This window comes from Elgaria multicarinata, chromosome 1, assembly GCF_023053635.1.
Source record: "Elgaria multicarinata webbii isolate HBS135686 ecotype San Diego chromosome 1, rElgMul1.1.pri, whole genome shotgun sequence".
Classification (NCBI taxonomy): domain Eukaryota; kingdom Metazoa; phylum Chordata; class Lepidosauria; order Squamata; family Anguidae; genus Elgaria; species Elgaria multicarinata.
Genome location: NC_086171.1, coordinates 167487355 through 167559443, shown reverse-complemented (window position 1 = coordinate 167559443; position 72089 = coordinate 167487355). Strand labels below are relative to the sequence as shown.

Here is a 72089-nt window from a genome sequence, read left to right as displayed (position 1 = left end):
CTTCCAAAGCTTGAAAGAGGAGTGAGACATTCTGGGTCAGGTTTGGCAGGTGCAGCTTAGCTCTTCTTACATTGCCTTAGTATAAGTGTCACCACTTAGGCACAGGGCTGCACTACACATTCTGCTAAGCATGCTTTTTTTTTAGATGAAGGAGCCAGTCAGCAGCTGTGGGTGGCAAAAAGAATAAACAGTAAATAGCGACCTTTCATCTTGTCTCTTCCTGTGCCCTGCAGCAGAGGCTGGAAAGGAGCAGGGTGGGAGAGGAGCAGGGAAGTCCTCAGCCAGGAAGGCCCTTGGAGATGTGCCCCTGCAGCACCTCCTGGTCCCCTTATGGGCTCTGTGGTAGAGCACATGCTTTGTATGCAGACGGTCCCAGGTTTAATCCCCAGCATCTCCTGCCCAAAAGCCTGTGGAGCTACTGATAGTCAGTGTCGTCAATACTGGGCTACGTGCACCAATGACCTGACACAGTATCAGGGAACTTCTTATGTTCCCAATGGAGGGAAGTGGCTCCGATGTCAGTGGGGTGATGAATCCACTCTGGGTTCTAGTCAGAACCAGTCACAGAGCTCCTTTATAGTTTGGACTGGTGCTGATTGAAACCCGGAGCAGATTCATTGCCCCACTGACATCGGAGCCACCACTCCCCACTGTAAGTTCCTATGTACTCATCCTCCCTGGTGAGTGTGTGGGGGGGGATGTGTTCTCTTTTACAGAGGACTGTCCTTTCTGAGAAGAGCGCCAGAGGACTATCCTCTATTTTGAAGTGTCTTCTATTTGAAGGGTTGTTCAGTCCATACATGATTTAAAGTTAAAGAACCATAAGGGAGAACTGGGCCTTGAACTTGCCCATCCTCAGAAAGCACCTGGACAGCAAACTGAGCAGGCACACTGTTCACCTGGAGGGAATCTACACGTCGTACTGAAGGCGCCTGCGTGCGCCTCCAGTCCGCCCTCAAAACGATGGTGTAGACGGAGAAAGAAGAGACGGAGGAAGAGGCGGAGGAGGCGGCGGCTGGGGAACCGGCACGGCGGGAGTGTGTGTGTGTGTCGCCTGAGCAACCCTGAGCGAGATCGAGGAGGACAATGGATCGCGGAATTCAAAGGAAGATGGGAGAGAGAGAGAGAGAGAGAGAGAGAGAGAGAGAGAGAAATCCCTCCCGCGCGCGCCGCTGCCTCCTCTTCCTCCCCTTCACCCTCCGCTGCCAGCAACAGTTTGCCTCTCCAAGGAGCGCGCGGGGGAGATCCCCAGCCACACCAAGTGGCTGCGTGGAAGGGGGTGGCGGAGGAAGCAGGCTGGAGACACACGCGCACGCACACACACACACACACACACACAGACATCCGGGCCCTTTGCACATGCCTCTTCCTCCCCCCGCTCTTTGCTAGCTGGATCTACACAAAGAGTTTTGGGTGGCTCTTACCCCGGCAGCAGGAGGCCGGCGGGGAGGCGGCAGCGCCAAGGACGCGGCCGGTTCCCCAGCCGCCTCCTCCTCCGCCTCTTCCTCCGTCTCTTCTTTCTCCGTCTACACCATCGTTTTGAGGGCGGACTGGAGGCGCACGCAGGCGCCTTCAGTATGACGTGTAGATGCCTCCCTGGTCCCAGTTTTCCCCACGACAGTGAGATGCATTGTACTTCTATTTAAATTAGAACAATAATATCTAAATCTGTACATATGCATATAAATTAGCACATGCAAATTTTATGCAAATCAGTGCCATCTTTTGTCCTCTTTTTTTTTTTTTTTTTTTGGTGATACATGTTCAGGTCCCTGTGCCCACTTGCTCCCTGTCTTTCTCTGTAGGCCATGCAGCTGAGAAGGTTGGTCATGGGCATAGGAGCCACCTCATCCTCTCACTCACTCACCTGCTGGGTGGTAGGGCTGAGCCCAATGAGTGAAACTCTCTCCAGTAGGATCCCTCACTGAGCCTTATCCACTATGTCAGTCAAAAAGAGAGGCTGCGTGAGCAGGTACAACAGGGGTGCAGAAACTCAGGTCTGGGGGCCAAATCTAGTCCTTTGGGATTCCCCAGATGGCCACACCCCCTTCCAGTGCTCCACCCATTTTCGCCCAACTGCCAATTGTTTGGCAGCTTCCTAGCTTCTGTGCTGTTCTTTCCCCATTCTAAAAGGTTGAAAAGCCTCCCCTAAGGCTTAGTTACTTGAGCTTTAAGCTAAAATATATGTGTATTGTGGTATTTTGGCCATGCCCTTTTGACCTCGCTTACCACTGGAATGTGGGACCCAAATGCTTCCCTGAAATGAAATTTGGCCCTCGGGCTGAAAGAGGTTCTGCCTCCCTGAGGTACAGCTTTCCAGAGGGAGAGAGCAGTGGGAGATCAGAGGAAGCCCAGTTTGCCCAGTCCGTTCTACCATTGGTCTGGTTTGTACACCATGCTGCAATTTCTGCATTGTTTAACCCAGGAATTGTGGGAGATGAGTGAAGTGATGAGTGTGCTGCCTCCTGCATGCTCCATTCCACTTGCAGTTAACAACCCAAGAACACCCCATTCCTTGCTTGTTTCATGATGTGCGAACATGAAAACACTAGGTTGTTAATGGGTTAAACAACCCAAAATTAATCCAAGAACAAATCATGATATTTGAAGCAGACCATTTTCTGGAGGCCAGAGCAGCCATTGCTGGGCTGAATCCCCACCACTGGGGATTTGTAAGACAATCCAAACAGAACTTTCTACCACTGAGTTGAAAAACTTACAAAATTGTATTGTTTCTTGTGCGTTTTTGAGGTGCCTCCATTCTATTAGCTGTGCACACAAGTCACATTCTCAACTCACTAATCTGGTTGTGTGAATCAGTCCTGTGTTTGGCAGAATGGGAGACAAGGATTTCTACCAGCTGTATGTGGCCAGGCTCAGTTTTTGGTAAGGAAGTAGATAATCCTGAATTTCAGAGAGGCTTCACCTTCCAAATCAGTTGCTATAACAACTCTACTTTGCATTTCCCATTGGTCTTCAACTTCAAAAGACTTCTGAGACTTTAGATACGAAAAGTGAGACAAGCTCTGGTGTTGGAAAAAATTCTTATCTTTAATAAAAAAATGTTTTCTTCGATACACCCTACGTGTTTTGGATAAAAATGCTTCCTCAGGAGCTACAAGTAAAATAAATACACAATAAGTACTAATGAAAGACAACACCCATGCCTATGAAACATTACACATGCTTCTTTCTTTGTTATATATTTTAACAGGTCATATCACTTCAGGTTAGTTTATTTCAGATTTTCGTATCTGCATCATAGTGTCCCCCATTTTTTTTTCTACTTCTGAGACTTCAGTAAACCTACGCTCTCTTTTCCTTCCCCAGGCATTAACATAAACTTTCATCCCCTGGTGTGTAGACTGGTGCTGGTGTATGGAATCTTCCTTGTCAGTCCACAAAGTATCTCCCTGTAATCCATTCCTGAAAATGATGTGGTGTTCTAGGTTTTCAATATTTGCTAAGCATTCCAAGATGCGTTCTACTGAACTATCACATAAGAATCTGTTTTCTTAACAAGTTTTTCTTGGAGGAAAAAAAATCTAGTGTTTTGAAAACAGCTCTGAGACTCCATAGTTTAAAAATAAAAACAAAGTACATAAACCTTTGAAGGCAATAATAATTCCCTTCCCCCTCCATCAAGTGTGCCAATGTGCTACTTATATGCAGTGTTACCAGTACTGAGAAGGCTTATGGGCCCAGAATAAACCTGAGTCGGGGCCACCGTCCAAATATGTGTCCTAATTACACTGGGCTGGCAGCAATCGCCCATGTGGTTGGCCTTGTGGTCCCCAACCTTGTCCTCGATGGAGCCCAGCACCGAGTGCTTGCTCTTCTCCTTCAAGGCCACCTGACTCTGCAGCTCCTCCACCATTTGCATCAGGGTCTTTTTGGAGCAGTGCCCAGGCCAGTCTTCCCCAGCCTGGTGACCTCCAGTTGTTGGCTAATGGTCAGGAATTCTGGAGGTTGTATTCCAGAACATCTGGAGAGCACCAGGTTGAGGATGACCGGCCTAGGCTGTTGAACTCCCTACCACTAGAGATTATTATGACTCCCACTTGACAAGCATTGGGAATAGTCATACTTGGGAATAAGCCACATTGAACTCAGTGGAAGTTATTTATTTATTTATTACATTTCTATACCTCCCAATAGCCGAAGCTATTTCTGCGAAGACGTGTCTAGACACACTCTACACATGACCACTAGCCACTTCCAACATGGCTAGGATGGCCACGTGTTCTACCTTATAGAGAACTGTCCTCTGATTGAAGGGTGGTCAGAGGTTGATCCTCTATTTAAAGCTCTACTGTATTTGAAGGGTTGCCCAGTACAAGTTTTGTTTAAAGATAGACCCATAAGAAGGGAGAGCAGGGGCCTTGACATTCCCCATCAATAGCTAGCACCTGGACAGCAGACCAGGGGCAGTGCTAGGTACTAAAAGATCCAGGGCTCCGGCTGAGGTGGGCCATCCCCTAACACTGCCCACACAACAGACTGAGCAGGCACATAGTCAATCTTCTCCACTATGGTGAGATGCATTGCATTTCCATGTAAGCCGGGGATGCAGAACCTTAGCCCAAGGGGCCAAATCTGCCCCTCCAGGCCATGCCCCTTTTGTCCTGACCTCTGACTGGTGGTTTCCAAGCTTTCCTCCATTTCCCCTCCCATTCCATACAGGCTGACATGTCACTCCTAAGGCTTAGTTACTGGCAGTAAGAAATGTTGGTATTTTGCATTTTTGGCCCCACCCCTTTAGCCTTCAGCCTCACCCACCACCGGAACACTGCCTCCAAAAGCTTCTCTGAAATGGAATTTGGTCCTTGGGCTGAAAGCGGTCTGCAGCCCTGATTTAAGTGACGGTAATTATTTCTAAATGTGCATCCACTCATACAAATTAGCATATGAAACTGTAATGCAGATCTCTATCCTCTTGGCGCTGCATAAGCTGGGATCCTTGTCACCATTTCCCACCCACCTGGGCAACTGTGGCTATGGGAGTGATGACAAAATCGATGAAGCTTCTCCTCTTCTTCTCCGCTATCTGCGTGCACACAGAGTAAAATGCACAGAGGCTTTCCATTCCCCGAGGTAATGGCCATGTGGGTGTTAAACAGCAGTGAGGGGAGCAGGCAAGGAAGGGAAGGGAAGGGGTGCAGCAAAGGCTCCAATGAAAGTGAAATGAAACCCATCTAGTATCATTTTAATCCGGCATTCCAGCAGCTGCCTTGGCTAATTATTCTCCAGCCAGTGTCGGTGGAATGTCAGCAGATGAATGGGTGGTGTCCTCCAGGAGTTTCACAGGAGATAGAGCTCAAAGATTCTGCTGGCATTCTTGCCTTCTCTTTGTCTCAATTTCCTCTCCTTCTTATTGAAAACTTTTTTCTAAAAAAAGGATGGTGGTTGTTATATGTGTGCACAGAGCATTTAGGGCCAGTGTCTGCAGTAATGTGAATTGTCATACTAGACCAGATCGGTTTTAAGGGAGTTTGGCTCTGGATTTACTCTAGAACTGGGAGGCAAAATCCCCCCCCCCCACACACACACACCTGTTCAGTGTAGCTTAATAAAACTACTCTGAAAGAGTCCAAGTGGACCTGACTCCCATTAGGATCCATGGTCCCAGGATAATTCAAGATCCTGTCTCCAACAGTAGCCTATCTTTCAGGACAACATGTGATGCACAAACCAGTTTCGTCTTTGAAGTTGGATGGTAGTGCTTCGTTTGCTCATTATTCCCCTTAATTTATGAACATTAAGATTACTACTGCAACAACAGAGCAATCTTTTCATCTGTTGCATGGACTGAGCTGGAAGTTCAAAGCAATTTCTTGTTCCCACTGGACAACCAGCGTTTCATCGAAGTGCTGCTATGTGTCTCAGTACATGAGCAAAAGTACAGTGGAAAAGTACCCATCCCTGTGATTGAGCCCATGAATGTTACTAGCCTGAAGAACGTTTTACTAGCCTACTAAGAGGCCAGTAGCCTGCATTTCCATGCTAGCTGAAGATAGTAAAGAATAGTAACAGGCTGGTAAAGAAATGCCTTCTACCATGCAGACTGGTGGAGAAGAGGTGGAGCAATCCATTCCTCCTCACCTGTATTTCTGTGCTGGTTACGTTTCTTTACTTGATTTCCACAATAGAAACGAAGCGGGCTGTTGGAGGAGAGTTGGAGTGGCCTCCTTCCTCTTGCCTGCATGCAGTTTCATGCATTCAGCTGCATTGAATTCCTAATTGCTTATGGTAACTAGACAGGTTGTTAGATATGAAGCTGGGTTGATTGATAGCAAAACATCCTGGACCTGTTCCTGTATATGTATGCAATCTACAATAACAAAATGGGACCTTGTTAGAAGTGGTCTAAATTCACCTATCTCTTTTGACAACATCTACACAGTACTACTTGGAATCCAGGTTCATGCATAATGTTATTCCAGTGACCTGGATCACAGCACTACAAGAAGAAGAATAGATTTCATGTGATCAGCATGATTAAGTCACATGTTTTACTTCCACCTGCTTGGTTAGTGCTAAATGAAGGCACACAATTTATCCTCAGTTATTATATTTTGTAATGTAAGAGCTCTTTCTTTAAGGACTTCAAGGTGGAATACATGGCTTTCCCATTTTATATACACAACCACCCTGTGAGGTAGGTTAGATCAAACTTTATGGGGATTTAAACCTGGATCTCCTCAGTATAACAATTATACCACACTGGTTCTCACAAGATGGAGATGAATAGGTCCATCTTAGGACTGGAATGGATAGATGTATAGAGATGCAATCTATCACATACCAAGTGGGATGGGATGAAAATGGAACTTCTGGATATCAAATAATAAAAATGGAGTCTGCTTCCAAACCCTCTCCCTTTCCCAAAGTTCTCCTTTATTTCTTTAGCCCATCTCTTAATATGTTCCCATAGTAATGGTCATAATGACAACACTTATTCTAATCTATTCTAATTAACTCACCCACCCACCCCCACCCCCACCCCCACCCCCACCTGATTTGGAAAAGCTGGGTCTGAACAACAGTTACTCAGACTCTGAAAAAATTCAATTATTGAAGTACGCTTTATGCAGGGCTGCCTTTGTTCAGAAACTACAATTAGAGTACAGCAGCAAGAGTGGTGACTGAGATCAGCAATAGGGGACACAGGTTGCCAGTTCTTTAATAACTTCATTGTTTTCCAATTTGTTTCTGGGCACAACATTGACATATAGAGCCCTAACAGCTTGGGACCTGGGTAACGGCCTGAAGGACTGCCTACTCCCATAAGAACATACCCAACTATTAAGATCTTAATTGGATGCCCTCCTTAGAATGTTCATAGCAACAAAAGCTGGTCTGATCACACGGTAGACTTCTTGCAGGTGCAGCTGTTTGTGCTCCTTTTCTTAAAAAATATATATATATGTGCAGATTTTCACAGTATCTAGGGATGTACGGATTTGTTCTGTTCTGCCTATGTTTCGCTGATTGTCAGCCATCTTTCATTCCATCATCCACTCATTGACAGAATCGACTTTTTTAAAGGGATGGATGGGAATTTTGTTCTATTTGCACTAGTGCACAGCAGTGCTAATCTACATTGGCACAAGTGCAAATTTGCACAAATCCTCCCCGAAGTAAACACACACACACACACAGAGAGAGAGAGAGAGAGAGAGAGAGAGAGAGAGAGAGAGAGAGAGAGAGAGGTCCGCAAGTTTGCAGAATCCACTCAACTGAGAAAAAGCCAGTCAGCTGTGAAAGCTGAAGATCGGCTTCATAGAAATCAGAACTCATTTGAATCCATTGTGGATTTCTCCGACATCCTTAAAGGTATCCGTCACACTTCCAAGGTTTTCCTTCTGCCCCCTGGGCATGTGTGCAGGTAAGTCAGTTCACCTGTGTGCCTACTTTTTCTTTTTTCAAATGAGGTGGAATTGTGTTTTGGTGGAAGTTTGCAAATGTGCATTTTCAAAAGGAGGTAACTCTAGAAGTGTGCAAGTGCTGTACTATCAAAATATATGAACTAATAATAAGAGAAAAACAGCCATGTTTGAACTCTGCCAACTGGACATCAAACAACACAAAGGGGAGGAAGCTACATGAAAACGCCAGTTCAGAAATATCACAGTAAATGTCACAACCACACCCCCAAAGAAACCCTGCAAGGTCCTGAAAGCAGGGATCACACAGGTGGTTCTTTGCGGTAGCTCAGCACACCAGAAAACATGACCAGATTTTCCTCATTGTGAAAAAATACAGGCAAAGCAGAGGAAAATCACAGGGTTGCTGCAGGACCATGATGACATTATGTGGACATCTCACAAAAATGTGCAAATCGGACAAGGCGATAGCACTTTAAAAGCATTTGTCTGATCAAGCCCAGAATATTTGTGGTTGTGACTCCTTAATTGTGCTACACTACTATTTCTTCGAGCTTTTAATTGGGCCAAGGACCTTTTAGTTGTTTTCTTACTGTGTTTGATGAATTTTAAGCATCAAATTTTACGCTCCTGCTTATTGTTCTTTTGTGTCTACTGTATTTTGCTTTGCTTTTGCTGTTTTTCTTGTTATTACTGCTGTCTGTTTTTCTTGTTATTTACTTATATTAGTTTTATTTCTTATATGGATTTTAATTTTGGTGTAAGCCAACTTAGTAGCTAAGACTGAATGATGGGATATTTATTTTAAATAAGGTGACCATATGGAAAGGAGGACAAGGCTCCTGTATCTTCAACAGTTGCATAGAAAGGGAAATTTCAGCTAGTGTTATTTTTATGCATGCAGCACCTGGTGAAATTCCCTCTTCATTACAACAGTTAAAGCTGCAGGAACCCTGCCCTCTTTTGTATCTGGTCAAGAGGTCAGGGCTTCTTCAGCTTTAACTGTTGTGATGAAGATGGAATTTCACCAGGTGCTGCATATATACAAGTGATACCTGCTGAAATTCCCTTTTCTATACAACTGTTAAAGATACAGGAGCCTTGTCCGCCTTTCCACATGGTCACCCTAATTTTAAATAAACAAACAATAAATAAATAACCAAAGTTGAAATTTTAAGTAGGTGTCATACATTCTATATTTTTCTCTGAATTAGAGGCCTGTCATCCAATTGGCGGTCTTCTCTGTGACTAAAATTTGGTCCTGGTGCTGGTGCATACCACCAAATTTGGTAGGCACAGTATTCTTTTACTGGAAACATGGAACCTGAACTCCTAGTGTACACCAGTTGTTTAATTGTAGTGTTCTGGAAGTTAGATGTTCTGCAATGGCAAGCATGTGTGTTCATTGTTTGACACTGGAATGGGGTAACAGGTTGCAGAAAAATGTATACTTTGAAGTTAATCACTTCCTTTAATCATGGAACTCAGGTGATGAGTGCCAACAGGGCTGGAGCTGAAATGGGGCCACTGAAAAGCAAGAATATGCTTGGGGAGAGGAGCCCATGTCTTCAGAAATACCAAAAACCTCCATTAAAAATAGCCTAACGGAGCCCCCCCACCCCCCGTACAGAGCATTCTGAGTAGCCACTGAATGGCTACTGGTTTTATTGTATAGTTAATTGCTTTAATTAGAGTTTATATTTGCATTGCAATTTCATCATTGTAAATCACTTTGATGTGTTGTACACGACAGGCAGTATAGGTGTGGGTTTTTGTTTTTGTTTTTTTGGTTTTTTTTAAAATAAAGGTTGATTAGTTGGAAAAGAACCAAGAAAACTGGGATGGGGGATGGTTGGCAGGAAACATGGACAGGAGTACTGCTGCTCAGAGATGTGGCTAGACTGCAATGTTTGTTGTGTTAATATGTTCTAGAGAGCATATATATAGGATGAGCCAGTGTTCTTTCTGAATAGAGCTGGTGTACTGTGGCGGTTAGAGTGTTAAACTGGAATGGGCGGGGGGGACCTGAGTTCTAGTTCCCTTTGGCCTTGAAGCCCACTGGGTGGCCTTGGACCAGTCACTGACTCTCAGCCTAAGCTACTACTCACAGTTGTGAGGATAAAACAGAGAGGGAGACGATTAGGTAAGGCACTTGGGCTCCTTGAATGAAAAACGGTGAGCTATAAATATAAGAAACAAACAAATAGAAGCCAAAACCCAGGCCATTCACTTTGGGGGTGGGGTTGGAGTGGGCAGCAATGGAAATAGTGAGTTATTTTTCGCTTGCTAATGGGAATGGAATATGTATGCTATATTCAAAGCAGCTTTTCCTTGGGGAGAAGTGCCTGGGCTGAATTGTCATGGGTTGGTGGTTGTTTTGGGGGTTTTTTGGTCTTAAGGGAAGAGATTGAGGCCCTCAGGCCAAAAAATGTCCCCTACCCTTATCTAAAGTATATCAATTAGGCCTCAGGTTCAAGTGTACTATGATCATTGTTCTTTGTTGTTTGTTTGTGTGTTTATACTCCATTCTTCCTCTGAAGAGTTCGGCAGGGGCTGGGGGACGCAGGCACCCAGTGTTTCTCCCGGTAAATTGGGGGCCAGCCCCGGTTGCCCCAGAGAACCTCCATTTACCAGAGGTCTCCGGGGTTCTCTGGGTCATCTGGTCACCCTAGTTCAGAGCAACTCATACACAGTCCCTCTTACCCAGGCTGCTTAGGGGTTCAGAGCTGCAGCAGAAGAACTGCCTGATGCAGCTGCAAGCTGCTCCCTGGGTTCTTGGGCACATCGTGTGCCTACTGCTGAGGCTACACAGCTCTGAGGTTGGGCCAGCAAGGAAGATCTGTCTGGGACCTCAGGTGAAGCAGCTCTAAAGTCTGATTTACATATTTATTTTTGCATTCAAGAATGGGTGGCCTTACCACCTCATCTTTGTGTGGCCAAATAGCCAGTGCTTGAACAGTTTTTATTATTTTGCTGGGGCAGGTGGGGAGGTAGGGGAAACTTGGATGGAATCCATAAGCCCCACACTTTGCCCTCCCCAATTTTAGCCACACACCCCCAGTAGCCTTTAAAACTCAGTAGCAAGGGAGACTGAGCCCCTTGTGGCCCAGCATTAACTGAAGCACTGAAAATAGCTTTTACATAAAAGTTATTGTATTGTAGAGTGATGTGGTAATTGTAGGGATTTTCACAGAGGAGACATTTTAGACTAATGGCTCCCCAAAAGAAAATTAGGTGGTAAAAATCATCATTTGCAGGTGTTACTGCTTCAACAATAAATGTGTTAACCAGGGTTTTTGCTATTGTTTCCTTCCTGGGACAGATCCATCCATTTTCCTCAGCCTACCTTCTGCAGATGCCTGCTAGCAGGATATGGAATAGGCAATATTTGTGTCCATTTTCTCCTTGGTACAGTGAATTTTGTAATCTTAATGTAATATGACCCCGAGGCTCTGTGTCATCATCTGAAATGGTCCAATATAAAATGAGCTCTATGGCTATCCCATTTGGGGCAAAACAGTTTGTTTCCACACTGTTTCATTGCTTGTATAGGGTAGGCTTCTCAAAACCCTGAATTAATCTGTGTCTTTATTACAATTTATTAGCTGGAAGTGTTTTTGAGATTATATCAACCCCCCTCACACAGGATAGAATCCCTGCTATATCCCAAAGGTTTGGAAGCTGGAAAGAAACCAGTCTTTTGGTTACTTTTGTTGGGAGTTATCCAATGCTGCAAGCCTCCCATTAGAGTGAGGTGGCCATGCTGGGGGATGGGGCAGCTTTGCCAGTGCCCGCCTGCCTTTCCCCTTGTGCACCCTAGGTGCGGTGGAGGAAGCTGTCCCATCGCCAGTGTCGAAGTAAGATTCAGCTACCAATCCAGGAGGCTCCTGTACATGGAATGGAGGTGGGTGCTGTCTTGTATTTTGCTTCAGGCATTAAACTGCCTTGGGCCACCCCCAAGCAATTGGCAGAAAGGAACCATGTGTGTATATAAATGAAAGCTGAAAATCTGGAAACTCTTCTTAAACTCAGTCTGTGGAGTCACAAAATGGTTAGAAATGTGCTTTTGAAGATTCACCAGCCTGGCGGCCTTCAGAATACAATGGATTGATGCCTCAGAGATTAGCAGTAGCAGCCCGGCCTCCTCAGCCCTCCATAGTGGGAAGGGGACATGGGAAGCTTTCAATATCTGAAAAAAACCAATGAAGTATAGTGGTTGGAGTGTTGGATGTGTACCAGCCTTCCTCAACCTGGTACTTTCTAGATGTTTTGAACTCCAGCTCCTTTTAACCCCAGCCAGCATGGCTACTGGTCAGGAATACTGGGAGTAGTCATCCAAACATCTGGAGGCCACTAGGTTGGGGAAAGCTGAGCTAGACTAGGGAGGCCAGGGTTCAAATCCGCACAGCCACAAGCCTTATGGGGTGACCAGGCACCGCCTGTCAGCCTAAACTACTTCTCTGGATTTTCGTCAGGATAAATGGGGACGGGGCAGATGTTGTCCTGAGTACTTGAGGCCAAGGGAGGGTTAAAAATCTGAGAGGTAAGTAGCCCGCCTCCTTCCTGACACTACCACAACACATCAAGAGCAATGTGGGTGAGCAAATCCTTCCGCTTCAGATCTCTGAGTAATTCCCTACTCCCTAGCCACCCTAATCATGTCAGCATCATATATAGTGTTTGTGTGGATGGGGAGGCAGCATTTCCATTCAGTGCCAGTAGCTTGACTCCATTGTGTAGGTGGTCTGCTCCAGACAGCCCACCAGTTGATTGCTTAGAGAACTCATCAAAAAGGGCGATGCTTTCCTTGCGACAAAGATTTGTGTGAGGCAGCCTCCGACTCCCCTCTCCGCCCCCCTCCCCACTTTTAAGGAGCTTAAAATCTTTAGTAGCTCATTGTTGTCATTCTCTGTATTTGAGTCCATTACTCATCAGGGCTCTTTTGTGCTGTTCCCGCAGATCTAGGTGAATTCCCCACCGGTTGTATCATCTGGTATTGCATTTCCTAACTCACCGCCTAGATTTAATTACAGCCAGTGCTGCAGGAGATGAAATGTCGAAGAGACAAAGCAGTGCTAAAAGACAGGGGAGCATCCTGGTCAGGCTGAGTTTACTCCTCCTGCTGCTGCTGCTTGGAGCTGACAGGAGACATGACAGGGTATTTTGTGCCTTAAAAACCAGAGGTGGTGTGACTGGGGCAAAAGAAACCATTTTTGAGGAGATTTATTTATTTATTTATCTATTTATTTGAAGTGTTGCTTATGCTGCCTTTCCAGGCTCCTAGAGTGGCTTATAAACCATCAATAAAAACTAAACAGGCCCTACTCCAGACCTACAATCCAAAAAGGCATGACACAAAAGGAAAAAGGGTTGGGGACGGAAGAGGAAAAAACCAAGCTGACTTTTGGCAAGGCTGGTGGAATGGCCTTGCTTCCCATCTTATCTCCGTCTGCTTCAATCTTCTGGAATAGTTACTGATGGAGATATGGATCAGCCACAACAATTGCACGAAGGGTAATTTAGCCATGTTAGTCTGTTGCAACCAAAACAACAGAGTCCAGTGGCACTTTAAAGACCAACAAATCTATTATGGCATCAGCTTTCGTGGGCCAGAGTGCATTTCATTAGTTGCATGACTAGTAGGCGGAGATATATAAACATGGTTGGTGGGCAGAAGTGTGTGTGTGGGGGGGCCCAGTCATAAATAGTGAATGAAACACAGAAAAGAGTGACTTTGCTGCCATACAGAGAGCCGAAAATCACATTGCACATTGGACCAAAGCAGATGTGGGACATCGTGGTGCAGTGGTTAGGGAGATCTGGGTTCAAATCTCCACTCAGATGTAAAGCTCACTGGGTGACCTTGGACCAGTCACAATCAAAGCACAATCCTATATATATCTACTCAGAAGTAAGTCCCATTGAGTTTAGTAGGGTGTAGTACTAAGTAAGTGGGTATAGGATTGCAGCTAGCCTAATCCAGGCTTCCCCAATCTGGGGGATTCTGGGAGTTGTAGTCCAACACACTTCTGGAGGACCCCAGGTTGGGGAAGGCTGGCCTAATCTAACTCACAAGGTTGTTGAGGTTAAAATGGTGTGTGGGACACCCTGTATGCAGCCCTCAACTCTTTGGAGGATAAAAATGGAGTAAGTACATACATGTACAGCCAAGCCACACTAATGTGCAAACGGCCACGATGGAGACCCAACTTGACTGTATTCCAGAGACGTGTTCTCTATGTTTCACATAGCTAGCAAACTAGCAGGCAGTACTTAAGCTTTGCCTTGCCAAATAGCTAAATCTTGGGGAAAGTCATAGAGAAGTATTGTGGCATGCTTTTTCAATCTTTTATCACAAAGAGTGTGAAAATCTGGAATTTGAAAGCATCATAATAGTAACACCTTCAGCAAGCACTCTAACTTTAGTAACGCTTTTTAAAGGCATGCCTGATTAAGAGTAGAATAAATCAACACATAATGGCCCAGATCCACCGCTGCTATAGATTGGGTGAGATGCATCTAATTTACACTGGGAGGTTTCTGCTGAGAAGTTAAGATTCTTCGGCTTTTAATTTATTTGGGGTTGTTGGTTGCTGTGTGTGTGTGTGTGTGTGTGTGTGTGTGTGTGTGTGTGTGTGTGTGTATTTGGCTTTGGCTTTGGCTTTGACCACTGCTTGCCAGGAATAACATTTACTTGTTTTACTTGCTTATAATTAAAACGTGGTTTGGCATATGTTATATTATTAACTATTTATGTAGGGCTTTTGATGTGCAAATGGATTTGGGAGAAAAGATCTCTTGGCAGGATATGAGCCCAACCTCGCTTATAGATCTTTCCTGCAACCTCCCACCCCTGTGAGCTCTTTTTAAATTCTAGCATAAGCCACAAAGTGTGTTGGGGCACCTTAAAGACTAGAGACACTGCCACTGACCTTAAGGTGACTATTCTTGAACAAAGGAACTTCAAAGGAAGAATGTCAGAGCAACCCTTGAGAAGTGGGGGAGAAGTTTGGTGGTGGAAAGGCTGCCATTTCCCAAACCCTGCAGCCAAGGTGAGAAGTGCAGACAGGGCTAGCTGTTGTGGGGTGGGGGGAGGTCAGTGTTAGGGGGACTTGCCCTGAGTGCTGAGCAGTGGAGGCTGGTGGCTCCTATATCACTGGGGTGGTGAATCAGCACCAGGTTTCAGTCAGAACCATTCAAAATTCTAAAGGAGCTGTACATGGTGCAAAGCTTAGATTTCTAGGGTGACCATATGGAATGGAGAACAGGGCTCTTGTATCTTTAACAGTTGTATAGAAAAGGGGATTTCAGCAGGTGTCATTTTTATGCATGCAGCACCTGGTGAAATCCCCTCTTCATCACAACAGTTAAAGCTGCAGGAGCTATACTAGAGTGACCAGATTTAAAAGAGGGCAGGGCACCTGCAGCTTTAACTGTGGTGATGAAGAGGGAATTTCACCAGGTTCTCCATATATACAAATGACACCTGCTGAAATTTCTTTTTCAATACAACTGTTAAAGATACAGGAGCCCTGTCCTGCTTTTCATATGGTCACCCTAAGATTTCTGATTGGTTCTGACTGAAACCCAGAGCAGATTCATCACCCCACTGACATCACAACCACCAGCGTCCACTGGTTGCTTCGTGATTTGGTGTTCCTTGCGTTTGCTCTCCAACGGGAGCCAGAGCCAACAAAAGCAGGAGGTGTATTTATCTCTTTTTAAAACGACAACAGCACTTCGACAGTGTTTTTTGTAGCAACTATAAACATGGACATCCATCAGTTAGCTTTAAAGTATGTTCCGTTTTCAATTTCCAGTTTGGTATTGTTGGTTCTAAATACAAATCAGTGAAACATGGCCTTACTTTGAGACAACATTACCAAGCACTGTAAGCACTACAAATGCAATACGCACCATAAACAACAATAAAAGAAAAGCTATAGCCTGGTGTATGTGTGGGGAGGGGTTGCTATTTTTCGTACTAGTGCCAGGTCTAGTTAGAGGCTCAATCTGGGAGTGTGGCAGAGGTGTGAGGGGGCATTGAATCTGGCAGATGCAAGCCCCTCCTGTCTCCAGAACACTCCAAGGTGGTTCTCTCACATCAGGGATGGGGAACTGATTTCTGGTGGGGGAATTGACTGACATCATCCACAGACTGGATGATGTCACTGGACAATGCCACACATGCTGATGTTATCCACCCACACTCTGCCCATTTTGCCTTTTTCCATGCTGCTGCTGATAAAGGGACTCAGCCTCTTGTTGCGCCCAGGTGCATGAGGTGAGGACTTGGCTGGCACTGGGATGCGTTGGGCGCCATTGGGGTGCTGAGCAGCACATGGATGGAGTGATCCAGCAATGGGAGGAGTAGCTCCTCCAAGCACCAACCAGGTCTTCACCCACCACAACACCCCTGTTATTTCCAATCTGCAGAGATAACAATGGGGATTCCCCTAAGGGCGGCTCACCCTTTGCCATTAAGGAGAAGACCAACAGGGTGATTGCTCCATAGGGTGAGTCTTGGGGAATCTGCTGGGCTCTGTGGACCAGATGTGGAACCTTCACAGGCCAGCTTATCCCTATCCTATGTCCAGGGCAGATAGCTCCTGCAGCCAGCACAGCTCCTGACTTTTGGTGAAGGGACTCTTCCAACCTTTGGCAGGGGTTATGGTTGCTCTGCCAAACATGAAACTACTGAATTACAATTTATGAAGAAGTTTGATTATCTCACCAAATGGCATGAATTGCTGCTAGAATGGAATTTTTATCACACAATAAGAGTTAACCAGCTTAACAACACCAGGATGTCTGTTTTACAACCACACTACTTTGTGAATGGTCACCATTAAGCTCTAACATAATTGCCACGGTCTGTACTTTCTGTGTTAGAAACCACAGATGCATTGTTAACAGTGAAGCCAGTTTCCTTCTGACTTCAGTGTTAGCGATTCCCCCTCTCCACTATGCATATGCCTGCCAGCCTTCCCCAACCTGGTGCCCTCCAGGTGTTTTGGACTTCAACTCCCATCAGCCCCAGCCAGCATGGCCAATGGTTAGGAACTCTGGGAGTTGTAGTCCAAAACATCTGGAGAGCAACTTCGGATAACACTTTGTGCATCTGATGAACTGGATTCCATGAAACCATACACCATAATATGTATGGTAGTCTTGAAAGCTAGTCCATAATGTTTTTTTTCTGACTTTTGCTGCAGCAGACTAACTGGGCTACTCCTCTGGAAATTATTGTAGCCTAACAGTTTTCACATATATTCCTCCATAGAAATTATTTTAAGAAAAATGATGCATTGTAGCCACTGATTTTGTGATAGATAAAAGGCAAGCAACTTGCCTGTTGTAACTACTGTCTCCCCCTTTATGAATTTTCTACATTTCAACAATTGGGAAGATGAGGCAGGCAAGGATAATTAGGGCTGGCATACCAGTCAATTGAGCGGTTAAATATTGTCAGTTGACTGCCTATTATTTGGCAGAAGTCACATATAATCCATGAATGCCACTGTCTAGCTGGCAGTTTACCTTTTTAATTTCACTGTGATGTCATTTGTTAGCAAGCGCAGAAGTGATGGCAGCTGGTCCCCTAGGCCTGGATCAATTAGGGACAAACTGAGCAGCAGAGTAAAGCTTCCTTCTCTGGCTATGTGCTATAACTTATATGAGGAATTCATTCTTTGCACATTCAGAAGTCCATCTCCTGGATCAATTTCCGGGCTGGATGCAGTTCTCCATCAAGTTTTGTACTTCTCTGAATTTTGTAATACAGTTTGGATCAAACCATGTATTAGAATGGGGATCAAGACAGGTTTAATACTCATGCTATTTTCAGAAAGCAAATTAGATAGCTGTTATCACAGAACAATGGCATTAGCCTTAACAAAATTGAAATAAGTGCTTTATTTCAGTGTGTTTTTATCCTGCCCCTCTCACAAGCAGCTCAGGACAGCATATATAGTGCCCCCACCCATTTTATCCTTCTTACAACACTATAGGTATGTTAGAGAGCTTCAGCTATTGGGTGGTATAGAAATCCAATAAATAATAATAAAAAATTAGGCTGAGAGTGGATGGACTGGCTCAGTGTCACCTAATAAGTGTCATGGCTAAGTGCATGGACTTCATGGGAGCTGAAGTCAAAAACATCTGGAGGGCTCCAGGTTGAGGAAGGCTGCTCTTGATGATTATCTTCTTTATTATTCTAATAACATTAATATTTTAAATTACACGTTCTTCATCTCTCCTGTTCAAGCTCTATATTTGTTAATAAACAATATTTGACTGGTCAATTGACCAACCCTTTTTGATCCATGAAATGTCCAATCCTAAGGATGGAAAACGAAAGAGGCTGGGAAGGAGTGAGAGATACAAAGGTAACTAAGGACGCAATCCTATGCATCCTAGACAGGAAAAATAATCCTACAACTCCCAGCATTCCCCAGCTAGCCTGTTGGCCACCAGGCCCAGTTTAAGGTTTTGGTACTAATGTACAAAGCCCTAAACAACTTGGGACCAGGGACGCCTTCTCCCTTACCAATCTGCCTGATCACTGAGGTCATTAGAGGATATGCTGCTGATGGGTCCACATGAACCTTTGGCCTGATTGGAGTCCAACAAGAGAGGAGCCTTCAGCGTGGTGGCCCCCTTTCTTAGGAATTCCTAAGAGTTCCTAAGAAAGTCAAGCAGCTGCCAACACTGGAGTTGTCAAGCAGGCACTAACTCTGTTGCTTCCGGTGCCTCCTGAAAACAGCTGTATACCAGGAAGCATTCCTTGACTGAAAACCACAGCTTTTATGGGCATTCTGTTTTGTTTTGTTTTTTTAAAGTATAATTTTAATGGTGTTTAATCTTTGTTTTTTGTACTGTTTTCTTCTTATGTTCACTACAACAGAAACTATTTCAGATATGGAGCAGCATACAAATTTTGTAAAAAAATAAGTTGTAGGACTTTTTTTCGGTCTAAATATGCATAAGATTGCACCCTAAGGGAGGGATGATAAGGCAGGGCCCAACCACATACTTTGCATTCAGAAGTTCCTCTTTTTTCCACCTTTTTGTTCTTTCTTTTTTAAGTTAGGCTTTACAAAGTTCTACCCCTGACATCCCCAGTTAATAGGATCAGATAATGCCAGGGTTTTGCGGGCCCTTGGGCAAGACACTTACAAGACCCCAGCTCATCCTATGGCTCTTTCCCTTTAAACTGGACTTGATCTGGAGGATACCTTCAAATAGAGAACTGTCCTCTGTAAAGTAGGACACCTGGCCGCTCAACAATGGACACCAATGCTAATTAGGGTGCTCTTTATCTAATATCCCATTGGAATCTACCTTGACTCACCCTCATTTGCAAAGTGGCTTGTTTACTCTGAATATGGCGAGGGTCCTCCAAAAACAATTAAACAGCAGCAGTTTTATGGATTTGGCTAGTAGAGATCTGTTTTGGAATTGGGGAGAAATGAAAGACAATTTTTGGGAATAGGCCCAGCTGCCTGTGTCTAGCTTCTGTGCCCCCTAACCTGTATATTTGTTAATAAAAAATTATGAAGAGATCAATGTTTTCTCTTTCAAGTTAGTTCTTATTCTTTAAAAGTTTCCCTGCATTTTCCACTGCTCAAAGAAGGAGCAGATTAATCTTTTAAAGATTCATATTTCCCTAAATTGACTTGGTTGGATTATAATACTTGTAGTTAGTGGTATCTCTTTGCAATGTACAAAGCGCTTTACAGTTCTTATCACTCTGTTATGAATTTGTCACATGGACCTTGCAGACTACCTCATTTATCATTGAGCAGTTCAGCTTGTCAGCCAAATAATGGGCATTTCTCCTCCTAAAATAGAGCAAACAACCCAAGTTGGTTTGTTTTCTCCCTATAATAATTCTCAGCATCATTCAGATTTGTGATGCTGAAAAGCAACTTCATCATGCTTACATGGGACATAGTGATCCAACAGATTAAGTTTAACTTTTGTCAAGTTAGACAGGGGACACAGGTTGTATAGGGTCAGTCTGTACTAAATGTCTATGATGGATTCCTTATTATTTGGCGAACGGCTGTAGCGCAGGGGCAGGACACCTGCCTGGAATGCAGAAGGTCCCAGGTTCAGTTCCTGGCATCCCCAGATAGGGCTGAGAAAGAACCCTCCCCATCGTCTGAAATGCTGGAAAGCAGCTGCCAGTCATTGTAGACCATACTGAGTGAGATAGACTAATGGTCCGACCAGTGTAGGCTGGTGGCTTCGAGGTCAGTGGGGCTGTGAATCCGCTCCAGGTTTCAGTGAGAACCAGTCAGAACTCTAAATGTTCTGACCTGCTCTGCTTCACACCTTGGATAGCTCCTTTAGAATTCTGACTGGTTCTGACTGAATTCCAGAGTGGATTCACCACCCCACTGACATTGGAGCCACTACCGCTACTGGGGCTGCCTTTATATAAGGCAGCTTCCTATGTTAATGTACATCTGGCGTACTAGGGCTAATATCTGAAGGTGCCCATTCTCCAACTGGAGACATTTTCCTGCCTCCACTTCCCAAGCTGCCAAATTTGTTCAGAGGAAGTCCCATGAATCTTGCTCAGAAGAACAGGTTTCTAGATCCCCCCACCCTCCTTTTTACTATTTTGTGCAATTCCACTAATTACATCCCAACAGTGAGGATGAAGACAGATTTAAAGTCAAAGAGGAAGAAGCACAACATCTTTTGCTGCCTGGTTCTTTATCTGCAATATACTTTGCTTATGCAGTGCTTAATTTCCAAGACATCAGGGCTCAAGCTTTATGGGAAGCCAGGACTCCAATGTGGGATCCCTTCTCTCTAATTCTAGATGAGAAAGGGCTGCCTATGATAATTCACTGGGGAGAATTATCAGGTTGGGAGCTGATACCTTTCTCATGAATATAGAACAGAATAAGTTAAAAGACTTTCCTTTCTGCGTAGGTTTCCCCATAACCACGTTTCTCTGGAGCTTGAGGAGCAGGCGACTGCCAGAGAAAGAACATTGATGGGCCATGGGTGTGTGAGGACCCAACATAGCAGCACTACTTGCGTTGCCAGGAGTTCCTTTCCTTCATTGGCATGCGTTATTTTCCCTCCCTCTGGATGGAAAAAGTAACAAGGGTCTCATCAGAAACCCAGGAATGTGTGTAGTCATGGCAAACAATGAGCTCTCAGAGGGGACAGAGCTAGGAGAAGAAAAGGCATTCTGTCACACCGGAGAAGCTTCTCTGCAATCTCTCAGCTCCTTGGAGACCAGGCGGATCTGTGGAATGAAACCACCTGAGGCTGAGACTGGGGTGGAGGAAGCAGTTAATGCAGAGGGAAGAGGCAGCTGGGGACTAAATGAAGCGGTGCCTGCTAATATTTGGGGCGTCCAAGAGGGCATCTCCTAGGGCTTGGGGTTTAGAAAGGGGGAAACTACCGCAGCTGGAGGCTCACAGCACTTATTGTACATCTTGCAGATTAAACGCCTCTTTCATCCCACAAGTGGTCAGAGCATTGTGTGTGTGTGCACGCGTGTGTGTCTGTCTTTGTAGAAATTTAATGTTCCAGAGATAAACTTCTTCAGGGTCTACCTGAAGACTCCCTTGAAGAAGACATTTGTCTCCAAAATCTTGGCTTCACCCAAAAATAATCAGGCACTTTTGTGATCTTGTGTCACTGTTGATATATTGGGGGCAGTTTTAAAAGCACAATAATTTTAACTTTATATGTTTAAGGGTGCAATCCTACGCTTTTTAGACAGAAAAAAGACTAAATGTGGCTGGCTGGGGCATGCAGAGAATTGTAGGACGTTTCTCTTTCTAAATATGCATAGCATCCTTAGCCAGTAAGATTTTAAAAAGATGAGCATAATTGGCAAGATGATACTTCTTTTTTTCATTTTACCTGCAGGAATTATGGTCAAAATGCCCATAAAAACTGGGCATATTTAAAGTATCCCGATAGGAAAGCTTGATCTCTCCTCGCAAAATTGAAACATCCAAAACAATGAATAGCAAGCTACAAATGCAGAGTTGCCATTCCTCCTAATTTCCATGCTGGTTTAGACTATAAAAACAGGTTGGCACAGCCCAGCCAAAGGTCCATCTAGCTTAACTATAATCTTCTGCTCTGATCCACCAAGACCTCTGAGCGTGTTTTGGAATGGTAATTGGGAAAATGGGTAAGGGCCTTTCTGTTCCCTTTATTTCAGCTGCAGATGGATGTCAGGAAAAAGGAATGTAATAAATTCACGTTTTCAGACAATGCTCTAGCTGATGCTGTCTTGGTAAAATGTCCTCCCCAAACACAGATTTTATTCCATTCTTTTTTTTGGACTATACATGTTTCCTCTCCCCAGGCCAGTAGGAATTAAAAAAAAAAGAAAAAAAGATCCCATTTGAGTTTTGATGCTGATATCTTGACTAGAGCTTTGCTGGGTCTCTCTGGTTCACCCAGAAAATAAACCGAGCTTTTCACATGTTCAGGTTGAATGCTCAAGACAAAAATCCTTGAGTTGTTTTCATGCATTCAGCTTGAACAGCCCAAAAGCCCAACTTCCTGCTGCTGCCCCCCACCACTTCCCCCAGGGACAAAAACCTTACCTTCGGGGAAGTGGGGAGGGGGAGATAACAGGCATATCCCTCCGATGGCATCTCTCCCCCACCTTTGAGTTGGATCCAGTTTCCGTAGAGCTGAGCCTGATTAAAATGGGGCTTGCACCCTGACCTTGCTGCTCCCCTGCCCATCTTGTCCCACCAATATAGAGGGTTGTGCTGTAAATGTTGTTCTGCAGGTGGACAGAATTGATGTCCTGCAGGTTGTCATTTCATGTGCATCTAAAAGTCTACCTCACAGAACCATGTCCAGGCAGGCACTGGAAATGGTGAGCATTTGTTCTTAACTTTGATCGGTGAACTGCATGGAAAGCAGATTGGTGCCAATTATTTACATAGCTCAGTTCTGATATGATAAGCCAGATTGCACTGATTGTTGTTGTCGTTGAAAATAATAATAATAATAATAATAATAATAATAATAATAATAATAATATCTTAAAAAGGAGGCTAGGTTAGCCTTGCTAATATTATGAGGGGCGGCTGTCCTTCTTGGCTTTGCTCCTTGGTGTTACCAAACATTGCTTCTTCTCAAAGACATTTGTATGTCATAAGTTGGACCTAGTGGAGATAGCCGTCTCCTGCCATTCCCTCCATAACTTGATATTAGGCACACCAACTGGTATGTTTTGAATATGTGGGACTTATCCTGAGCACCAGGCAGAAGGGACAGCAGCAGCCCCAACATTCACAGCACATCTAGTACATGTCACCTCAGACATAAGCCCTGTGGAGCTCAATGGGTCTTACTGCATGTATAGGATTGCAGCCTCATTCACTTAGGGCTGGGATAGGGTGCCATTGGCCCTTCAGATGTTGTATAGTTGGTTTGCCCTTCAAACCAAACTTTGCCAGCCTGGTGCCTTTCATTCATTCATTCATTCATTCATTCAATCAATCAATCAATCATTCCATTTCTACACCACCCCATAGCTGAAGCTCTCTGGGCAGTTCACAGCAATTAAAAACCATTAAAACACATAATACAAAGTACAAAAAGAAAAGCATGTACATAAAGCCATAGAAACAGATAACACAGAGAGAAACAACATATATCTAAAAACAATTTGATGTGGTAGACTACAACTCCTATCATCCCCAGACAGCATGGCTGTTGATTGTGCTGGCTGAATGTTGCGAGTTGTGGTTCAACACATCTAGAAGGCATCAGATTGGGAACGACTGACTGACTTACACTGCATCGGATCCATCAAACACAGAGATGACAACTTTGACTGGCAGCAGCTCTTTAGGGCTTCAGGTAGAGATTCTCCTGGTCCTGCTGCCTGTGAGCAGTCAACTGCAAATGCCACAGAGTGAACCTGTGACTCTAATATATAACATACAGTGCTGCTGTATGTTATATTACTCAGCTGTAGGTCATCTTTTGGGCAGATTTTGGAGGATGGACTGGGGGTGGGTGGTTTGGCATCCCCGTTCTGTGTCTGCTTTGAAAATCACATCCCTACCTGCACTTTAGAGAGCATTTGGGGCTTAGCTGCCTTTGAAGGCTGTGGTCTGCTGTGATCACATTCAGTTTGGGCTTTACTGGGCTCTGTGATTCTACCATTGTATATCTCCATCCCCCCCCCCCCTTAGCTTCTAAGATTTCAAAAGCCTTTGCCTTCAATAATTTTGAGCATGTCTTCACAGCCATAAAAGCTAAAAAAATAGGAAGGAAGGAAGGAAGGAAGGAAGGAAGGGAGGGAGGGAGGGAGGGAGGGAATAAATACATTTTCAAGAATCTCGGTTCCATATTCCAAATACCACATTCCACTCTTTTTCTGTGCTAAGACAAATTGCATATGCACAACCCTGCTTAAATGTAGGTGTAAACTCTAAATTAGGGTGGGGAACATGTGAGCCTCCAGATGTTGTTGGAATCCAACTCCCAGCAGCCCCAGCCAACACAGCCATTGATCAAGAATGATGGAAGTTATTGTCCCACAATTTCTGGAGGGCTACAGGTTTCCCATCCCCATTCAAAATAAATAGGGACTTACAGGCTAAAACATACTTCTTGGCCTTTCTGTTCATTCATTTAATTACATTTTGATAACCCATGCTGGATCATACCAGGGGTCCATCTAGTCCAGCACTCTGTTCACACAGTAGCCAACCAGCTGTTGACCAGGGACCCACAAGTAGGGCATGGTGCAACAGCACCCTCCTACCCATGTTCCCCAGCAACTAGTATACAGACTTACTGCCTCTGATCCTGCCTTCCTCCAAGGACTTCATGGTGGTGAACACATGCCACCTCTACCTTCACTTTATCCCCATAAAAACCCCGTGAGGTAGGTTAGGCTGAGAGACAATGTTTCAGGATACATGATGCAGCTGTCCATTCACCATAGCGCTGGGTTTTTAATGTGATAATGCACATATTCATAGTGGCGATTTACCGTGACTTCTGGATCATGTCCGAGTTTGCACCCCGTTATGGTTATGTGTCTTTGGGGGAGTTAAATCGTATTTTGACATGTGCATAGAGCTTTGAGGGTAGGACAACGTGATTGGCCGATTTCCCACCTATCGACTGCCTCGTTCCTTCAGGTCGTTATTAGTTTGAATTCTCTGATTCTGCGGAGCTTCGCAGAGAGAGCTTATTAAAACAAAGGGGGGAATGGGCATCCTCCTCTGCTGCCTCGTTCCCCCCCTCCCCGCTCCCGGTTTCTGTTATATGAATCTGTGGAGCTCCACATATAAAGTTTCCATTGTCTCTACTCCATAGCATCTAATCTGCGTATGTGCGCATTTATAACTGCACTATAAAAAAATTCAGGAAATAAATCATTGTTGCTGCTGCAGTGTGACGCTCTTTACCTACATTCGAATCAACAAAAATTCCGGTTTATATATAATGAGGAGCAATCCCGTTGTTGTATAGACAGGGGCAATGACTAGCCGAAGGTAATCCAGTCAGTTGCATAGCAGAACAAGGATTTGAACCAGGATCACCCTGGACCTAGTGTGTAACTCTAACCACTTCTTTTGTGCACAGGCAATAAAACACTATGAGGGTATTATAAAAGGCTAAGAGTACAATCCTATGTATGTTTAGACAGAAAAAAGTCATAGAAGGCTGGCTGGGGAATGGTGGGTGTTGAAGGACTTTTTCCTGTCTAATGCATAGGGTTGTGCCTTAAATGTCCTTAAAATTTTAAGGGGCTTCTAAAGGCTCCATCAGTGGAAAACATGGATGTGCCTTGTGTTGTAGACTTTAAGGCAGACTTACCCAACCTGGCGTCCCTTGGCCTATAACTACAATCGTTCATTGGAGTTATAGCATGGCCATTCTGGCTGGGAATGATGGGAGTTGCAATCCAGCGTATCTGGCAGGCACCAGGTTGGGAAAGGCTGCTGTGAGATTTCTGCGGATCAAACTTGTGATGGCGTTTATTATCGACGGGAGGAGGTTGTGCTAGCTTTAGGAGCTGGTTCTGCAGGTGGCAAACTGGGTCCTGAATCTCTTTACAAGCCCGTAATCACGAGACCTCATCCACAGACTGTATTAGATCTCGTTGCTAAACACTTCTGGAGATAAAGGAGCCCCAACAGAGGAGTTGCACAAGGCAGGAGTTAAAAAGCACATTCAGTACCAGAAGATCTCGGCGCCCAGTCAAATATTTCCTTTGTTTGCCCCTTGTCCAGCTGCCAGCAAAGCCCTTTTGGGGGAAAAAGAAAAGCATCTACCAACTTCAATGTTCTCAGGATGCTAAGCCAGGACTGAATGGATTTTGCAAGGTGCTTAGTCACAGCAAGAGGGGTGGGGAGGAAAAGCTCATAATAAAAGAGGGCTCTAAGGCACAGCGGAATATTGATGCTGTCACTTCAATGGTTGGGCGAGTGATAAAAGGCAGGGATAAGTGTCTGCGTATCTCATCCTTGAACATCATGAGGCTGGGAAGGCGACGCGTTCTGGGGCGAGCCACGGGGGGAGCGGAGTGGAGTGAGAGGCTCAAACGCACGGAAGCAGCTGTGACAAGACAGGGATGGGTGAGCCCTTTCTGCCCTGCCTCAGCCTTGGGAGGGCTTTCCAAAAATTCGCGGGGGGGGCGCATTGGGGGTTTTTTCGGGGTGGGGGGGAGTGAGTTTGCTGCCCAGGTTCTTGGCTGCAAGAGCTTAGCAGGAGGGACATGACTAATACACACCCCACAGGGGGAGTGAGATCAAAGGCAGTGGAGTAGATACAAGAGGTTTCTGCTTCACAGGATCTGGTTAAATAGAGCCTTTGTTACCAAGGCCCTCCAAAGTCAGGAATGGAGAAATACCTGATCTCTTCTCTCTTCCCGCCGCCTCCTCCTCCTCCTCCTCCTCCTCCTCTCCCCGGCCGCCCCCTCCCACCCCAGCCAAGTGCCTTGATGCGGAATCAGCCCAAGGAGGAACCACAACAGGAGCTGCTTGGCTACTGCTGGGAGAGACCCGGAGGGCGGGGGAAGGAGGGGTCCGGCGGGGCTTCAAAAATGAGTCAAGTTTAGTAGGACGCCGCTCGGGTGCCGCAGGCGAGGAGTGGCGGAGCGAGAAGCGGGCTCGGCGCGCGCGGGGCTTGGAGTCCTCCGGTGCTTCCAGGCAGGCGCGAGGGAGCCCGAGCCGAAACGTGGCTCGCCGAGAGGCGGTTGAGGGAGGGCGAAGGCACCCGGGCTTCCGGGGACCAACTTGCATGGCTGCTGCTGCTGCTCTTGCTCTTAAGGCCTGCATTCCAGCTGCCTGTCTTGGCACCGTCTCTGTTGCCAGGGGGTGGGGGCTGGTTGTCTGCGGAAGGTGAGACCAGAGATGAGGCTTCAGAATCAGTTCCAGCTTCAGAGTTTTTGATACGGCGGGTGTGTGTGTGTGATTGATTGATTGATTGATTGATTGATTGAGAAGGGCTCATGGATGCAATGTGGTTAAACATGGATTCACAGTGGTGGGAGAGCAGACAAGGGGGATGTCTTGGGAACTAGGTTGGCGATCGCTTTGAATAGCGGTACCATAACCTGCTGTATCCATTCTCTCTCTCTCTGTTTGTCACACACGCAGAGTGCAGGTGGTTTGGAGAGTAGCAAGGTTCCCCAAGTTTCTGCGTGTGATTTGCTGCATTGTGATCTGTGTTAGTTCTTGGAGACTATTGGGTCTAAATCATCTGGAAGAAAAGGCTGTGACTTTTAGTGTTTTCACAAAGGATGCGAAGGCGGCTTTTGCCCAGCACGATCCTATGCATGTTTACTGAAAAGTAAGCCCCAGTGTATTCAGTACAGGTAAGTATGCATAGGATTGTAGCCTGAAGCTGCTATCCTATGCACACTTACTTGAGAGTAAGTCCCATTGAACTCAGTGGGCGAGGACACACAGGATTGCCCCGTTAGTCTGGGATGTGCCATTGTGATGTGCTGTTAATGGCACAAAGAGCCCTATTTATGTTCTATGCCAATGTAGCTTTTTCATTTGATTTACAGGTGTGGGAATTGCAAAAACTTTTAAGCATCACTTGTGAAAATGCCCTTTCTGTAGTAACTGTTGAATATTAACCAAAGAATCTTATGAGTGTTAACCCACTGTGAGCATGTGCCTGTCTATACATTTTTGTTATCCATAATGATAGATTGTGTGTCTCATAATGTGGTTGCCTTGGAAGTTTTAGGTCATGACTCCTGTCATGAACCATCCTCTGGCTGGAGAAAGTGTTGTTTTTGGAGTGTCACTGAGAAAACAGGGCAAAGTGAGATAACACTTGTGGGTTTTGTTTTGTTTTTATTGTGGACAGGTAACATTCTTGATTCAGTTCTGGATGGGGTGTGACACATTCTGTACAGCCATTGTTCCGAAGGATGCCATCTTAAAATTTTGCAGGCCATGAAGGAAGGGAGACCACAATGCTGACTGTTATGATGAGTACTTTCTCCCTAGAATTTCATATCTGGTAGCAGCAGTGCTGTCAGGGCTGGACTTTGGGGCAGAGGTGCAGGGCCTCGCTCAGCAGAGTGAGCAGCAGGGCTGGTTTGCCACGTTCTGAAGTAAGTGAAGTAATACACATTGACCAGTGGAGGCTGGTTGCTCCAATGTCAGTGGGGTGGTGAATCTGCTCTGGGTTTCAATCAAAACTCTAAGGGGGTTTACAAGATGCCCCACACCTTGGAAAGTGCCTTTAGAGTTCTGACTGGTTCTGACCAAAATCTAGAGAGATTCACCACCCCACTGATATTGCAGCCACCGGCCTCCACTCACATTAGCATCCAAACAAATATTCTTCCGCTGCTAAGGCCATTAAGTCTGAAGTCGAACTCCACTACTGGCTGGTAGAAGAGCGAAGCTTCTGTAGAGGACGTTCCAAAGACTCTTTATTTTGAGATTGCATCACTTCACTGGAGAATTGGAGCTGCAATCTAGTATATAGGATGGCCATGTGTCCTCCTTTCCAGGGCACAGTCCTCTCTTTGAAGGTGTCTTCTGTCTGGAGGGCTGTCCAGTCCAAGTTCACTTTAAAGATAAAGGACGATAAGAAGCTGGGAGAACAGGGGCCTTGAAGTTGCCCGTCAATAGTTAGCAACTGGTCAGAAGATTGAGCAGGACACAAGTGCCATGGGCCAGATCTACACCTCGTGTTGTATTGATACAATCCCATCCTGGTGACTCTATATGCCTCATGTGCATTTTTGCCTCATGCGCATTGTGTGGTGCACACTGACATCTGTTGCAGTATTTTGGATAATACAGAATAAAAAGCGGGAACTAATGCTAGAAAAGCAGAATACGGAATGCCTAATGTGCCCCAACAGCTATCAGCGCACTTCAATACGGATAAAAAGATCTAGTGTAGATGTAGCCCAGGCTTCAGTCTTTCCCACTATGGTGTGCTATATTGTATTTCTATTTAAATTATAGCAATTATCTCTAAATTTGCATCTGGACATCTAAATTAGCACATGCAAATGTTATGCAAATGCATGTCCTCATTTTTTGGTGATGTGCTTCCTTTTTTCTTTTTCTTTTTTTTTTTTTTTTGGCAGTGTGTTAAATGGCCACCCTAATAGTGCATATGTCCAGGGGACATTCGATAATATCCTTGCTCATACAAAGTCAGCAAAACATATAGCTTTCAGGCCTTTGTTAATGCAGAGGATATAGTTAATGCATGTTACAGTAAAACGAGAAGGTGGGTATATAGCACAGATGCCCAGTTAGCAGCTGTTGGAATTATGAGTGGGTATATGTTTTGAAACACAGAGCATGCACAACCGATTACGGCTTTGTGCAGGCTGTTTTATGGTATAATGTCCACCAGGAATGCATGACTGTGTGAGAGCATTACAGTGAAGAACAGGGGGCATAATCCACAGCAGTGTTTGCACAACCAAACCACTCTTAATTTCACTTCTGAAGGCAAACAAAGAAATGAACAAAACAAAGTTTTAAACAAAGTTTAAAACAGTGTTTTGTGTTGTACTCACTCATGAAAGATTAAGCCTTCTTAGTACTACACTCACCACATCGCTAAAAGCTATGCACATTTTTTATTTGTTATTCTACCAAGGAACTCCAGACAGTGTACACACAGTTCCCCACTCAGTCCTCGATCTTCACAACAACCCGATAAAGTAGGTCAGACAGACGGCGACTGGTCGAATGTCATCCTTGGTTGAGCTTCATGGCCAAATCATGGTGAGAACCGGGGTTTCCCAACTCTAAGCCAAACGTGTCACCTACTGCATCACATTGGCTATTATCTGTCTGTGTGTATCTATGAATGGTGGAAGTAATTCATATGAGCTTGGCAAGATTTTGCATTGCTTATTGCACCTCTTCCCAATAGAACATACAGCTGGTACATATACAGTGCATGCTTAATGCTCATATGGAGACATAAAGTAGGTCTGGCCACATGTCTATATTGGGTAATATGCTTTTCTATACATTTTTTTTAAAAGAGAATAGTTAGATAACACTTTAGAACCCATATAATTGGATAGTTAGGACATGGGGATGAAGGCATGTCCATTGTTCCAGATTGCAGGATGCAAGATTTACTTTGTGAAGAACACGCCCCCCTCCAAACAAACCCTGATTTTCTGGGGTTGTTTAAAAATAACAATTTCAGAAGGCTATGCAAAAAGAAGTGGGTGTGGGGATGTTTCCTATACCAGCCATCTTCCTGTCTTGGTAAGTTAGTAAATAAGCACTGTTGTTGAGCAAGCATGAGTCAGATCAGTGTTTGTACAGAGAGAAAAGTAAAGGCAGAGAGCCAAATCTTCAGCTGGGCAAACTGATATAAATTCATTGATTTTCACCAGCGCTTGGCAGATTTATCCCACAAATTCCATCTTGAGCACAAGGTGCAGACACATTCATTAAAGAGCAGGAACTGTTCCCATCTGTAGGAAGGAGCACTGGGGAGATTTTGTTCTTGTCTAATTAAAGCATTTTCCATATTCCAAGGGCCCTTGTTTCTCTTTGTAGTTTCCCCTGCTTAAGCACGGAGAGAAGTTTCTTTGAAAAGGCAGCTGAAGGGAGAGCCCATCCACCTGAAACGCGGGAGGCGGAAATTGTACACTCACTCCAACTCTCTTTATCCCTTTTGTACAGGAGCTACAAAAAAGTTTTGTTTTGTACACCTTTCAGAGCTCCGCACGCCAGCATTCATTCATTTCAGGCTATTTTCATGAGTGATGCTTTAATCAGGTCTCGCATTTCTTGCATTTGTAAACGGAATGAAAACCTACATTGACTAGAAATGTACAGTTGATTTCAAAGCGTTTCTCTCCGGCTTTCTTACTTGCATTGCATTCACAAATGACTCATATCAAACTGAACGACACTGTAGCATATTTGTGGAAACACTCTTGGGTTTTGCATTTGCTGTATTAAAAGTTGCATATATATATTTATATGCATGATGCACAGTGCCATGCCTAAAAAAAGGGATGTTTGAAAGCCATGCTTCCAAGGAAATACTGACAAATAATTCACGATAGAAAGAGGAACAAGTGGCACCTCTTTCACTGGCACTTTATCTTTCAGCATCTTATAGGAAAATGCCAGAAGCTGTGCTTCTGTATGTGTCGCACTGAGCATCATGCATAGAAAACCTGTGGCTATGGATATAGCCATGTCTTGCCTGCCTCACTGTGTTTTGCAGGAGAAACACAGATACAGAACAATTGTTCTATAGCAAATTTTTCAAACTGAATTTGAGTAAATCCAGGTTTCAATATATGACATTGTGCAATGCTAGCAAAATCCAGCCAACAGTTGCTGGGTTTTGGCAGTTTGTTATATGGTACTTCAATATTTGGCTTCTTCAGATGCTGTGTAATTTCTCTTCACTTTGGGATACAGTTGGCAAACAGATTTTTTACCGTAATGAGTTATGAAATGGACAGTGATCAAGCGCATTATGCATTTTACATCTGAAAACATTTCAAATGTAAACTTTTTTCATTCCTATGATACATTTTGCATTGGATTGGAAAACTTGACTAGAGTGAGTACAATGGATTTTCCATTTACTTCAATTATTCTGTTCAGCCCTAGAAAAATATAATCCTGAAATCTTATCTGGGAACTAGGATTTCAAGGTACAACCCTAGAGACTTGCACAGTATGATCTCCATCAAATCTGTTTTACTGCTAGTTTTTCAAGTGAGCAAGAAATACACGTTTATTTCCTGAATTTCTCAAAAGGACAGGTAGCTGCCCAAGTATCCAGCAGTCAATGTACCCTGCTGAGCCTTTAACAAAATCCTAGCAGCATTAGAAGCTTTTGCCTGGCCTGTAGATCAAGTGAAACCTGGCTCCACATATGCCCAGGGTCTGCTGGCACAACCAGTGCAATGCAGGAAGCTTGTGGACATCTACCCTACAAAAACAGGATGAGGCCACTAAAAGCTCCTTTCAGGGGATGAGCGCAACAAGGCAAGGGAGATTTCATTAGGGATGGGCCTAGAGTAGACTGGAAACTATTGAAGAGGATCAGTTACTGAGGACATGGCTAGCCAAGGTCAAAATTTCCAGGAATATCTCTGTGATATGGAACATTGGAGGCAAAGTCAAGGTGGCCCCAGCTTGGAGGCTCTTATTTTCATCCCTTCCTTTTGTACTTTCTAAAGGTTTTCGGCTTATCCTCCTTAAGCCCTCGGCTGTGGTCTATGGCTTTTTATTCCTATGTGATTGCTTTTCATAACTCATGTAGGGCTAAAAGCCATGGGCTACACAGAGGAATAATCCACTTCCTTGGTCACCTCAGCAAAGCTGCATGAAATACACATTCTTACCTCTACCCTTCCTCCCTTATAAAAATAAAAATCACCCATATTCATTTTGTATCCAATGGTCAATCAGAGAGGCTGGGGCCTAGCAAGGTTTAGCTAGATGAATGTGTCATGGACCAGTTAGCAAAAGAAGATACGAAGGTGTTGGGATTGATCTCTCCTTCTTCCGAGCCTCTTTTCTCCATTCAGAGCTGAAAGGAAGTTCTCAAGGTATAGCTAAGATGTTTCTGAAGAAGAAGGGGGTGGGAAGCACTGCCTTTCAAACACAGGGTCCAAAGAATTCCTCACTCTCCCGCTCATCACAGAAAGTACTCTGAGCAGAATGCAAAGCCATTTTCATGAAAGATAAACAGGGCTACAGTTAACTAGGCATGCAGAGAACAGCTACCAGGTAATTAGAAGCACTTTTTCACAGTCTGGTTGTGCAGGTGTCCAGGCAAAGGTTGAGGGAAAACTGAAAAGCTAGGATTTTCAGCCAGAAGTGGAGTTGTAATAACTTTCAGAACAGCACTCAGGAAGACACAAATGAATTTGCCATCATTGGGGAGTCTGCAAAAGAAAATTGCTTCCTTTGAAAGTGCATGCATGCCAACCACACAGAAAGCCCTCATTCTTAATAAATATAGCTGGCCCTGACCATGAGTACAAGAGTACATGCAGAGTTCTGATAACACTTTTACTGTGCAATCTGAAGCATGTTTATTGGGACATTCTCCTTAGTGAAGGCTTAAGTTTGTAGCTTTTAGTATATGCAACCAAAAATAGCCAGCTGAATTTTGAGAGCACATTATTAGAGATAGCCACTTCAGACATAGGCTTGATCTACCAAAATCTGGGAACTTTGGCTTGGTCTAAGATATGGTTCGAAGACCTATGGCCCACCAGTTTTTGCTGGTCTGCAACTGCATCATCCCTGATCATTGGCCATGCTGGTTGGATGTTGAGTCCAGCAATACTTGGAGGGCCACAGATTCCCCACACTGGTCTAAGATTGTCTATTGGTTTTTCAGCTGGCCTGCATCTTTGCCCTTCACAACAGGTTGAGGTACAGAAACCAGCAGGTGATTATGGCTACCACCATGCTATAAAAAGCATTACCATGAGCAGCCGATAATACTTAGCTTTTCTATGTTGTAAAAGTTTCACCTGCTGATCTTTGTAGATCAGGCTGCTGTTAAAAGCAGAGGGACAGACAAGTCTTTGGCTGAGTTCAGACGTCATGATAATCAATGGGGCTGGGGTGGGGGATAATAGGAGAGACATTGAAATCAACCATTGCTTAGCCTGTCGTCCGAACTCAACCTTTTTCTCTCCTGTGGCCTACACACAGGTAAAGCTTTCCTAAGTTAATCACATCTTGCTGTAGTAAGGAGATACCCCTTACTTTCTGTGAACAACTGTCAGTCTTACAATTGAATGGATACATATTTGTGAACGGACAGAATATTTTGAAATGATAGGTGGTTGGAGGTCCTCCTTCACTTCCTCCTCTTTTATCAGTACACATTATTTCTCTGTGTATGATATCTGAGCCTTCTTTCTGACACAACCACTCTAGAAAGTACGTCTTGGCTACTATGGCAGGCACTGCCTTTGTGCGTTCTGCTGCCAACTGCAAAGGTCATACCACACACCTGCTTTTCTGATTGTACTACTTGCAGTGGTGAATGGGTGGAACTCGGATGGCCAGTGCCTAATTAACTAGCAATAATAGGAATAGGGAGGGAGGGGGATAAAGAATCCATTTAACCAATTTCTTTGTTGCAAACCAAAATGTTTTCTTGTGCTGGGAAAGTAATGAGCAAAATCCCGTTTGCCTTTAGCCGAGCCTGAATTGGAACAAAACCCCTATGGAATGCGCAGCCCTGTTTTCGTTCTTTCCCCCAATTGTATCCCTTAATGATCAGGGCAGCTGCAATGGGGGCCCAGGCGCTTTTGAAGGAGCAGACTTTTAAATGGGTAACATTACTGAAAGCGATTGAGGGGAACAGCTCTTCTCAATCCCTGGTTCTTCCTGTATGGTTGTTGCTCAGGTTTGCTACTTTCTGATACCTTAGAACATCTAAAAAAGGTCGCTAAAAACCCCCACCAACCCACAGGGACAATAATGTAATATCTTTATGAGGATCCACCAATGTTGCCAACCAACCAGGGGAATAAAACCCATCTTGACTTCTATTGTGGCTTTAACAACAGTTTGATATGGAAAAAAAGAACAAGTAAAACTTTTCAGAGCATGGAGATAATCATTATCAGTTGTTCCTGTGTGCCAATGAATGTTCTGTTAAATGCACAGGAGCAGTGAAAAGTAAATAAGTGACAATCCTAGGCAGAACAGAGAAGAAATTGAAAAGCTCCTCTATGGAAATATAAAACCCAGCATTTACCTGAATCTGTGCCGAGCACTAAGCAGGATTCACAGGTCCCCTGGAAAGTAGAGAACAGAAGTAAAGAATAATCTTTTATTAGCAAAGTAACAGATAAATTTTAGAAAATATGCTAAGTATAGAGGCAGTAGAAGCTAAACTGAGTAGTGTTACTTAGTGATTGCAGGACTCAGTGTTGTTTCACCTTAGGCTGCTCCATCTCTCTAGATAACACATGGTAGAAAGTCTGGATGGCATTCTCATTCCTTGTAATTGCAATGCTTCTCCGGCTAATCTAACAGACAGAGATAATTTGTCTCTTCATTTAATTCAATATTGACCATCCAACATCCTTTGTTTATATCCCAGACACAGGAGACTGGCATGTTGTTTGTAAGGGTAATTTCTGTTTTCTTATATCAACAAATTAAAAGAACTCACCCCAAGATTCTTTCCAATAAATATTTGGTTGGTTAGCAAAGTGGCTCTGAACAAGTGTATTTTATCAGCAAGTTTTTGGAATACAGGATAGACCCATGTCCCTTCAATTTATTTTGCTATTGATTTTGCTATTGATTTTTCTTTTAGCAAAGCAGATACCAAAATAAGCATTCAACTACCTGTGTTTGTGCAACACTCACATTTGACTGCAAGGAAGGAAATGCAAGATGAAACCTTTCAGTTTGCAAAGGGTGCTGTGAATTGGTTGGATATTAGTACTATGGTGTTTCATCCAATGTTTGACCTATGGGGGAAAGGGGCGGGAGGGTTAATGGAACCCACAGGCCCCATCCCCATAGACTTCTAGAACCAGCTGCTGGGGTTCTGAGCCTCCCCTCCCTCCCTGTAATTTAAATACGAGGAAGTCAATTTAAACTTCCTAACTCAGTTTTCTCCTGTTTTTGCCATCAAGGAAAAATTAGATTTCTTGATGAATGATCCTATGCATGTTTATCTGGAAGTAAGTCCCTCTATATTCAATGGAGCTTTCTCTTTATTTCTCTTCATTTGCGCATACTGGATATATCTGCAAATATGAAATAGTCATTGCATTGTTTGTGGGCTTTTCGAACATCATTAGCAGAAAGCATCCACCCCTCACCAGGGCAGCCATGTATTCATCACCAAAAACAGGAAATGCATCACCCAAAAAGTACAAAAAGGGACACAGATTTCTATATCTAGATGTACAGGTATGAAGTTAGAAATAATAAATATTATTTAAATAGAAACACAACACCTCTCACCATAGTGGGGAAAACTAAGAGCAGATGACCTCTGGGCCTGCTCAGTCTGCTGTCCAGGTGCTAACTGTTGATAGGTGTCTTCAAGGCCCAGCACTCCCTTATGGTTCTTCGTCTTTAAATTGGACCTGGACTGAACATCCCTTCAAATAGAGGGCACCATCAAATAGAGAACTATCCTCTGTAAAGCAGGACATTGCCACCCTTGTTGTTGTTGTTGTTGTTGTTGTTGTTGTTATTGTTATTTATTACATTTGTATACCGCTCCATAGCCAAAACTCTCTGGGTGGTTTACATAGGATAAAAACACTTAAAAACAATGTTACAGTATCAGTGTGCATTATGTTCCATGTGCTGGGAATAGTATGATCAACCCTTCACCAGCAGGCATCTATGTAACTTCTGGTAACTATGGCCTTGAACATTGTTCTCAGACATGACACTGAAAAGCACAGTTGAGCCTCCCTTGTGATATTTGCACAATCGATAAGAAGGTCTTAATGACAGACAGGATGCAGAGGAGAATTTAAATGTCTTTTCCAGTTGATGTAGGTTTTACATTTGCACCACAGATTGCTATAACCACAAACCAATGTAAGCATCGCATGTGCAAATGTTCTAAGGAGGATATTCCCTTTTAAATTTACCAAAGTTCTCTGTATAATGTAGGTTAGTTTGGATGTGTTATCTAGGTATGGGTTGTTATTTTGTTTTGTTCTCCTGAAAATCAATGTATAAGTTTATGGCCTGCAAGGCAGTGGAATATTTTTGTTTAGCTGTAAACTATAATGTGACTAGAGGCAATGCAGGAGAGGGATCCAATACTTTTAATAGCTGTATAGAAGGCAGGGAATGTCAGTTAGGGCTGCCTACCATTTCTTTTCTGGCAAAGTTCACATGCCTTTAACAACTGTGTGGCGAGCAGAAATTTGGCAGGTGAAATTTCCCCCATCACTATATATCCCCATGTTGGGAAAAGGCTCGCTGCAGAAGTTCTCCTGGTTGCCTGCAGAAATTTCCATTTCTGCGTAAAAAATCAGGAGCCTGAGGGCCAAACCAGACATGCAGGTGGTTATTGAAACACATCCTCACCTTTTAGGATAGAAGGCCATTTTCCCCCAGCCCAGCTCATTGATGGTATTGAAGCCAAGTGGAGGAAAATGGCTTTTAATAAGGCAGGGATGGGATGGGTTTAACTCCTGTCCCCAACCTGCTGTGGTTATGATGAAAAGTAGCTCAAACCTCCACTTTACAGCCAAATGCATGAATATGTGGTTCATAGGCATCCACGGGTCTGGTTTAGCCCTTACAGGAGAGCTATAACATAGTGTGGCTAGAAGCTATGGACCAGGAAAGTTTAACTAACACCACCCAGATATCAGACCATTGCTCTTTAAATCTCCCAATAAAGCAAGAGGCAAGGTAGCAGCAGTCTTTTCTGCCCATTCCTTTCATGGTCTTGTCCCTTACCTCCTCCCTCACCAGCAAGGCGGGTTCCCATTAGAGCAGAGGAGAAGGCAAATGGCATGACTGCAGAGGGAATGGATAAGAGAGGTTAAGGCTAAATTCTTTCTTGCTCAGGTGAAGATTTAAAAGGCTATATCTGGTGTCAGAGTCGTGAGGTGGCAACAGCACCTCTGCCATAAATTCACTATATAGCCTCCCATCTGCAGTCTGGGGATAATAATATCTACCTTTATAGGGCTGTTACAAGGATTACTGGGCTAATTATTTGAAGTGCTCTGAATGTCCCAGAAGTGCTATGCCAAGCTCACCATTCCCTCTATGTTCGAAGTTCAGAAGGTGGGTGTGGATCCTCATGCAGCTAAAAATAAATCCACACAAATCCAAGCCAAAAGGGAGGCATCTGTAGCCTTGGGGAACTCCGAGGTTTGCAGAAACACAAAAAAATCTTTAGGGGGGAACCCTAAGGTGGGGGTAGGGATGTTGGAGAAACCTGCAATGGAATCAACCAAGTTCAGGTTTCTATGAATCTGACCCTATGGATTCCTTAGTGTACCTGCTTTTCCTGAGTCACATGGTTTTTGCGAACTGTTTTTTTAAAAAAAACTTTCCAGAATTTTATGCAAATTTATGGAAAACACTGGCTGGAAATGTGCATTTCCTCCATAGGCTAAAGCATGGAAATGTGCATATTTTTGCATGTGCGAAGTTGCAAAAATGCGAGAACTGGGGGGAGGGAGCCGATTGTACCAATGAGAAGACAATGGAGTGAAAGGCACATGACAATCCATGAAGTGGAGATGGAATGGATTTTACAAAATCTGTACATCCCTAGGTGGGCACACACACACATGCACCAAAACACCCAATGAAGACTGAGCATGCTCAGTAGCCATGGAACACTGACTAAGATGTGTGTGAGATGGTGGGAAATCGGCCAGGGTGGGTGGGATGGAATGGAGTATCCTGGAGGAAGGCATGGCTGACTGATTGGAACCAGTGGTGGCTGGTGCTTGCTGTGGCTGGTGGGGCAGAGGGCAGGTCACCAGAGGCACAGCCAAGAGGTCACCGAAGGCACCAGGGCACTAGATTGCAGACTGCTACCATAAGATCTCAGATAGAGGCCTTCTGCATCACCTGCTACTAGAGATAATTTTAGCTGGGATGTGTTAGGGTGGAACGCTAAACAGGAGCACTACACACTGCAGCCTCCTGTTGCAGATCCAATTTGTTATTTACCATTAAAAATACAGGAACTCTGTTCCCACTTGACATCTAATCACAATAGTGAAGGGCTTCATTGCTGAAGCTAATACTGAAGTAGCCTTCTGTTGTTTGGAATGGCAAATACACACCAACAACATTAACTAACTTTCTTTTACTCAGCAGTACTTCTGCCCTGTCAAATCTTGTTTTCTTGCGGCTGACAATTTATAACTGCCTTGTCCCCAGTTTTTAATTAATGATACAGTGGCTCTGGAATTTAATTAAACTCAGAAGCTATCTGCCCATTCCAAACTGTTGAAACTAATTGTGGGTTCGCCTACTTCATCCCTGCATTTTCCTTATACATTCGGCCAAACAGGTGTGTCCAAAGCTAGATTTGTTCTCTACAAATTATTTACTCAGCTCTGTCTCTTTTTGGCAGGAGAGCCCCAGTTGTGTTGAACCATAGAAAACCTCCCTCCATCTTTCAGTTAGAAAATGGGTTATTAAGTAACAGGCTACCCCCCTGGTGCTGACTCAGGCTGAAACTAATGAACACCCTGGCTGGCCATTTGAAATTTATTGCACCTATTAATTACAACCATTAGCTGCAGCCAGTGAAATTTTTATAATGAGGACCCTTGCGACTTTGCTTTCCTAGCAGCAAATTAACTGTGTGCATTTGAGGGGAGAGGGGGCTACAATCAATGGGATCAGCATACTTTACAGAAGCAATGTTTTAATTAGCGATTCTCTGCAAACACCGCAGCCTGAAACACCAGCTGTATATGCATCATTATTTCCTTTTAAAGGGACAGTGCTTCCCTTTACTAATTGAGTTTATTTCTTTTTAGGGTTTTGTTTTGGGTTTTTTTTTTAGCAGCAGTTGGGTGCTCCATGAGTGGTTTTTTGTTTGTTTGTTTTGTTTTGTTTTTATTAACAAAGAAGTAGACTAGTAAGAGAAAGGCAAAATGGAAGTTTAAAATAGGGATAACAGGAAAGCTAGGGTGACCATATGAAAAGGAGGACGGGGCTCCTGTATCTTTAACAGTTGCATAGAAAAGGGAATTTCAGCAGGTGTCATTTGTATATATGGAGAAGCTGGTGAAATTTCCTCTTCATCACAACAGTTAAAGCTGCAGGTGCCCTGCCCTCTTTTAAAGCTAGTCACTCTAGTATAGCTCCTGCAGCTTTAACTGGTGTGATGAAGGCAGAATTTCACTAGGTTCTCCATATATACAAATGACAGCTGCTGAAATTCCCTTTTCTATGCAACTGTTAAAGATCCAGGAGCCCTGTCCTCCTTTTCATATGATCCAGGAGCCCTGTCCTCCTTTTCATATGATCGCCCTAGGAAAGCTGAAGATATATATATATATATATATATATATATATATATATATATATATCTATCACATTACAATCCATGCTTCCTTTGAGGAGCTTGAAGGAGCATATGGGAGTGGGAGCAGGTTATCCTCACACTGGCCCTGTGAGGTAATGTTAGGCTGATCAAGAATGCCTCCCCCATTTCTCACTGAGTGGGGATCTGAACCCAGACTAAGCCGAGTGCTGTAACAACTATCCCCGTACTGGCTCTGATACCAGATCATTCTATCCTGCTGCTTTCCCCTTTTGCTACTGAATAGAATCACAGTGGCTTGGTTGTGTGCAGCTTATTAAGGATAGCCTGATGTCAAGAAGGACAGGAATCCTGCACCCTGAGAAGTTATGCATAAAAGAGGGAATCTCAACAGGTGCAACATCTCACACCCATTATGACAAGACGCCTCTGCAAAAACTCTTTGCAATTATTATCCTATATTGGTGGGCTCTTTGTTATGAATAGCTAGCAAAGGAGGTTCTGGCCCCTGCTTGGTTCTGGAGCAACATCTGGCACAATTCTAGAGGTGGCCAGTGTTCTCACCACCATGTGGCTTTCTTTGTTAAGATTCATAACCTTAAGCCTGGAGAAGGGCTGTAGGTCAGTCCCCAGCGGCTTCAGCTAGACCTACGGAGGGGTGAGCCACTCGTGATATTGTTATTGTAAGATTGTCCCCCTCTGTTTACACGCTGTGCGTGACGTCCTCGGAGGTTTTGGTTTTTTTTCCTAAAGAAGAAGTGCGCAGGCGCGCTCGTGCAGAAATGGTGTTTTTTAATTTAAAAGCAAATTTTCCTGCTCCCCCACCCCACCCCGATGGGCTCTGCACCCCTCGGGAGCTCTGCACCCTGTGTGCAGTTCCCAGCTCCTCGCAAGTAACTGCGGGGAGCTGGGACAAACCATGACAGTGGGCCACATTTCTGTGGTCTTGGGATCATCCCGAGACTGTGGAAAAAACGCACCTAAAGGGTAGGGTGATATCCTGGGGCAAGGGAGGGATCATCCCTCCCTGCTCCCAGGATCCCCTGTGCATCATGTGGACGCAGAGGGATGATCCCGGGGCGATCCCCAGGATATCGCCCCGTCTAGCTATGGCCAGCATCTCCAGGTAGGACTGGAAAAGACCCCTGCCAGAAATCCTGGAGAGACTCTAACAGTCAGTGTATACAACAATGAACTTGATGGATCGTTGGTCAGACTTGGTATAAGGCTTTCCCCAAAGTCCTATCATGTCATCAGCTTGATGGGTCAAATTCTGATATAGCAAGAGTATATATGAATTTCCTTTATCTTATAGTAACTTAAACATATATGCTTATGTCAATGGATCTTTGTGAATGGTATCCAGGCATATGGATGCATCTGTAAATTCTACAAGGCTGTTCTGTGTGGCTTCCTTATAATGGATACAAAATGCAATAATTTCAGTGAAAGAAGGACTTCATCTGGTTTGATGGAATGGCTGGCCAATCTAAACCTTGTAGCATGAATCTTAGAGGGTTCATGCAAACAGAACTTTTGACAGAAAATATTCAAATATGTGGTGATGACATCACACCCTACCCATATGAGCTCATTTGGGTAGGTATGACTATATTCAAGTGTTTGCCACCACACTGTTCCTTGACAGATAATTCCCCAAGAAGCCATAGTCTAGGAGAATAATAATTCATTAACCAGTACACATTGTGTCAGCAGTCAAAATGGGAGTTCAAAACCAGAAAACTGCCTTGTTCTGTCCATGGGGCAGTGTTGCCTTTCACCCCAATTCCTTGTGGGGGATTTAACAAACGATCTCCTCCTCTCCTCGTTGCTGGGGGCATTGCAAAAAGGATAAAGATTTCCAATTGCAGCAGCAGGGACCTAACTGTTAAGAAGAGCAAAAACCTGGTGAAATCGGTAATTGTTGGTCTAAGGAATTGGTTCTGTCCAGCTGGTTCAGAAAGACATTTATTAGGGCTTGGAGAAAGTGACATTATTAAAGTGAGCATGCTGATTTCAGACAGCTCCCAATTCATCACTCTGACAGTGACAAACACAGCCTGGGGTTAAGCAAATGACTAAAGAGAATTCTCTGGCTTTACATTTTTAATGCTCGCCACATTTTCTGGGCTGCGGAGGGTTCTTTTCAAAGGATCCTCTCCCTTGAATAGAAAGGGCAGAGCAGGGCCATGAAACATGCTTGGATTTTGCAAATCAAGTAGGGCCTCTGTCACTCTGCTAGTGCTAGTTCATTTATTTTTTAATTATTCCTCAGTCCTTAAAAGATCCTTTTTCTCCATTTTCCAGAAGAACAGGAGCATTTGACTCAGCTGGGCCGCCTCTATTCTTCCAGGCTCGTTCATCATTGTCTGCCCTCTGAATAGAAAGTGGTGGGTCAGTTTTAAAAGGCTCCATGCTACAAGCTTTCCTAAATACATCAATAACTCCCTAATGGAATTGGGACTCTTGTCACTCAGACCACCCAGGTCTCCTGGCAAGCAAATTTGCTCCAGATATTTTGTATACTCCATCTCTCCACTGCCTATTACCATGCTATTTCATATACAATATACATAGCTTATTGTCTCTACCAAGGCTTCCCTCTCGACAGTAGTGTTGTGTTGGACTACTGTACTTTGCTCCGTGTGGGGCTGCCCTTGGATACAGCTAGGAAACGTCAGGGTCCAGAAAGCAGCCACCAGGACTTTGAAGGGTCAGGAGATTAGAGAATATCATTCTGAACTTATCTTGGCTACGCTCGTGACCAATTTGTTTCCAGGATCAATTTAAGGTACAGGCTTTGAACTTTAAAGCCTTAAAGCTAAGAAATGTTTTTAACCAAAACACAAGCTGCCTGGATCCAGAGTATCTTCCTAGATGAACCTGCCCAAGAACTTCATTCCCTATTACAGTGGCCCTCCTCTGTGTTCTCTTGCTATCTTCAGTGCAGAAGATGGGCAAGCAGAAGAGGACCATCTCAGGTGCGGCACCCAAATCATGGAATAACTTGCCTAGAGAAGTTCAAGAGGCTCACCTGGCCCCTCCACTGTAGGGTGACCATATGGAAAGGAGGACAGGGCTCCTGCATTTTTAACAGTTGTATAGAAAAGGGAATTTCAGCAGGTGTCATTTGTATGCGTGCAGCAGCTGGTGAAATTCCCTCTTCATCACAACTGATGAAAGTTGCAGGAGCCCTGCTCTCTTGACCAGATACAAAAGTGGTCAGGGCTCTTGGAGCTTCAACTGTTGTGATGAAGAGAGAATTTTACCAGGTGCTGCATGCATACAAATGACACCTGCTGATAATAAATTATCTTTACTGCCCATCAAAAGGCAGGCAGTAGGGTGACCATATGGAAAGGAGGACAGGGCTCCTGCTTCAGCTGAATAGAAAATGGAATTTCAGCAGGTGTCATTTGTATGCATGAAGCACCTGGTGAAATTCCCTCTTCATCACAACGGTTAAAGCTGCAGGAGCCCTGACCACTTTTGTATCTGGTCAAGAGAGCAGGGCTCCTGCAACTTTTATCAGTTGTGATGAAGAGGGAATTTCACCAGGTGCTTCATGCATACAAATGACACCTGCTGAAATTCCCTTTTCTATTCAGCTGTTAAAAGGAGCAGGAGCCCTGTCCTCCTTTCCATATGGTCACTCTACTGCTTGCCTTTTGATCGGCAGTGAAGATAATTTCATTCCAGCATGCATTTAAATAACTTAACCTCCTATCATTTGAATGTTATTTGAAACTTCAGCTATTGATCATTTGATTGTTTTATTGCTTGTTTACTGCATTTTGATTGTGTTAGCTTTGGTTGTGAGCCACTTTGAGTGCACCTGTTTGGAGGATGAATGAATGAATGTTCAGCAGTGCTATTGTCACCTAGTGTTGTCTTCCACCCAGTGCTGTCTTTTCTTAAAAAAAATGCTGTCCAGAGACAAAGTTTTCTGAGATAGGTTATAACAACAACAACATTAAAATACAACTATAAACCATACAAAAATGATAAAATGCAGCATAAAAACTTCAGTAAGAGAGAATAAATTAATTAATAGAGTAACCCTCTCAAACAACATAAAGATTTTTTACAGAATTAAAAGGAGAAAACCAACAGTTTTAAAAGTGAAAAAGCCCTCGGAAAACACACACAAAAGGTCTTCACCTGGTGCTGAAAAGACCACAAAGGAGGTGTCAGGCAAATCTCCTGGGGAGAGCATTCCGTAAATGGAGTGATGCCACCAAAAAGGCCCTCTCTCAGCACCCAGTACACCTCACTTGGTAAGGGCACCTGGAGCAGGTGATCTAGTAATTTAGGGAACTGCCTTATACTGAGTTGAACCATGGACTATCTAGCTCAGTGTTATCTATATTGACCTGCAGCTGCTCTCTAGGGTTTCACACAAATGTTCTCCCCAGTCCTACCTGGAAATGCTGGGGATTGAACTTGGGACCTTCTGCATGCAAAGGAATGACTCTTCCCTTTTTTACTGAAATGGCCACCAGATACATAGACGTGTCTGTAATAGCAGCCTGCATTCTTTCTCTCACCTCTCAGTCTGTGAGCAAAAAGAATGCACAGTTATTCACAGCTACAACCTCCTTGTGAAAACCTGATTAGACTTCCTCTATTTAAAAAATGGAGAAAATGGAGCACAGGAAAGAGAACTGGAAAGGGGCAGTGAAGAACAAAGTCTGTTTATCCAAATCTCTATGCTAAAGCAGTGACCAATACAGTCAAAGCACCATTAATGTGTTGTCCCATTGTATAGGAATCTATAGAATAGGGTCAGGGAACCCTATCTCTGAAGGTCCCCTGATGTCATCTGCCCCAGCCCACTCATGTTTCTTTCCTCCAGGTAGAGAGAGGCCTCATCTACACCTTGAGGTCTTCTGGGACACAGGATGGGGAGGGAGGATCCCGGGCTTATGTGCTTCTGAGTTTGTCCCCCTGTGTCTAAATGCCAGTGCGTTGTTCTGGAAGTCAAGAGGGATGTTGCAGTGTGGCGTGTGTGTTTTTTTAAAAGGAGGAGCCGGTTGTGCAATTGCATGGCCCCGATCCTGCACAAGGAGTAAGTAAAAAAAAAAAAACACCCCCCCAAAAACTCAGCGGCAAAAAGCACCAGCAGCCATCTCAGCGATGACAAAATTGTTCCCCCAACCCCAATGGGCACGGAGTCATGATGTGTAGCTCCATACCCATTTGAAGAGCCCCTCTACTCACAGGGAAAAGGGAGGACCCAGGAGCCTGTGCCACACTGCACATGGTCCTTGCCGTTGTCCTGGGACTGCGGGGAAAATTGGGAAATCCATGGTCCCAGTTATGACCACTGAGAGGTCATCGCCGGTTGACCCCGGGATCCCCTGTGCATCATTTGGATGCACAGGGATGACCTTCAGCTGACCCCAGGATAACTGGCAGGTGTAGATTAGGCCAGAGACGTGGAACTGTTTGGGACTTAACTGGCACTTGGAGAAGCTTTTTCTTCGAGTACCGGCCAGGTCAGGCACCTCCTTTGTGCACCACTCAGCACCCCAATTGGGGCTGGACACAGCACATGAAAGGATTCAATTCACTCCTGTAGCCAGCAACAGCGAAACTGAGCCTGATGTAATTAGCTCCACGGGAGTGACAAAGGCTATCTGATTTTTGGGCCTCTTAATTTGAGTCAGCCCGGTCTAATACATATACAGAAGCTCGGTTTATTTAGGGGTCACCGAAGAAGACACTTCCGTCAAAACGCGTTTGACCTGTTTTTATCATTGTGTTTTTATAAAATTTCTCTGTTTATATTTGTATACTCTATGGTGGTCACTAGTTTATTTGCAAGTTTAATGTCTATTTCAGATGTTAACTGTTAGTGACATGATTTTGTAAATATAGTTACTTACCTTAACTCTTGTCTTTGCATGTCACGCGATATACATCCCTTTGGATCTTAGCCTATATGTTTCCTAAAAAGTATGGAAATGCCTTTAACAATTCTCTTCTACCTGTCATAGAGTTGGAAGGGAGTAGAACACAATCTAATCCAACTCCCTGCTCCAAAACAGGAGCTTTTCCCAAAGTTTTCCCCTCTAGTCAACTCTCACAGTGTTTCACAATCAGAGAACAGATGCACTTCAGAAAGGTACCTAAAAAGAAAACATCTTCAGCTGCCTGAGTAATACACGAGAAACACACACATTCCGGGAGAAAGTAGAAAAAAATATTAGCCCTCCTTTAAATCTGAAAGCAGGGCATTTACCCTGAAAATTTAGCTGAAAGTTACACTGACTTTTGAAATGAAAACTTCCAAAATTATTTAGCAGGGCATGCTAGCACTGAGCCCTGTGGAAGCAATTTGTTTGCATCACTTACATATCACTCTGTACTGATGAGCTGTGCTCTCTGTCTCAGTTCACATAAATGCATTTGTAATGATAGATCTATTTTTTAGTTGATACATATTACAGGACAACTTGAAATCCACCACCAGGTCTGTCAGATTATTAAATAAGATGGGGGCAGACCAGATACTGGTACTGCAGATGCTAATTGCGTCAGGGCAAAAACAAACCTTGCATTTTCAAGTATCTATTATATTATTATTATTATTATTATTATTATTATTATTATTATTATTATTTCATTTCATTTTATTATTATTTCATGCAACCATGATGATTTGCAGAGATAGGAAAGATTAAACATAATAAGTTTTAAATCATCATCACAGAGCACAATAACAATGAATGTATGTGACAGTGAACCGGTTTGGTCAATCACACAGTATGTCAGCTTAATCAGTTGAGATATGAATGAGCTTTTAGCTGTGCTTGTTTCTCTTCCCTTTATGGTGTGAGCAATTAAACCCTCTAATTTCCCATTTTGTCCAAATAAGATAGAATATTAAAGTATGGCTTGAAGTTGTTTTAATATCCTGGCTTGTTCCAAGGCTGGTAATAGTTTCCTTTTTTAGAAGAAATGGGAGGCTGTGGTTATAGAGGTTTACTAGTTTGTTTGTGCAAAAAGTGAGAAGTGAAGGGGCTGTGTGTGCCATCTTGTTGATATCTTAGCTTATAAAGCTGAATATGTTCATCCAAACATGGCATATATAACAAAAGTGAAACTCCAGAAAACAAAGAAACTGGCTCACAAAATCATGATGCTTTTGTTATTTCTGATGCTTAGTTTTCAGTTATCTCCCTCTGCTTTGCCTTTTTTTTAAAAAAAAAAATGTGTTGATTACACTCAAGCCATAATTTCATCTACTTGCTTTAAAATCAAAAGTTGAAATTCTTAGGGAAAAGTATCAGTATGGGAGCTGGAAACTTAAGAAAGCACAATATATGGAAGGACTTTTTTCTTTTTAACATATTGCCCTTTTCTTCCTGCGATAGAGCTTGATGCTGATTAAGGCATTCTTGCACTTTCTGGCACCACCATTCACCTAGAGAAGCCATCGACAGCGAAATTCCAGGTGGAGAGGGACGCCAGAGCTCACTCTGTGCTTGCGTAGCGTTGCCTTCTTCCACCATTTGCTAGAACTTTTCTCTCTCCTGGCCACGACTTCAGAAAACCCGTTTTTACATGCATTGAACGAAAGCAGCAGCGAGACGCACGGAGATGCCGGGCTGCTCGCAACCCTCGCAGACAGGAAGGCTCATTAAGGAGTCTCCCTAGGCATTGTTTCGTGAGTCTCAGAGGAAGCATCAGGGGCCTTATTTAAACCCGGCGTCTGGCAGACAGGTATACGGAAAGGAAAGCTGTCAAACGAAGCTGGCGATGCGTTGGGGTGGGGGAACAGGGGGAAAGAGTGTGCAGCTGCCAAAGTAAATTAAACGGGCTGTGCCTTTCTGTTGCTTCTCTGCGTTGGGTCTGCTTTGTGCTAAAGGCAGGGTCTGCCGCTTGCGAAGACAAGGTCAGGCCGAGGCAGAGGAGAAAGCTAGCCTCCTTTGGTTCCCAGGATACTGGACGGGAGGGATGCAATTTTCATTGCCATGTGGAACTGGCTGTTCTGAGGTGCTGAAGGGTTCTTTAATGAATGCTGAGCGGCTGTGTTTGAAGTTGGAAGGTCAGTCAAATATTCCCTGTAACCTTGGAGGGCTTAATCATGCCCCGAGTGTTAGCCGAGCTATTGAGAAGCAGCCATCTCAAACGGGATTTTGGCTTTCGCTTCTTCTTTTTCATCTGACTGAGGTAATTCACAGTCTGGAATATTTCATTTCAGTGGGGGTAGGAGTTGAAAGGGCCGGGGGAGAGGTGGGTGGGGGGTGGGGGGGTGGGGAACACACACAAGCCATTTGGACTTTGTATATTTGGTTTTGCTTCTCAACCTTTTTGCAAGCCAAATGATTATTAAGGCTTTGCAAACGTCTCTATGACCCCAAGAACCAGTTCTGGACCAAGAGTCCCGTCCCCCCCTCACTCGAAGGCAAAAGTTCATTTAAACTAATTCTACAGAGATGCAGTCAGGGTGGAGTGCAGGGGGTGGGCGGGCACTGAAATCTGCTGCTGTGCCTATTATTTCATGTTGCACCATGGTAAGGTTGGCTCCAAAGCTGTTGTTTCCAGGGCTGGCCCAACACATTTTGAGGTCTGAAGTGAAGGACAAGATGCCCCACGCCCCCCAGGACTGGCAGTTGAATCTTGCTTCAACATTGGTGATAGGGCAGCATTCTCCTCTGCACCTGAGGCCACAGGCTAGTTTAAGAGGCAGGCAGCAGGCTGTGTGCCGCATCACACTTTCCACCCCCTTCACCGCAGTTTGCTCGCTACTCTGCCTGGTGCCTGCTGGTTGCTGACTGAAACAAATGCTGCAGTGCAGCAGTGGTAGGACAAGGGTGCATCATGTGAGCAGAGAAATGCATGTGGTGGGCCTGATGTTTACTGGAGTGCCTGACCTCAGTTGACTGCCTCTCTGTATGTTCACTTGGTCAGGGGGCTTTCCTAAATGTGCCGATTGTGATGCGTTGGGAGAAAGCGACTAGATAAGACAGCCAGATCACGCAAGCATTGCTGCCAGGGCACTGGGTCAGGAAGATGGGAACAACAGGGCTGTGTGGCTCAGGAGAAATGGCTAGATGTCCTACTGTCACTGCCCCCCCTCCCACACCATTTGAGGTGGCTTCAAGCATGAAATAATGACCCTTTTCACATTCACTGGATGCAGGGGAGGAAGTGGGGACAGGATTGCATCTTCTGACATCGCTTCTGACCTCTACACATTCATGTGAAGGTGTGAACAGATAGATCCTAGCCCTATTCAAGAGTTTCTTGCAAATGTGTGAAGAACACTTAAGTCCCGTCCACAACATCCACATGCCTGCCAGGTCTCTTCATGAATCGAGAACAAAACCTGAAGGAAGATTCTAAACACATTCAGCTAACTTTGTTCAGCATCTAATGCTCTCCTGCAAGGGAGGCTTGGAAGGCGGCAACAAAGCAGAGGACCTTCTCAGTGGTGCCCCCCCCCAATTATGGAATGATCACCCCGACAAGGCCCGCTGGTGCCAACGTTGTTATCTTTTGGGTGCCATGTTAAGACCTTCCTCTTCTCTCAGGCATTTGACAGCGTATGATGCGTTTTTAATCAGGTCCTGGATTTGTCTTATGGTTAAAGTTCGTTTTGGTTATATGTTGTCTCTGTGTGTGCTCTCTGTTTATATGTTTTTATGTAAATGGTTTTATAGGTTGTATAATGTATTTTTTTTAATGGTTTTTAATATTTGTAAACCGCCCAGAAAGAATCAGCTATTGGGTAATTTAGAAATGGAATAAATAAATAACTGTGCCGGTAGGTGTCATGTTTCTCACCTGCCCAAGGGTCTCCACTTCCCTTGCTCGGCTTCGTCCATTTTCTTCGGCTGCCCCTTACGCCTGGAACGCTCTTCGAGAACATTTGAGAACTACAAGTTCAATCGCAGCTTTTAAAGCTCAGCTAAAAACTTTTCTTTTTCCTAAAGCTTTTAAAACTTGAATTGTTCTGACTTTTATACTGCCTGTTTGGTGCATTCTCTTACCCTCCATATTGCTTTATTATGATTTTATTAGAATGTACACCTATGTGGCAGGGTCTTGCTATTTATTGTTTTACTCTGTACAGCACCATGTACATTAATGGTGCTATATAAATAATAATAATAATAATAATAATAATAATAATAATAACCTGCTTTACAGAGGACAGTCTTCTATTTGAAGAACTCCTTTTGAAGGGTTGTCTAGTCCAAGTGTGGTTTAAAGATGAGGAACCATAAGAACAGAGAGTTGGGGCTGGCTTGCCCTTCAGCAGTTAGTATCTTCAACAGCAGATTGAGCAGACACACAGGACACCAGTTCCCAGTTTCCCCCAGTATGGTGAACTGTATTGTATTTCTTTTTAAGGGATAGTAATTATTTCTAAATTTGCATCTATACATATAAATTAGAATGTGGACAGTTATTGCTAATTGGTGTCCTGCTCTGATGCATTTCCTCTTTTGTGGTGATACGCAAGTGCAGGGTTCCTGCTTGCAGAGAGATTCGAAGCACATTCAGCCAAATGTGCTTAGAATCTCCCTTCAGTACTTCATGCTCAATGTGTGAAGGCCAGTGCATGTGTGGAGGGGTGATGTGCGTGGGAATGTTGGAGACAAGGGTAGCATGTATACCCCCAAACAACCTATAGTTTGTGCCCTTGTACATTTTTTGAATACCTGAATAGGGCTTTTGTGTGCCTGGGATCCTTGTAAAAGACAGGGTCCCTGATCATGTGTACAGAGTGCATAGGCTTTATTCAGAACTTCGGCTTAATCGCATAGAGGGTGGGGGGGGGGGTGACTGGGAACAGTGGGCATGATTCCGTTTTCCTCTCTACATGTGAAAAGTACTCAGGTCCACTACAGTGCTTAAGGTCACTAAGCAAACGGTTTGAAAACTTGTGGGTAAGGGAGAGTTAGAGTTGGCCATTTTTTCGTCCATTTCAAAGTGGCACGAGCTTACAAATCTCAGAAACAGAGCTTTAAGGAAACATGCTGTATCAGAGTCACATTCACTGAACAAGGACATAAGGATTGCCTTGCTGGATCTGATCAATAGTCTACCCAGTAATTCTGCCATTCACAAATCCATGATTTGTTGATAAGCACCACCATATATAATTAGCTGCTGAACTCTTGGATTCTAACATTTGTACTTCACGCTTGTCTAGTAGTTTGTGCTGATGGATTTTAATCTGGTCAGGATCCTCAAGGTGCTTTTATATATTTGTCGGTGGCCTCTGTGGAGGTTATCTCACCATTTGATTTGCTTGTAGTAGCTGTGATCAGGCCACATTGTGAAGCAGAACTCCATTCTCTCTCTGAGAGAAATGGAACAGCCCAGCTGTTTGTGTCCAGTGGGATAATCAACAGGAGAAAATGGCCCAAGTAGCAAAGTACCAAAACCATAACATATGTAGTATCATATCATAATGCCACTTTCTTCCATAACATCCTAACTTAAACATACCCAAATTAGGGGACAGGTTATGAAAAGCTTACTTTTCAATGTGATTGATTGCTGTCACTGGGGGAAGGCTGAAGAGGTGGTAAGCCTTCTTCTACTTAGGATATGACATAAATAAAGGTGTTTGTCTACCAAGATTTTGTATTCATGTCTGTACATCATAAAAACCTACAAGTTGTCCCCCATCTTCATTGAATCAGCAGAAGACCCCAGGAGACTCCACACTGATGCATATAGAGCCATCTTGAACATTGTTTTTGGCAGAAAGAAGGGATATAAATTTAATACATAAATAAATGATATCTTTGTGAAGTTTTCAATAATTACAAAAAGCATGTGTGTATGTGTTCATGTGGATTTTAATAAGCTACTTCTCCCCCTTGACAACAATTTCTTGATAACCATTATTCATGCCCAACGTGGGGCTCAAAGCTACAGCCCTAAGATCAAGAATCTTACGCTGCACCATCTAAGTTGGCCAGGCTGATGTAGGAAATACGGGTGATTCGAACATCCATACAGTACTAATGAAAAGTGGGAGCCAGAAATTGGTGAGTGGCTTTGCAATAGCAACCATTCCATAAAGATAGTATGGAAGTCATTGGACCATAATCAGAGACAGTGAGGTGGAATGATAGAGATGAGGCATGAGGGCAAGTCATCCAGTGCTTAATTTCTAAAGTGAGATGCTAGGACTCATGCCTGTCTGTAAATGGAATGTTGACAAAAGGCATACATTTTATATCAAAGTGCTTGAAAGAGAAATCCTTCCCAAATCATATTATTATTTACGAAAATATTTGCTTTTTCAAAGATGTGTTTCTGGTGGACTTTGTTGGGAGCAAGCCAAAAAAGGAGGCGGTATTTCCCAAAAACTCTATGAGGGCACACCTGGATTGAATCTGAATTGTGGATAGCAGCAGCTGCCCAAGTTCTAGGAACACAAGCACATGGCTTTTACCAGGTCAGACTATTTGTGAATCTAGTGGCAGTGGCTCTCCAAGGTCTCAGGGAAACTGAGATTCGTTCTAAAGAGGAAGCCTGTCATTTCCTATCGCTATAAAATGTCAGCAAGAGATATTCTGTTTGGAAGGGTGGGGAAAAATCTCAAACCCCCCTCTCTCTCTTTTCTCGCCTTCCTCTGTGTAGATTTCCTTTGGATGCTCCTGCCCTTTGCCTGCACTAGGGGATGCCCCAGTTCACCTTTGCTTGCTTTTGTGGGCTCCATGGCTTCTGCAACATGAAGAGGAAAAAGGAAGAGCCCAGCACTGAGCAAGAGACCGCCGTTTGAGAGGAGAAGGCATTTCCATTGCCCATCACTTTAACCACTATTGAGTTGGAAGAAGAGCACGGTTGTTACGGTAACTTGGTATTTATTTATTATTGCATTTATATCCCACCTTTTTTCCTGCAAGGAACCCAAGGTGGCTTACATAATCCTCCTCTCCACTTTATCCTCACAACAACAACCCTGTGAGGTGGGTTAGGCTGAGAGTCTGTGACTGGCCCAAAGTCACCCAGTGGGTTTCCATTGCCAAGTGGGGACTAGAACCCAGATCTCTCAACTCCCAGTCCGACACTCTAGCCACTACACCACACTGGTATGATATTGGTATTCCTTTAGGCCCCCTTTCACAGATCTCCCTTTTCCAGAAAACCCACCTGCCAATCACTGCCCTATCTTCTGATGCAAGTGCTGAACCTCTTTCAGCTTGGGGACTTAATTCCACTTTGGAGAAATTTTGGCGGACGCATTCTGGTAGCAAATACTGATATCAAAAGGGAGGGGTGGCAAAAATCCCAGCCTATTTAGTTTAAAGCTCTTAGTGCCAATAACTAAGACTTAGGAGAGGCATTTCAACCTTTTGGAATAGGGGAAAAACTACACCAAAGCTAGGAAACCACCAAATGGTTGGGAAAAGAGGGTGTGGCAGTGCAGGGGCCTTCTGTGGAACTCCAGGAGAGCCTGGGTTGGCCCCTAGGCCTGAAGTTCTGCACCTGTGTTCTGATGAGCAAAGTGGGATTAATGGGTGGAGTACCAACTAGCATATCTGGCTCATTTTTATTGTTTTTTTTTACATTACTCTCTTGCAGATTTGGAGGTGCCACTGAAGGGTTAGGAACAAGCCAAGAGAATGAAGGCTGTCCTATAGAGCTTGAGGGCGGAAATGTCTGGCTCCATGTTTCCGTTGGAGATGCTGCCCTCCCTCTTTCAGCTCTCCCATGGAGCTTGATGGATTAGCACAGGAAGGTATGCTGGCAGGCAGAGATGAACCCACTATGTGAATGATAGCCTCCCTCATCAGTGTCGGCAGTGGGAAGAATGTGGAAGACGTTAATCTGCTTTATTACATTTATTTCTCCCTCCCTCTCTCCCCTTGTTTTTCTTCCCTAGAGACTCTGCAGGCCTGGCAGTGGGGAACATGGCTGTGTGCAAAGAGCAACGTTATGGAAGCTGTAGAAGCTGGCTGGGCAAAATAGCCATTCTCGGCAGTATCCTAATTCGAATCACCCTGAGCTTTACAGACTGTGGGACTCCAAAGATGAAGTTAGTTTGTTGAGGTACAGATTTGTTTAGCTATTTTGTAAGCCAGCTACTGTCAAAGTCCCTCCAGGCAAAGTCAGGCTGCGCTCTTGCTCTAGATTCAACCAAAAGTAAGATCTAACAGCCCACTTCATTTGTTTTAATTGCTGCTCTTTTAACTGATAAAGAACATATGTATATTGTATCTCTTGAGCCAGTACCTGTGGCTATAAGTAGTATTTTTACTAGGCAGCAGAGCTACCATACCACCAATCCTTCCCCTCCCCAATGAAATCAAATACATTTCTGGGCTTTTAAAAACAAAACTTGAATGTACTTTACATTGAGTTCTTAATGAACGTTTCCAGCAAACACTTCCACATATAAAATCTTTTAAATCTCCATTTAATAAAACAATTTGCCTATAGGACTGCACTTCTAGTGCATCCTCTCCAGGCTTTGGTATCACAGCTCATTCATAACTTCTTGCCAGTATACCAGCAGCACTTCTAGAGGGGCTTTTAGTGTGCCATCGTCCTGACTCATTGATGGAGTTTTATGGGCTAGAGATGTCATCTTCCACTCATAACCCTGCTGTGTTTTTCTGCCGTTTCCCTGACCACAGAAAATCTGTTAAGGATAAAATGATGGGATACCTGCCCAATGCCTTCTGATTAGCAGTGCTAGGTGTCCTCTGTCTGGAGGGACTCCAGCATATATACATGCACTGAAAACTGCTAACATACAAATTTTGGCAAATCTAAAGAACTACGGATGGTATGTATGTTTCCTCGGGAGAGTCAGTGATGCCAGTAGGACCAGGCACAGAGGTCACACAGCCTACATGGCCCCCAAATTCAGTCACAACTTCTTTTTAAAATACACTCACACACACTTGTGGTTGCACCAAGCGTCTTCATTTCTGTAGAGGGTCTCTCTAGTTAGTCCCACATAGACCCAGAGACACATTGGGGAAATCAAGATGCCCGTCACAGCTGCAGCTTCATTCTGCAGTGTGTCCAAACTCTTCTGAAAGTTCAAAAGAAAGGAAAAGGTGCCCCTACCCGGTTCAGGGGAGAGGAAAAGGTCAAAGAGAAAGTACCAGAGGATGGGGAATAACAGAGGGCAGGAGAGTGCTGAGCAGGGGACGAGTGATGACAGAGACCATGCAGGGGAGAAACTAGGGAGGTGGAGTACTCAGTGAAGGATTAGAAGGTAAACCTTGGCAGTGCCACTAAGAAGGGGGTGGGGAATCACAGTCTGAAAAAAATAATTACAACTTTGAAACTGTTGTAATGGGTATGGTATAGTATACATTCATTATGTTTCTAATTAATTTTATGAAGCAATTCCGTTTCTGAAATGGAAAAAAAATCATGGGAAAAATATTTTAGTGGGCAGTCTCCATTCCACAACACTGTTTGTTCTCATAGGTCCCAAAGTAAATCTAAATTTGGATAAATTCCTGGAGAAGGCTTACAATGGCTACTAGTCCTGATGGTTATATGCTACCTCCAGTATTCAGTAAGCCTGCCCATGGGTGGGAGTGTGCTGTTGCACCATGTCCTGTTTTATTAGTCCCTGGCCAACAGCTGTTTGGCCATGGTGTGAACAGAGTGCTGGTCTAGATGGAATCTTTGTCTGATCCAGCATGGCTCTTCTCATGTTCTTAAATTAACAGCCCAATTCTGTTGCTGCAACAGCTCTTGTAAGGTTGCATGCTAATTTACATCCTATGCAAAGTGAAATGCTTGTGATGGCTGGACATTAGTTATGAGTTGTTACTCAGTATTCCTCTTGCTAACTGCCCTCTGTAGCTTAGGATCATGTGTGTATGATCCTAAGTTGTGCTAGTATGTGGCATGCTTTGTGCGTGATAATGGATTAAGGCTTATATTTTGTGGTCTCAGGCAACTCTGCCAAATAAATAAAAATGAGCATTTTCAACAACCTGGTGCCCTCCATATGTATATACAACTCCCTGACTACTCTGCAAGTTGTAGTCCAACACATCTGGAGGTCTTTAGGTTGGGGAAGGCTCTTACTAGTCTGGCTGCCTGCCATTAACCACACAATTATTTATGTTCTTATCCAATTAGGGTAATGTCAAATATTTGCCCAACAAAGATGACCAACATATGATGTCATCATTAGAGAGGTGGGTTTTTTTGTTTGCAGGGAGGGGAGTAAAGAAAACAGAAACTAAGAAAAATGCCAATTAATCTTTGTCAGGTACTAGGGAGTGATGTTGCTGTAGGAGATGGCTCAGTTGCTTCAAACCTGTAACTGTACGGAACAGCACAATAATGGGCTGAAGCCACAATGAGAATTCATTTAGTGCTCAATCATCATCCTCATTGAATCAGTCTGAAACATTCACAGGATGCCTTTCTTCCCCTTTCTTCTCATTGCCATGGAGCTGAAAGGAGACACTTACACAAGAGTCTGACTGGTTCAAACACACTCAAACACAAGACTAGGAAAATAACCCAACTCGTCTAACAATGGAGTCACCCTGGTACAATTTGGCCATCATAGCAAAGGTTACCCTTTTGATGCCACAACCCTATACATTCTTACTTTGGAGCAAGTCTCATGGAACTCAGTAGAGCTTACTTCTAACTATATGGGTACTAGCTGATATACCCGGCATTGCTCAGCCCCCCTAAGATATATGTCTGCGAGGTAATCATCTTAAAATAGTAGGTTGTGCTAGGCCTGTGAGTTAACTTTTAAACAAATTAAATTGCCCAAGACATGCTGGGAGTTGTAGGCAAAAGCCTAGGTCCTTGAATAACATGTTAATCTTTGAACACCATCTGAGGTGTGGTGGGAGACAATTGGAGCGTGGGCCTTCTTAGCTGTGGCACCCTATTTATGGATTTCTTTTTTCCAGGCAGGCTTGCCTAGTGACTGCATTAATGGCTTGCCAGTGCCAAGTGAATTCCACACGCACACCCCAAGAACCTTTTAACTTGATGAGATTTTTTATGCTGTGTATTTTCCCCGTTATAATTAAACCACAACATTCCACGTCAGAGGCAGGAATTTCTGAATAAAATTTATGATTTTTATGTAAAAGCCTAACTATACCATTGAAACGGAACAGTGAATGGAGGAATGACTGAAAGCTGAGGCTAGAATGGAATGGTGGGCAGGGTTAGTGGCAGTTGGAGAAAGTCAGGTAGAAGGAGAACAAAGACAGTGACCTGGTTTGCACATAGTGACCTGGCTAACTCATGCTTTATTTAAAATCAGCCACTCTACATACCAATACTACACCTCCCAGTATGTCCGTGTCCTCTGAGAGGTGTTTTCCTCCTCTCATTGCCAATGCTGCTCCTCAATCGAGTGTCAAGGAGTAGCATCGCCAAGGAGGAGAGGTAAGCTGCTGTCAGTGGACGCTCCCAGCTCTGGCCAAGTCCGGCTGGGGCTGCCTCAACCCGTGCTTCTCACCTACCAAGTGCTCCATCAGGTGCTTGTGCTGAAGGGTTGGGGCATGCCTGGGCACTTGCCCCCCTCTTTGTCAAGCCTGTTTTGGGCATGTGCAGAGTGCCTCCCCTCTCTCCCTCTTAAGGGTGAAAGCTGCATGCACACTTCCCCCAGATTCTGAGAAAACAAGATCAGGACAGGGTGCCTTTGAGATTGTTCATAGTTAGGCCTCTCAAAGTCACTCTCTTGTATCAAGCTATGATTTTAAAAACATTTTTAAGGAATTTTAAATTCCTTAAAAAATACTTGAAACCCCAAGTTTTGTTTTTTTAGATTTTTCTGGTACATTGTATAGACAGACCTATCAGCGTGCCAAATTTCAAGTCTCTAACTCATTTGGAAGTGGCTAAACATTTTCAGACATACATCCCACACACATGCTTTCAGCTTTATAGGTAGAGATAAGACAAGATGTGTTTAAGATTTAATTTCCGCTCAAAGCAGGCTCCTACCACATTTTAGCCACCAAAAGTATGCAAGTCCCACCTCCAAGTAATAAGTGGAAAAATAACCTTGCTGCTGTTAACTATTTCCCCCTTCTTTTAAGATCCTGTGCTATATATGCTGCTTTGTGCATTTTAGGAAATGCTAGCCAATAGGCATCCACCCCAGCCGACGTTTCCGCTGAACCATACTGGAAACTGCACAACCGTTCTTTCCCCCTAGAGCTTGTATCAGGACAGAAAATGTATATTTGTTTGGAAGTCTACTAAACTATCTCCATCACCCTTAAAATGTTACACACTTGTCACACATGCACAGCTATATAATCCCTGATTGTTTTCCACAGAACTGCTTTCTAGTTTTCAAGATGTTTCCTTATCTTCTGAAAATGCCCATTCCAACAAAACTATTTCATCCTCAAACAAACCAATGGTTTCAGTAGAGTGCATTATGAACACTTTCTGCATATATGCACATCCAAAGAATGCTGTATTAACTCCTTATCAAGTGATGGCATTGATCTTGTTCTCATGTCTCCAGGATTATATCAACAGGCATTAGTGCCAACTCTAAATAATCATACAGCTTAGAACTGCTTCACATACTAGTTGTTGTGGCTTTTTTGGTTGCGGCATGTGCATTGGACAGATGCAGCTTCCTAGTTGCATTTATCATAAATCACATCTCATAATAATACCTGAAGGTTTTTCCACCCTAACAAAGACTTTTTAAAAAAGTTAGAGCATCAGCAATGGGTGCAGGTGTGTTGGAAGAGTCAGTCAGAAGTGTGCGTGGGGGAAGAGTTTTAACATTTAAAACAATAATCCAGAACTTTGGCTGCTTCCAGGTGGAGGGCTCCTAGCACTACCAGTGAGAAGGCATTGTGCAGCTATTCCATCTTTTATTTCTTAATGGATTTTCTGCAGTAAGAGAAAACATGGAGGAAGCAGATAAACAAGTTTAGAAGACAAAGTTGTCAGGCCCTCCTTCAATATTCGGTGAATGAGGCAATGTGATGGTGCCATAAAAGACTTGTCTGGAAGCTTAATTGGGTTTTTTCTGGGAAAGAAGATTGAAGAAGTAACATGAATTACAAATTGAAGACAACATTACCAAGACATTCCCCACCCCAATAAAATGCAGTATTTGATGCAGGTTGATTGCAGGATAAAAGCCTCATTTGGAAGCACCCTTTGTCTCTGGGTATTTTTCAAGTTGGTAATGTATTACCTCTATAAATATAAGGCTTCTTTGGATCCAGAAGGTCTCCAAATGTTTGATTTAAATGATAGTAATAGGGTAGGAGACAAAAGTATGGCCATAGCTAGACCTAAGGTTTATCCCTGGATCGTCCAGGGGTCAAACCTATTCATCTAGGTGACACACAGGGGATCCAGTGCTCAGGCAGGGGCGAACCCTGGATGATCCCAGGATAAACCTTAGGTCTAGCTGTGGCCTATGTGTATGATGAAGCTTTATCCAAAGCTGTTTTTTGTTTTGATCTTTTGACAGAGGTGATCTTGCTAAGAGAACTTTCCCTGTACTGGTTTTCGGTAAAGAGCATGAAGACCAAGCTGCACACATGGTGGAAATAAAGCCGAGGAAAATCACTCAAATTCCTTGTAACATCTTCCTGAAGACCTGCAAGATGAAACTGCAGAAAATTATAAAAATGAACATCTTACCCAACATAAACTGCTCAGCTATGTACACTTGCACTACTGAAATTTTATACTGTGAAATAGAAAGGATATAAACTCAATTATTCTGGTAACACTGAATTTGACATTTAAGACATACAACAGATTTATTATAGGTTGTACAATTAATGCATTCCAATATTATCCAAAGTAGTAGAAATTATTACTTTAAGAAATAATAATTATAGCCCCAAATGAACTTTTTTGCACTGAAGGTTATATAAGAAGCACTTTATTTCTACTGGTTCAGTAGATATGTGTTTTGGGATGGGACGGGCAAGTCTGGCCTCTACATGTTCACGATTATCTGGCATTTCAGGATCATGACTCTCAGAAGACAGAAGTGAAGAAATCAAACAACTACTTGCCATCTCTCACCTTCTAATAAAGCCACCTCTAATTGCTTTAGCAATGTGATGTATCCTATGATTTTAAAGCTCAGTGCTTGGGTGATCAGTACGTTTATGAAACCTTAAGAATCCTAATATGCAGAGGGTGGTTGGCTGAACATTTTCCTGAATATTCAAGATGGTTTAAGGTGCACACTTCCCCATATCATTTATTTATTAAAATCATGTTCTCTGTCCACAGAAAACACTGCATGGGCTAAATATTGCCATAATATTACCATTGTAACTAATAGGCATTTTGCCCCAGGCAGTGTCATTAACTGCAATCCTGTGCAGTATGAGAATAATGGTTACCTGCACCATCTTTTTATTGAATGTACCTGCAGTCAGTTTGCACAGTCACATTTATGGGTAACTAAAGGGTACCACCCTTGTGTATATAGAAAACTAATGATTCAACTGAAATCTGTTCATCTATAGATTGATATATTTATCTACATACAGATATAGTCTAAGTCTACTCTGAATTAATTATGCTAGAGTCTAATTAATGCACACTAGTTTATTTTGATTCAAAGTGTGCCATACTCTCAAAAATATGTATAATTTAGAAACAGGCCTCATTCAAACCTAGAGGCTTTGAGATGCTAGATGAACACACCTTAGGCCTACCTGTAAGCATGACAAGGCAATATATCTAAGGGAAATAAATGAGACACAAACTCAAATGTATCCTTAGGTAACCACATGAAAGCAGGCTTTTCTACAAGATTGAAAGCTTGCTGAAATGTTATGGAGACATAAGGTGAATTCTTCTGGTCTTTGTTAGATGACCCCAAGCAAGTTCCTCTTCTGGTAACAATGATACTGAAGCTTTGGAGATAACAGTAATATTGGATGTATTTAGGGTTGAAGGTGCAATACAAAACTTGAGTGTTACTGGTAAGCACAAGCTTTAGTCCATTCCCTTCCACAGACCAGTTGAACACTTCTTTAAATTCAGCTGCACTCTTATGAGTCTCACAGCCTGATCCTATACATGGTTACTTAGAAGTAAGTTATCCTGAGTTCAATGTGGGTTATTCCCAACAAAGTGAGCATAGGATTGCAGCCTTGGTGTTGTGTATATTTCTGAAAACGGATAGAATTAAGCATGCCTCCAAGCACTTTGTTAGATCAGGGCCTAAGTAATAGTCCATATTCACTGCTACTGTAATACCAGTTAACTTTATGGATGTTTATTTAAAGGCACATATGTGTTTTTACATCATGTTTGTTGCCTTAACTCTGAGGACCAGGGTACTGAGACAGCCATTTTCAGATAGGCACCTGTATTCATTTAGTACACTGGGGGCCTGACCCACCCAGCATGTATATATCAAACTTGGGGAATATGCCAGTGGAAACCATGGGATAATCCTGGATGTAATCCTATGTCCTAGATATCTGGAATGCATTTAGACAGACTGAAGGAGCAAATGAGGGCACTGTCAACAGCAGGAGCAAGGAAGGGAGGCTGTTTGCAACAATGGCACGAAGACAACTTGGCAAAGGCCTTGATGCCTCTCAAAACTCATTATAAAATATGCCTTTTAGGAAACTTTCTTCTATTACCATTACTAACGGGGATCAAGCCCTTTATAAATCAGTAGTAGTTGTTTCCTATTTCCAGATGCTCTGTCCTTCTCTGACATTTTCACAGTTTTTGGAGCCAACGGGATGAAACTGTGTAGTAATTAATGAGATAAGGCAGCTGTGTCATGTCAGGACACATTTCTGCAGCTGGGAGATGGAGTCTTAAGTGTGTTATTCACACAGCTTCACCCAATAGTCCTTTCTCCTCTGGTACAGAAGATTTGCGCATATCTCACTGCATGGAAAATTTTGAACCCATCTAGAAGACCGACAATCTTCCATGTCCTGATTTGTTTGCTCACACTGCATTTTTAATATTTCAAGCTCCAGGCTTGATTTCAAGAGAAAACACCCGGACATAATGGCAGATGAAAATAGATGTTGTTACGACTATTTTTATCCCTCATTGTAAATGTGCCCATCGTGCAGAATGTCCTTGCCTTGCTGTGCCATAGTTGTTGGTCTAATTTGGAAATCCAGCTCTTGTTCATGAAAACAGGAGTCATACTTGCATTTGAGGGCTGGGAAACACCACAGCAAAACACATCTGTAATGCAGGCTACATTTGATTCTTCTAACCTTTTTGCCCTTTAGATTCCATCATATAGGATAGAAATGTTCCTCAGGAGTTCCAGTCTCAGTAGCCATAGAAACCAGCTATTTTTATCTATTTTGCATGATATCAATAAATGACTTTTTCTACACTGGATAGACAGGTCAACTCAGCTTCCTGCTTACTGAAAACCCTTAATAAGCCATGCATACGTATTGTATAATATTGTACATCCAAGAAGACAAAACCTTATTCCCAACTGTCCAATGGAATAACATAGATTATTTACATGCTATTAAATGCCCTTTCAGAGAAATAAATATTTATGAGAATTTTTAGAAAAGCCCCTTTGTAGTATTGATTATAAAAATATATCTTGAGATTTGAGTCATGCAGTTGTTTCATTGATAAGCTTTTTTCTTTCCTAGACAGCTTTAAAAAAGAAATGACACCATTTACTTAAGATTAAATTAATGCCTTTGAGAATACACTTGTAACAGCAAAGAAAACCAGCCAATAATAGTGTTCTTGTTTTATGGGATGTTGTCTGTGTTTGCTAAGGAAGACTTTTATAAAATAGGATAAAGAATAAAATTTCTTTAATAATCAAGAATCAAGTGCACTTCACAAAGGGAAATAAATATAATTGTAATGCAGGGTTTTTCAAGCCACAAATACAACTTGTGGTCCTCCAGATGTTTTGGCCCACAACTCCCATCGGCCATCAGTTGTAGGCCAAAATATCTAGAGGGTCAGAAGTAACCCATTTCTGTATTAATATCTTTCAAGAGTTGGAAATTCACAATCCTGCAATGATGGTTATGGCATATCTGCCATATCTGTGTGGAGTTCTAACTGTTAAGTTATTTACATTGCAGGTCTGAAGGCATATATCAGATATTAAAATCCTATACAGTAGAACCTCCTTTGTGAAAACGTTGGTTATCTAAAACCTCTGGTTATCCGAATTCACTGTGTACCTCCCCATGAGGCTCCAGGACTTTTATATCACTCTGTAAACACTACTCCCGTATATGTGATTACCTGAACGCTTTGTATGACTCCAACAGCATTTCAACAAATAAACCTGTTCTGCACTGCATAGAACATCTGAACATTATCACAAGCTATATATGCCCTTAAAATCATATGAGCCTTGTGGTTAAAAAAAATAATGAGGGAAAATGGTGCTAAACTAATCACTATGAATTATATGCGATGCTATTAGGGATAGAAATACAAAGTGAGATTCATCTGCGTCTTGCTGGGCATTATTCAGATCACTTTGCCAAACTGAATAGTTTTATATGGCCTGAAACCTGAGCTGAGGTAAATCAGAGGAGCTCCATTGACTTTATTACTGATACAAGCCTGCTGAGTATATTCTATACATTCCAGTGCTTCTCAGCATGGACGGAGCAGGCCATCTTACAATCAGATCAGTAAAACTCTTTACTGCACAACTGATTCTCTTTTAGCTTGTAAGAGATATCTTTGGATCATGGAGCCCAAAGACTTATTCTGTAACAAGGTGGTTTACAAGGTTGTATTATAAATTATAGATGCCTATCATGTCTGTATCTTTCACTTAAATACTTGCCTATCGATTGGTCTCCTGGCTGATTAATTCCTTTTTCTGCCTGATGTCTGTTTTGGAAGCAGCTAAATCACTTGACTTCAGTTCCTTTCTTTGTATTTTTTTTTTTTAATCTATGCACTTGAAGTAAGCACTTTCTTGCTCTAACTGTGAAAGCATGCTTAGGAGAGCAGATATGTTAATTGCTGTAATAAACAGACTTTATTATTACATCTCTTTGCAGTCTACAAATTACATCTGCCACCTTGATGCTGCTGCTTTGTTTATTGCTGAACTGATGAGCTGAAATATCAGCTACACCCCTAACCTGAACAACTGCATATTTAAACAAGTGAAAGGAGCACAAAGGTAGCACTTGCTGTCTAAGACAGAAATAGAATGCAAAAGGATGAAGGCAAATGGGGGTAATTGTGGAGAAAACTGAACTGTCTACCCTCTTTTTTATTCTTATATCTAAATGAAATTAACACCAAAATAGCAAAGCCATGGTTAAACTTCTACTCAAGAGGCTACACTGTTCTCAGTTAGTCTCATGTATGGTGGTACAGTCATTAGTAAACTCAAGACTGGATTACTGCAGTGTGCTATGTGGGGCTGCTCTGGAAGCTGGAGCTAGTGTTGCCTCGTTTCAGCATATAACTCCTTTGCTGAGGGAATGAACTAGCTGCCTATTAGCTACTGGGCCAGATTTAAGGTTTTGGGACTAGTGTACAAAGTCCTAAACAACTTGGGATGAGGATACTTGAGAGAGTGCCTTCTTCCTTACCAACCGTCCCAGTCACTGAGGTCATTGGAGGACATGCTCCTGGTGGTTCCACATGGACCTTTGGCCCGATTGGAGTCCACCAGGAGAAAAGCCTTTATTGTGGTGATCCCTTCTCTTTGGAACTCCCTGCCCCTGGAGGTCAGGCAGGTGCCAACACTAGGCTGCTTCAAGCACCTCCTGAAAACAACTCTTTTCCAGGAAGCATTCCTAAACTGACCACCCACTGTATATTATTGGTACTTCGTTTTAAATTGAACAATTTTAATTTGCTGTTTTTAATCTTTCTTTTTACTGTTTTATTCCTATATTCACCGCTTTAGAATCTATTTTAGATACGGAGTGGTACATAATTTTTGTAAATAAATAAAAAATAAGCCTTTGGCCATATACACCTTGAAAACAGAGATGGCCCAATATTTGGGTGCCTGAGGCAGAAAATCCAAAGGTAATGGTAAAGAACCACATAAACACGTCCTTGTTTCGGGTCCTTTAAAGGTATCTCCAAATCTGCTACCTAATGGTAGGGATGGCCCTGCCTGAAACTGCAAAAAGGGTGATAATTGAATGAGAAGGCCCTGTTACATTCCTGCAGATGTATAAAAACAGCCCTCTGTACATCTCAAAGTCATGTACCTGACATCTAAGTAGAGCTTAGTAAACCCCCTGTCCAAAACCCTGGAGGGGCACTTCAGGCAGTGTAGTGCTCACCATGGATGAGTAACTTGTAGTTCTCCAGGATGCTTTGGCCTACAACTCCCATTAGCCTTAGCCGGCATAGCCAATGGTGAAAGATGACGGGGGTTCTAGGCCAAAACATCTGAAGGGCCACAATCTGCCCACCTCTGCTGTAGACAAAACTCAGCTAGATGATACCAATGGGTTTTTTGTCTGACACTTGTGGCTGGGGAAGGAAGGATTAAACATCTTGGATGCTGTGGTCCAAATGAACATTTTATCTTTCCCACCCTCAGTGCCTAGAAGTTAAAACAAAACAAAACACAGACGTAGTTGCTAGCTATGCAATTATAATAACATCTGGTTTGACCATGAGTCAGTATGAGGCAGCTTCCTATGTTCAGAAATTCCCACATTTCCCTACGCTTTAGTACAACCAAGGAACAGAGCCCAGAATGGGATTATGGAGATCAGGCTTGATTGGGGCTGAGGCCACCAGAGACAGGGAGCAGATTCAGCTTCCTTCTCAATGATGTTTCCAGGTGCACACTTTTACTTTCCCCCATGTAAATGAATGGTTAAGTATTCCTATTGGGAAAAGTAAAGTGCCACAGGTGGGGACACTGTGGCAGTAAGAGAAAAAAAATGTTCTCTTCACTCCTGACAGTGGGTAAACAGGGATCTTGCTGGGGTGGGAAGTTTTAAATGTATCACTGTATGAACAAATCACAACAATGCACTGTTCCTCCTCAGGGTCCTCACTTCGTACACACACTGCCCATCTTAAGGTCATGAAGAAGAAAAAAATTCAATATACCCAGTTGGACATTACCTTTATTACAACCAACCAAAATACTACAAAAGATTGCACAAACTTTCAAATTTTGGAGAATTCTTCATCATTCTAGGTGGTACAAAATCACGGGAGGGAGGAAAAACAGAAAAGTCCAAAAATTTGGCCAGATGTTGTAGCAATGAGGTTTGCAGTTTAGATCTAGCCTCAAGATGGAGACTGCAAACTGGATAAATTAATCACTGGTATCAGGTATCAGAATACAACTAACATTCTGGGATAAAGGAACAATGGCTGACTCCCGTTTCTGAAAACATGAAGGCTGAGTGTAACTCAGACCTATCTCTTGTTCTGGGCGAAATACAAGTTCCTGAGTAGGTAAGAGACCAGAAGTAAAGAGAAACATGAAAATATTAGCAAAGCTGAAAATTAATTTTATGTGATGGATAAGGTAAAAACAAACAAACCACCAATTGAAGCCAAATTGTGTAGTATTACCTAGTGGCTGAAGAGAATAGAACCCTCAGAATATAAAGTTCCTCTTCAGGTAGTAGGAGGACAGTCATTTTATGAGTATATATCAAGGCTTACTTATTCTGTGATAATACAACAACACAGATGTACCAGGCTATGCAAGAAACTATTGCTAAGGGCCTTGCTAGACGAGGCCTTAGCTCGCTGTGAGGCCCGGTTTCCCTGCTGTGCGTCCAGATTACGCACAGGGGAATCCGGGCCCAGGCCACACTGAAGCCTCCCCTAACGTGCCATAAGCGAATTCGCTTATGGCGCGCCTTTTCCGCAGCCCCGGCCTGAGGCCGGGGCTGCGGAACATCTAGCAGGGTCCGTGGCTTTTTGCGGCTACTCACTTACTCGCGAGTAGCCGGGAAAAGCCACAGACTGGGCACAGCGCTCTTACGAGCGCTGTGCCCATCGGCCCGGGGGGGGGCATCCCGGGGGGGGGGAGAGAGGGGCAGGGGGAAGGCCGGACCCACCAGGAGAGAGGGGGGGAAGCTGGACATCGGCGATGGCAAGGGAGGGGGGGAGAAGATCAAGGACGGGGCTGCCAAGGGAAGGGGCAAAGATGGGGACGGGGCTGCCAAGGGAGGGGGCAAAGATGGGGACGGGGCTGCCAAGGGAAGGGGCAAAGATGGGGACGGGGCTGCCAAGGGAGGGGGCAAAGATGGGGATGGGGCTGCCAAGGGAGGGAGGGAGAAGATCGGGGACGGGGCTGCCAAGGGAGGGGGGGAGAAGATCGGGGACGGGATTGGGGATGGGGGGAGGACGAGCGAGCAGGCAGGGGGCCATGGGGAGGGATCAGCAGCGGGTGGGGGGCTTAATTTTAAAAGAAAAGGTGCTTACCTTGTCCGGCGGCTTCGGGGCGCACGTGGCCCCTTTAACAACAACAACAAAAAATGGCCGACGCTGCAGGGCTTCCGTAGTCGCCCCGCCTCCATGCCGGCTTATCCGGCATGGTCTAGCAAGGCCCTAAGTTAGCTCCACAAAATGAGAGACAGTGTGGATTCAGAGAAGCATGTTCTTCACATGAATATTGTGGTCATCACATGATAACCTGGGGTCTTTCAAACCTTTCAGTTAGCAGTTTTGGTTTGTCAAATGCTTCATAAACTTTCTTTTCTACATCCTCCCAATAGCACTATCAGGTTGGTCACTACGACTTCCATTTTACAGATGGATAGTGAAAAGTTCTCTTTGATCATAAATGGACTGGATGATTTTCATTTTTAAAATTATCCTTTCCAGATTACAACCCCCCCTAAACTTTCATCTAAATGGTAATAGGCCTTTTAAAATGTGTCTATTTTAAAATGAGTAAACATATATAAAAGGTATTTTTGTTCTTTCATCCACATAGCAACTCTAGTTTGAGACCAGAGTAAATGAAACAGTATCAGTGATATATAGACTATATCGAGAATCAAGGAGGGCCACTCAAAATCCTACCTAAATTTTAAGCCTAGTTTGGTGTGAAGAGCTACAAATTTAGTAATTAGACCGTACCTAATCCTGAAATGAAAAATAAATGTGTGAACACATTCAAAGTATAAAGGTGAAGAATCACAAGGCTTTTTACACTAAAATCCTTCTCTCTGTTTTTCATGGTAAGGTATATATCCCTGTGCATTAGATCAGCTTCCTATTAGGAAGTATAAGGAACAGCGTAGTAGGAGTTGGATCAAAAAGATTGATTGATAAGGCTCATGATTGATAAGGCTCGTTTCCTGGAATACAAAATTTCACAACAAAATATTTTACCTTTTGCATATAGGTTATTAATAGCTGAATAAATTACACTGTAAAATTCAATATATAAAATAAATAAGTAGGCAGTAAGAAACAGAACATTTAGAGGTATCCTAAGGTAAAGCTCCATCGTTTACAGTAAAGGCTCTTCCAGACATCAGCTTCCTCCCTGGGGACAGTAGCTGTGAAACAAGAAGCTGTAAATTCATCCTGGAATATCCTTGAGAGGTCCAGGCCCTCATGTCCCCCTGGGAGAATGTCCCTAAATGCACAGGACATGCACAAGTCCTGAAACTTGCCGGGGTGGGTGGGGCCATGATGAAAACTAACAGAACAATTAGAAACAAGAAAAACATTATTGGTGCTAAGGCTTAATAAAAAACAGCTAAGATTAAGCACATTTCATTTAGTAATGCAATATGTAGAAGCCATGATTTCAATGATGCTCCCATGTAAGCATTTGTTGGATTCTGCCCTTAATGTCTAATCCAGCCTCTCACTTTTCATATAACACAGTTTTCAAGTATCTCCCCTTACGGAACACAAATGACTCTTTGGTCAAGAGTTTCTGAGATTTGTAATTTTACAGTAGCCAACAGCAGCAGGCTTCTCTCGGTTTAAAAATAACTTTTTTCCAGTTTTGATGCAAATATGTAAAAGACATGATTATCTGTTTCCTTTTTGCATTCTGTACTGCCACTGCCTGGAGTTATATGAGATAAGCACAGAGCAGGCTAAGAAAAAGGATCACACAGTGCCATCTGCAGGGCTTTCCCCTCATCTCTTTTCACAAAACACAGCAGATGGCAAAGCTCCACTTCAGAAACCAAATGAACTAGAAGACAGACCAGGATCGAAGTTTCAGGATTGGAAATAAGTGAAGGGGAAGAAAGTGGTCAGCAGCACCAGCGCCTACCTTCTCACCATCATTGTCACTAGTTGCTATTGCTCTTCATCTTCTTTCTCATCATTGCTACTTACTTACTTGCTTGACAGGCAGGGAGCCAGTGGGTAAGTAGGCCTTGGCTCCTCACCACCACCACTGTCTGGGCCAGTAAGAGGCAAGTGAACAAGCAGGTTGCAATGGTGAGGAGGAGGATCAACTCCAGGGGTTGTCAGCTGGCCCTGCTAGAGTGTGGGCCCTCGGCAGGAGTTCCTTCTATACCTACACTTGATGCCGGCCCTAGAAGTCAGGAGCATCATTCACAGAGACTTCCACTAAGGAAGAAAAGATAGAAGAATGAATTATCCCTATGAGGTACTCAAGATCAGTATTAACACTAGGTTTGCAACTTTTAACTGATTAACCAGATTAACTAATGTGTTTAGTTTCATTTATATGCTGCTTTTCCAAGGTGGACTGTGTCCAAACTGCAACTCATAAAAACATATGAAAAGCCCTGCTGGATCAGACCAAAGACCTATCTATACCAGCATTCTGTTCCTACAGTGGCCAACAAATGACTATGGGAAGGTCACAAGCTGGATATGAGTGCAATCACACCCTCCTGCTCATGTTCCCCAGCCAGCTAGTATTCCCATACTGGAGGTAATATACAGTTATCATGACTAGTAGCCAACAGGTTATAGACATAAAATGTCAAAATGCAACATTAAACACAATTCACTACAAGACATATCAAACAGTTGATTTTATACCCTTCAAACTGATTAATATGATATCCCGGATTAAACAACATTTTTTAAAAGTTAATTATTTAAAATATAAGTAGTTATAACACTGTCTGTACCATATTAGAAAAGAGGCATTTCCCCTTGATTCTCACAGAAGGGAATTGCTCTTCTTAAAATGGTGCCTGCTGCAAAAGATACACACACTGCTAAAAAGAAAAGTACGCTTTCCCCCTTTTCAAAACCATTGCCTCATGCAAATTTAATCTGTTAATCTGATTATGGTTTCTTGAATTGGGTAACAGCCCTAGTTAACAGAACTTCCAGCCAGATCCTATGCATGGCTACCCAGAAGTGTCCCACTTTGTTCAAGTAAAGCAGTAATCCTAAACATATTGGTCTGCTAAAAAGTACATTGATCTCAATGGGCTAAGGCATGTCTAACTATATAAGCATATGCATAGGATTTTGTGGCTGCAATCCTAGGCACACTTACTTGGGAGTAAGTCCCATTGAAATCAGTAGACTTTAATTCCAAGTTCTGATTAAATGTGCGTAGCCTCTGCTTGCAAACTGTTCTTATACCATTCTTACATTTTCAGAGAAGCAATTTGGTAAAAGGGTGAATTTCCTACCCCCTCCGTTTTGTTCCACACTCTTGGTTGAGGGAGACTATCAAACTGGTGGGTAGCAGCTAGCCCAGATTTATTGAAGTGGGGTACAAGCATGCAGTCATACAAGGCATGATCGTTATTGATCTGTTGTACAAAGGTAGGGTCTTTTATATAGGACATAGCCCTTACATTACAAGGATGAATTAAATACGGCAAGCACACACACACAAAAGGAATCTTGTGGCATTGTAGAGACAATGGGGATGGGGAACGTGTGGCTTTCCAGATGTTGTTGGATTGCAGTTCCCATCAACCCTCACCACTGGCTATGCTGTCTTGGGGATGACAGAAGTTCAAGCCCAACAATATCTGGAAGGACACAGGTTGCCTACCCCACTGGATGTAGCCTTATACCACAATAAACTGTTAGGGTACAATCCTGCACATGTTTAGATAGAAAAAAGTCCTACAGCTCCCAGCATCCCTAACAAAGACATGCTGGTCATTGTAGGATTTTTTATTTTCTGTCTAAACATGCTTAGGATTGCATGGTTAGCTATTAATGCCCCACATGACGTTTTGTGTGCTTACTGTAACAGACTAAAGACCCAATCCTACACATTTTCACACAAACAAAAAATCCTACAATTCCCAGCATGCCCCAGCCAACAGTGCAGGCTGGGAACTGTAAAGTTTTTTTCTTTCTGTCTGAACATGCATAGGATTGTCCCTTAACACAGCTACCCCTTTGGAACTTCTAAATACGAGAGCCGGACTTGAGTCCTGAGGGCGACAGGCTTACCAGCTGAAGCCGCCATTTTGAATCCTGCGCCTTAGCAACGACCACTCACCCTCTGCCTCACTGCACTTTGTCTTCACATCCTCGTCCCCCTCCCACTTTAGTAGACCTGACCAATAAAACGATGCTCCCCACGGTGGAGAGGCGGGTGGTGCCGTCCGCCGTAACTGTCCTTACCTCACGCGCTTCAGTCTCTGCGTAGGTTCCTCCCCTCAGAGGCGTGGTCTCCCTTGCGGTTGGCTGGTTGAGCACGTAGGGGCTGTCCCTCAAAGCGGCGGTTTCAAAGAAAGCCGGGAAGCTGCGCAAATTGCCTGCGAGGTGTTTCCCCGCCCCCCCCCCGAAGGTTCGGGGGCGGAAGTGTTGGGTGGCTCGGTAGAAAATACACACTTCTCCCTCCCCTTTGGC

At 43.5% G+C, this 72089-nt stretch overlaps 1 protein-coding gene across 1 annotated transcript; it reads left to right on the top strand.

Moving 5' to 3' along the window:
* The first annotated feature begins 27630 nt into the window (after positions 1 to 27630).
* On the top strand, positions 27631 to 56509 carry BLACAT1 (BLACAT1 overlapping LEMD1 locus). Its single transcript, XM_063119332.1, has 5 exons — positions 27631 to 27732; positions 52998 to 53217; positions 53943 to 54099; positions 54244 to 54410; positions 56472 to 56509. Exon 2 carries the CDS (start codon positions 53038 to 53040, stop codon positions 53137 to 53139), a length of 102 nt encoding a protein of 33 aa, XP_062975402.1. The 5' UTR covers positions 27631 to 27732; positions 52998 to 53037; the 3' UTR covers positions 53140 to 53217; positions 53943 to 54099; positions 54244 to 54410; positions 56472 to 56509.
* Positions 56510 to 72089: the final 15580 nt, after the last annotated feature.

Excerpts from the sequence above, each read along its gene's own strand:
- BLACAT1 (XM_063119332.1), top strand. The coding sequence starts at position 53,038 with ATGCCCCAGTTCACCTTTGCTTGCTTTTGTGGGCTCCATGGCTTCTGC.